Source organism: Ostrea edulis, chromosome 4, assembly GCF_947568905.1.
Source record: "Ostrea edulis chromosome 4, xbOstEdul1.1, whole genome shotgun sequence".
NCBI lineage: Eukaryota > Metazoa > Mollusca > Bivalvia > Ostreida > Ostreidae > Ostrea > Ostrea edulis.
Window position 1 is genome coordinate 62,533,812 of NC_079167.1, and position 57,469 is coordinate 62,591,280.

At 35.5% G+C, this 57,469-nt stretch overlaps 4 protein-coding genes across 4 annotated transcripts in view; 3 read left to right on the forward strand and 1 right to left on the reverse strand.

The window, feature by feature from the left end:
• The window catches only part of LOC125671565 (uncharacterized), a 5,040-nt gene extending 658 nt beyond the window's left edge, over positions 1–4,382 (reverse strand). Inside the window, exons 1-3 of the mRNA XM_048907349.2 lie at positions 4,258–4,382; positions 887–1,026; positions 675–800 (exon numbers count right to left, since the gene is read on the reverse strand). Of these exons, the coding sequence (XP_048763306.2) occupies positions 675–800; positions 887–1,026; positions 4,258–4,306 (315 nt within the window). The 5' untranslated portion in view covers positions 4,307–4,382. The remainder of the gene's footprint in view (positions 1–674; positions 801–886; positions 1,027–4,257) is intronic.
• A 13,975-nt stretch (positions 4,383–18,357) lies between these two features.
• On the forward strand, positions 18,358–21,238 carry LOC125669084 (acetylcholine receptor subunit beta-like). The gene has a single exon (XM_048903530.2). It carries the CDS (start codon positions 18,358–18,360, stop codon positions 19,588–19,590), a length of 1,233 nt encoding a protein of 410 aa, XP_048759487.2. The 3' UTR covers positions 19,591–21,238.
• A 1,755-nt stretch (positions 21,239–22,993) lies between these two features.
• Positions 22,994–37,909, forward strand: LOC125672233 (formin-like protein 1). The gene is made up of 23 exons (XM_048908406.2): positions 22,994–23,263; positions 25,999–26,091; positions 26,504–26,679; positions 27,053–27,191; positions 27,277–27,327; positions 27,462–27,560; positions 28,024–28,173; positions 28,339–28,455; positions 28,692–28,811; positions 28,921–28,953; positions 29,043–29,325; positions 31,926–32,038; positions 32,130–32,226; positions 32,420–32,485; positions 32,635–32,762; positions 32,887–32,955; positions 34,477–34,563; positions 34,653–34,721; positions 34,819–34,896; positions 35,600–35,726; positions 35,907–36,004; positions 36,712–36,876; positions 37,054–37,909. The coding sequence occupies exons 2-23, from the start codon at positions 26,002–26,004 to the stop codon at positions 37,753–37,755; spliced, it is 3,057 nt and encodes a 1,018-aa protein (XP_048764363.2). The 5' UTR covers positions 22,994–23,263; positions 25,999–26,001; the 3' UTR covers positions 37,756–37,909.
• A 9,494-nt stretch (positions 37,910–47,403) lies between these two features.
• LOC125670420 (prostate stem cell antigen-like) lies at positions 47,404–57,267 on the forward strand. Its single transcript, XM_048905572.2, has 3 exons — positions 47,404–47,770; positions 54,488–54,618; positions 56,868–57,267. The coding sequence occupies exons 1-3, from the start codon at positions 47,716–47,718 to the stop codon at positions 57,087–57,089; spliced, it is 408 nt and encodes a 135-aa protein (XP_048761529.1). The 5' UTR covers positions 47,404–47,715; the 3' UTR covers positions 57,090–57,267.
• Positions 57,268–57,469: the final 202 nt, after the last annotated feature.

The following is a 57,469-nucleotide window of genomic DNA, read 5'->3' on the forward strand; positions in this document are numbered from 1 at the left end:
CCCAAGACAGGGATCCAGCCTCTAGGACGGGGCCAAAACTGGGCATGTAGTATCAATATTTGTAATGTTTAAAATCTCTACATTTTCTGGTCTACATTTTGAGTTGTCTTCTTGGTAAGAACTTTAACACATATTCATCATGTTTTAGCACGGTAACGTCTTAACTGTAGCTGAACACTTTGTATACGCCTTTCGTCAGTATTATGTTATGGCGCTGTCCTTGCGCCATCCGTACGGCTGTCGGTATGAGGTAATGTTTTCTGGACTTTTTTCGTAACGGATGCATGTTCACCGCTGAAAGTTGGTCACAATTTCTCACTCGAGACGCATGATAAGATTGAGTTTACATTTCAGCTAGATTGGTGCACCGTGACCTACTTTAGAGCTAAAAGTAGGTCAAACAGTTTTCCAGATTTTTTTTTCGTTACGGATACAGATGTTGCACTGAAAATTTTCAGTTTAATTGGTGCACCTTAACCTAATTTTGAGTTTTGAAAAAAAAGGGGGGGGGGTCAACTTATTTCATAGACATTTTCTTATTATGGATGTACATGAAGATATTGCACTAAAATTTCGTCGGTGTATGAAATACCGTTTGCGGTACTCTTGTCTATAAGTAGAATTCTGAAAGTGTAATCGTTCTTTAGGAGGTTTGAATGTAGATCTATACATACAACGAAGTCGATGAATTTGTGGTACTTTCTGTTCAGCTCTGGAATACAGACATGAGTTCCGTAAGGTATCCCTGCGTGGTTATCCATTGCAACGCTGACGTGGTGGACCCGCCCCTCTAAGTAATCCTTAAACAAAACAGATGTACACATACAACTATACGTTCTTCATATTTTGTGAAAACACGAAATGTGATTTTGTACGCATGACTGACCTGTAGGGTCTGTAATTTATGATCACGCATGTCCACAAATCCCCCCTCAATGGGATCGTCTGCAGGGTAGTACCCGGTTCCCCGAGCATGATGGCGGTGGTGACCGTGTGTACATTCAATGTCGTTTATCGCACCTCCAACTGAAATATTTTTGTGTTCCATTTGCTTATGATATATGTAAGAAATAAAGGTATATTGCAGGATAACCTCCGAGGTCGAGAAATGTTTTGAAATATAAAAGCGGGGGTGTTATCCAAGACTTTTATATTTCAAACAACATTTCGACACCGAGGAGGTTATCCTGCATCATTCATGAAAATAAGAACTTTATTTCTATTCTACTATAACTCAGAAATATAAAGCCGATCGTTTTCCTATATAGGTACGAATTGGGTCACCGTGACGCTATGGCAGTTTCCGAAACAGACTAGGCTAACATGTTTTGCTGACAAAATAGGTGAGATAGTAGGGGTGTACTAAATCTACCTTGAAAAATATTTCAAGTATTTAGTTTGATGATGACGGATTATATCAACTGTTCAATACACAGTCCAAGAAAACTACACATACGTGGAAAATTGATTGCATGTTGTTTAACGTCCCTCTTGAGCATTTTTCTCTTAAATGGAGACGTGGAACACGGTCAACTTGTCTGTGCATGTGTATCGATCTCTGAATGCAGGCGATTGAGTTATACTGACAAATGTTCTTCAGTCGTTTATAAAGTTTATTATATTGATTACTTTTTATGATTAAAGCTTGAATGACTTTATTTTTGTAGCAAGCGAGATGTGTATCAACTTTCTCATTATTTTGTTATTATGTATGAAGGTATATCGCAGAATAATGACCACATCTTTGCAATAACAGTGGTGGATTTTATAATCCATGCCACTTCAAGAAAGTACTGCGAAAGTAAATGATATATATATATGTGCTGTTGTATGTCATTACACATTCGAAATTATCGTCCACAATATGCATTAATGAGATCATGTGGAGGAATACACCTTTAGCATATGCAAATTATACGTCGAAAATATTAGGAAATTGTATGTAGACAAGTTTTCTACCTTGCTACTTGTTCATATTCAGTCATTTCAAAGCTTATATTTCCTTGAAGATGCTGAATAGTAATCAATCTCATAACTCTCATAAGGAATACAAAATCAAGAGTTGGAGAAACACGAAACTTTGGATATACCAGAGATTGGATCAGGTACCTAGGAGGAGTAAGCATCTCAACCAGTCACTCCCATCCGTGAACCCTACATCTTGATCAGGTAAACGGAGTAATCCATAGTCAAAACCAGTGTGTAAATAACAGTCTATCAATTGGTATCAAACTTATCAGACAGCATTTGAACCAATGAAAGGTTGTAATAGATCGTTATAACGACCATATGAAAGGTGAAGATAACGAACAATGATCAATCTCATAACTCCTATAAGCAATACAAAATAGATAGTTGGGCAAACAAAGACCCAGGATATACCAGATATGGGATCAGGTACCTAGGAGGAGTAAGCATTCCCTGTCGACCGGTAACACCTGTCGTGAGCCCTATATCTCGATCAGGTAAACGGAGTTATCTGTAGTCAAAATTAGTGTGCCACGAACGGCTTAATAATCGGTATGAAACAAATCAAAAGCAATTGACCCAATGATAGGTTGTATTGGCAAACTAGATTGTTATATCGACCATAAAATTTGCGAAATGCCGACTTTAAACGAGACTGTTGAAACCCCTGCACCATCAACTTGTTTGTCAGTAGCCTGCCTCGATTTAAAAACTGATCATACGCAGAACAAGGTCCTGCGTATCGAATCAGTTGAGAGACATAAACACTATATGCCGGTGATAATGGAATATTGCTACATAAATATTGGAAGCTGACGATGGAGAATCTGACGTCATCGTTTGTCATAAGGTTGAATTGTTAGTTTGCCGTTGACATCTGTGTTCAATAAAATATCTAAGTATGAAGCAGATGTGGAAGACTGTGGTGTCTTTTATTTCTAGTTCACTGAGATTGTTTAATAGATATAGGAATGAAGATGATTATTCATAATAGATAAAACGTTATCTATATAGATGTCGAGTTGAAGGCCACAGCAAAAGATTTTTTCTCGTGTAGAAGCTTTTGAATAAAATCTGCCTCAAAAGAATACATCAGCTAACAAAGGAGAACAATTGGTACCCATGGGAATTTCATCAGACTGTTGGAAGGCTGATCACCAAAGACTATGTATATATTGTCAATGAGGATTGATTGATGATTTCCGCAATACTCAACAATTTTTCAGTTATATGGTGGCGCCCAGTTTTTATTTGTGGAAGAGAGAACCCAGATACAATGTACCTGGGAAGAGACCATCGACCTTCCGAAAGTAAACTGGGAAACTTTCTCACTTACCGGCGCGAGCGGGATTCGAACCCGTACCGACAGAGGTGAGAGGCCGTGTGATTTTGAGCGCGGTGTACTAACCACTCGGTCACGAATTCTAGCATCTTTTCAATATCAACTTCAGAGTACTTGTGTGTAGAATCAGAGTGGTGTGTAACAAAGTAATTTTTTTGAATGACTGATCACTAGATATGAATAATATTTATTAAAGTGTAGTTTGAATATGATTTAAAACTTTTTAAAGTTTTCTTTAAAATTAAGGAAAAAAACCATAAAATATTATTTCAATTCATCATTCCTCTCCTTTTATGAATTTGGGAAAAAAGTACCAATCACCCTCACAAAACGTAAGTACCTTTCAAAACAACACAAATCCATAGGTACCTTTCATATCCATAAAAGTTCAGACACTTTACATTCCACAAAAATCCAAAGGTATCTTTCACTCCAAACAAATATTTCTAGACACCTTTCATCCCCATAACGACGTCATAGGCAGCTTATTCCCACAACGACGTCATAGGTAACTCATTCCCACAACGACGTCATAGGTATAACTCATCCCAAGAACGACGTCATATTAGGTAACTCATTCCCCACAACGACGTCATATGTAACACAATCCCACAACGCCTCATAGATAAATCATCCCCACAAAAATTCATAAGAAACTTTCAATACCACGAAGCTCATCAGTAACTTTCATCCCAGCACAAAATTGATACATACATCTCACACTAGCAAAACTTCAGACATATCTTATCCCCACAAAAATCCAAAAATATCTCTCATCGTAACGCCTCTCCCCTCCCGAAAAAAACCAAACAACTAACAACCCCGCTTAAAATTCATAGGTACCTTTCATTACCACAGAAAATCAACCAATGAAAATTTACATATGATGATTTTGTTATCAGTATCGTCTGCAAAATCTACTAAAGAAAACAAGTAAGTGTTATTACCTGTGGAGAGAGCTACTTGAAGCAGAAGTAGATACAACACAGTGTACATACTGAGACAACACTAGTCTACTACAAGCAGACTAATCTACTTCTCTCTACTAGTTACTGTCGACTGTAGATAGAATTACGTCTTATCAGCGACTCCACTGAATTTTATCTATTGTCATTTCATGGGTCAGCATGTTTTGATTTTTGTTTATTTGCAAGTTTGTTTTTATCCTATTACTGATATTGTTGTAATTGATAACGCTTAAATCAAGAGTCTGTATAGGATTTACAATTTCTCTTATTGTATACAATCGATGGACCTCATGGCAGAAAGTGATCAGAGTTAGGATCTTTGAAGTAGAAACAATTCTGTGCGACCCATTTCTAGTGGAGGTTTGTAATTTGAAACTTCTTGTAATTCATAGAAGTGCACTGTACATCTGAATTAATCTCAAAAGAATTTTTGTAAAGTGTAGGATGAAAAAGGTTCAAATAATGAACAATGATCAATTTCCGATAAATATAGGGAATACTGTACAGTGTATAAATGAAAATTAGCTTTAATGCTGTGAAACGTGGTTCTAAAGAACTAACAATGCATCATTTAGTAGTTAGTGCTGCATTTAGAAGTTTTGCACTCTCTCATGTACACCTGTGCTTATAAAATATTACCTCAGATTTCACATATATACATACTAGCGGAAAAAAGAAACTGCATTATTTAATATATGTAAAAATAATAATTAAAAAAAATAATAATGAACAAATTTTATTTTTTGTAATACTATTAACAAATGTATTCGTTACAACATTTCATAATCCATTAATATCAACGTCGAATGACGTCAATTTCAGCACACTCGAAAGACACTGGTATTCGAACTTGAATTAACAAAGTTAAAAACGCGTGTGACCACCATTTGCATTTACGCATGCTTGACAACGGCGCCTCATTGATGCCACTAAAGTGTTCAGAAATGCTTGAGGGATGTTGTTCCAGATGTTGGTTAAAGCCTGGCCTAAATCAGCCAATGTCACTGGCTGATTTGGTAAACGACGTAGACGTCGTTCCATTTTATCCCAGACGTACTCGATCTGCGATAAATCGGGGAAAACAATTGGTCAAGGCAAGACATCGACATTCTGTTGAACAAAAAAGTCACTGACTACACGTGCAACATGTGGCCTTGCGTTGTCTTGCTGCAGAGTGATGTGATTTTGCTGTCTCTGTATGAAGGGTATCACATGGCGCTAAATAATTTCGTATCGATAGCGTACGCCGGTGAGATTTCCATTGACAATTTGTAGAGGGGTCTTTCTACGTGCTCTTATTCCACCCCACACCATAACGCTATCTCCACCGAATTGTCGACGTTGCACAATACAAGCGTCCTGGTACCGCTCCCCAACGTGACGATACACTCTACAACGGCCGTCGCTGCTATCCAAAAGAAATCTGGATTCATCAGTGAACAGAATATTGGCCCAGTCCTGTATTCTGAATTGCAGATGTCCTATGCACCACGCTAGTCTAGCGATACGATGACGTTGAAGCAGTATTCGGCGCACTGCTGGACGTCTTGGTCTGATGTTGTGCTCGCGCAGACGATTACGCACAGTTCTTGGACTGATTGGTCGAAATCCAGGAATAATACGAGCAGTCAAACTTGCTGTCTGAAAATGATTTCTCAGGTGCATAAGTCTAATGTGGTTGTCCTGTCGTCGCGACGTCACACGAGGACGCCCAGAACGTGGTCGATCCCGAAATGTTACCAGATTGTTGGAAACGTCTCCATAATGACTGGATGGTGTTCCGGTGAACTCCAAAGTGCCTTGCTACGATATTTTGTGCCATTCCAGCTTGAAGCATCCCAACAGAACGATTACGTTGGTTTTCGCTGAGTCGTGGCATGACAGAAGGGTAAATTTTGTCAAAACTAAAGTGCTTTCCTTAACGAATAGTGTCCAAACAAACCTTTACATTTCTTACTCCAAACGGTATTGGCCAGTAAAACATGTGTTCACTAACTATGAAAAAATCCGTGCATCTGAGTCGGGTACTATCCGATATTGTTAAAAAATATCACCTTTATCGATTGCTTAGATTTTATAAATATAAACAATAAATACAGAAAAATTATACTAAATTTTATAATGCAGTTTCTTTTTTCCGCTAGTATATATGTAGATTCAGCATTCACATGTAATAATGCAATAATAATGATACTCCAGGCTTTAGCAGAGGTGGTTCGTTGTTGTGCCAGTGTCTACACAGAACCTCTGTATTGGAAAGGATCGTGTGACATTCACTTCAGCCACTACCTACATGTATGTTAAACGTCTAAGGTTTAACGCGCCGGAACAGAGAACCAAACCCCGGAACTTCCGGTCTGCAAAGTCCCTTATCACTAATTTACCACGACCTATATAAAACATGAAATATCTTATTGAATTATTACATGCTTTGAAATACCTTGATACCTCTTCTACAGGGTGAAGGCTACATAGCCTGTAACTCCCGCTCTGTTCTACTATAGTTAACGGTTGCATGCGTGGGTCTTATGGCGTATTGCATGCCGTTCCAGAACTTGTCTAGTTTACTTTTAAAATCGTTGGTGTCTTTGGCACACACTACCCAATCTGGCAATCCGTTCCACTCATTCACTACCATCAAGCCAAACGAGTGCTTTCTGATATTTAAGCGACTGTGTCTCTTTGCCAGTTTTTTGCTATGTCCTCGTGTTCTGTTGACATGGGCTAGATGCAGTAGTTTTTGGTCTACTCGGTCCTTCCCTGTTAGTATCTTGTATGTCTGGATCATATCTCCTCTTTGACTTCTATAGTGCAGGGATGGTAGTCCTGATCGTCTGAGCCTTCCCTCGTACTGTAGATCTTTTAATTCTGTCTATAACCTTGTTGCTCGTCTTTGAACTCTCTCGATCTTATCAATGTCGCCTGTGTACTGCTGGATCCGTGGAGCATTACCATACTCAAGTATTGGTCTCACCATAGTTGTGAAAAGTTTCTTTATCACAACCATGTCCCTGCAAATGAACGGTCGCTTGATTAGCCACAGAATACGGTTTGCTTTTCCAACGGCAGAGTTCACATGCTGGTGAAAGTCAGCTTGTTGTCGATCTGAACACCTAAGTCTTTATCCATTTCAGTTGTTTCCAATGTTCTGTTTTGTCCATTACTGTCCCGCATGTGGTAACTGTACTGAGGGTTATTATGACCGAGATGCATTACACCGCACTTGCTGGTATTGAATTTCAAGAGGCCCCATCACGCCTCCCTGTGGAATTCCACTTGTCACGCTCGATGTATGAGCACTGATCGATACCCTTTGTGTTCGACCTTTCAGAAAATCGGTTATCCTTGTACCGGTAAGTATTTTACCATCAATCCCATACCATTTGATCTTATGCGAGAGTCTTTTCTGTGACACGGTGTCAAACGCCTTCTGGAAATCTAAGTACACAGCGTCAAGTGCGTCTCCTCTGTCGAGGTCCTCCGTCTAATTGTCTAAACAGACCAATAGCTGGGTCATACAAGATCAGCTATGAACAAAACCATGTTGTTCATCACAAAACAGATCATTACTTGTCATGTGTTTCATCACTGCCTCTCTTACCAATGATTCCATCACTGCATAGTACTGACGGGCCTATAGTTGCCAGTTGTACTCCTGTCTCCTTTTCTAACGCGCTTAGCGTAGCTGCGCTTTATTGTCGGCAGTTGGATTTTGCTTTCGTCATCACGTTTCCGGTTTATCGCCACCTATAGGCAAATTTATGAATCGCTGTAGTAAACAAGTCGTGTTTAAAGTAGTCGTATTTTTGCAACCGATCTGGCACGCGGATAACATTCATATCCGATGGGGCATTTTCCCCCCGGAAATACAGTTCGTTGAACAGTGGATAAAATATGTATAAAAAGGTGACATTTTTGTCCTCATTCTGGGGGAAAGTGAGATACAGATGCAGGCCATTCTTCAGTTAAAATTCCCGTTTGAATCTGCGTTTGTAATAATCAAAGTGATTATTAAGTAATTCAAAATCTAAAAATGAATAAGAATCTGTACATGAAACCGTTTTGGCTACTACGGTGCCTTTGCATTGTTACCTTCGCATAGCGCTTAGAGATCAAGAAAATAAATACTTTTGCATGGTGCAATCTATAATTAGCATCCACGTCATTAAGCTATATACGAGTCACTTGTGTTTTGACTGCTGTTCCAACTCAGTAAAAAGGTTGTCCAACACAGCAAAAATGTGTGCAAAATAGTAAAAACATTAACTGATCTGCGTCGATCGTGAACGAAAAAGAACTTGTGCACGATTATGTTTTGACAGCGAAGGACAGAGATCGGTGTCTCAGAGGAACGATATTGCGTAACTGCTTACACCTCCCCGATCATATATGTAAGTAGGTCATGCAGGAATTTATAGAGGATGCAACGGTGTAACTTAGGCTTACCTTACTATTTCTAAACGACCAAGATATTCTTCAGAACCATCGTCAACACAATCAAATTTGATTTCGATATTTAGTTTCGAAAATGAGACTGGAAATAATAATCTGGAGGGAGGGAAAAAATAAAAGGTACAAAATTATAGGTCTGCGTTTACGGAAGACAATGCCCCGGTTTCAAGTTTTCAAAATACCGCCTGGAATTTTACGAGAGCTGTTTACTAAAATACATATGGTTAGAACAAGTGTTAAATAAACATTGCCATTGTGTCAAGCATGAATGTAAAATGGTTTGCGGTCCACAGCACGCTACACACAATGAAAAGTAATCGTTTTCAATTTGTTTTTACTTCAAAACAAACAATTGACAAGGACAGGTATATGCTTCATGTATTTCCGAACGTAAAAAGGATGAAGGAGGGGAAGGGAGCATGGATTTACTGTCGTTGTTCCCTGTCCCCACATTTTGTTTTCGCTGAACGATCTTTTCATACAAAAAACGCATTTAGTTTTTCGGCGAGATGCCTCTTCATTATTTCTACAGCGGTTTGAACATCACCGTTTGAAAATTACTTTTGTAACTTTTAAGTGCCAAGCTTGGGATTCTCATTGAGCTTATACATTAATATGTAGTAAATATTATATATTTATTGCGAGTCATTTCTGTTACTTTTTTTTTCATATTAGAACTCCTACACAAGCTGCGAATCTTATGCTTTTTTGCTAAGGTTATTTGCATTTTCAACTGTTTTATAAAATTAAAACAATAGCAATGTGTATTATGTCTCAATCAGACACACGGGTGAGTTTCCTTTGAGCTTTTACACAAAGAGTGTAACACACACATGTTGATGAGTACAGTGTTTAATATACCTGTGTACAAACTCTTGGGGTTTTTCTTGGTTTTTTTTTTTTTTTATAGATTTACGTATAACAAACAATCACTACAATGCCTAAATGTAAATCCATGCATATATGTTAGTCTAAGTTATCATATTCGATTTAGTATATCCTCTTGCACTAACGTTCATGTTAAAAAATGAGCTCTTTACACTCTTGTTGATAACGCAGCATTCAGTTTCAAAGTTATTAATATTGCACATGTATGATGAATATCTTTTTAAAATAACTTCCTAAATTTTGTTTTCAGTTATACATGCATTTATCTGACTTATTTGGATTTACATTCTTTCCAACCTGATTTTGAATTGAAATCAACTTCATTATTGATTACAAAAAATAATTCCACTTTCATGGTTTGATTGATATATACAGATAATTATGCACTGGATTCTCTAGTACAATTCATACAGATGCATGTTTATGTATGTATTTAAATGATTTCTGGTGAGGTGATGAAATGGATGTAAAGTGTTTCATAGACCTGCATTATTGATGTGTTTTGACATGAATATATGTGGCACTTGTTAGTTAGTGTATGTGTCTTTTTTGTCCAGTTGTTTGTTTGTTCCTTTCTATCATTATATGACATACATATATGTATTAAACCATTGATTTGTTTCATTTTAGTTGTATTCTAAAATATTTCATACACTATTAAACTGGAACACAACAGTAAGTTAGTTGCGTAATAACAATTGAACACGTTTTACCGAAAACTACCATTACAACTGTTTTCACATTTTCTACCAAAACTTGACAAATTTCCGAAAATATTCTTCTCTACAGCATTACATCTGTAAGGGAAAAAATTGCATATTCATGTAGAGCATTTCATAACCCAGGATGGGGGCCGGAGCGGAGCGGATCAGAAACAATTGACTTCGGAAGATGGGTGGGGGCCAAACTGGATATAAAGTGTTTATGTGTAAAATATTTGAATAACATAGCCTTTAATGCTATTGATTGATTGTATATTGTTTAACGTTCCTCTCGATAATTTTTAATTCATATGGAGACGCCACCAAGACTGGTGAAGAGCTGCAAAATTTAGACCTCTGTTCGGAGCATACGGTCATTGAGCAGTGAGGGTTCTTTAGCGTGCCACACCTACTGTGACACGGGACATTCGTTTTTAAGGCCATCTCCGAGAACCCGTAACATATACACCTGATGCAGAGAGTTTGGCGATGTAACTGTCACTGTTAACGACCTAGGTCTGTCGCGGCCGGGATTCGAACCCGACCGTCCGCATACAGGGCGAACACTTTACCTCTAGACCACCGCAACGGTGGTAATGCTATTGGTACTAAATTCTGAATATAGATATTTCAAAAGAGCAGGTGTTCTAGGCCAAAATTGTAAATTTCATGATCCAAGGACAGGGTTTTAGTTCCGGGTGGGACCAAAATTATCATAGTGACCATTGTTTTTAACAACATCATATAAAGTATATATTTCAACATGTTAAAAAGTTTCTGGACATTGTTTGTTATTTGTTATTTCCTTACAGAAAATGTATTATTTAGTTGTGCGAAAATAAAGAATAATGCATTTTTTTTTTACTGTTGTTCCTGCTCATTAACATTACATACAGAATTCATGAAGTCAGCTTAGTGCTTTTCAGTACTTTGATTAAATATTGGTCTGACCCATTCTAACTAAAATCAGACTTCTTAGATCCGCGCCGTATACTTTGCGTAAGAAGTGTAGCGATTGTGAGCGTATTCTAAGATCTGATTTTAATTAGATCGGGTGTGACCTGACCTTATTTCCACTGAGCTGGTAGATGTCCAGTGTCCAGGGACTTTATGTATATTATCTGTAGCGGTGGTGTGATGCATGGAGCCACTTCTTTCAGTACTCTCGGGTGATGTCCATCCGGTCCACACGATTTGCCGATTTTGAGGTTCCGAAGTTCCTTTAGAATAGATTCTTCTGTGATGTCTGTATCCAGTAGGCTGCTCTCCTTTGATCTGTCTTCCATATCCGGTATATTGTCAGTGTCCTCCTTGGTGAATACGCTACAGAAAAACTTATTAAGTGTCTCTGCCTTTCCTTCGTCATCACTGTGAACCCTACCACCATTGTCCTTCAAATCACTAGCTCTACTCATTACTGTCAATTTGGACTTAGTGTATTTCCAAAACGCTTTTGGGTTGATCTTCACTTCATTGGCCAAGGATTTCTCAAAGTTTTTGCGAAGTTCCCTTGTGTAGGTCCTTAATTTATTTCTCATAGTCATGGTGATCCCCTGTATCTGTATACTTTTTCCAGCTCCTTTGTTTGGCTTTGATTAGTTGCATGCCCTGTTTGTCCATATAAGCTTGTCGTTTCATCTTCCGTTTTCTTTCTGTTTTTGCAATGTGAGGTGGTATGTAACTTTGCATGGCGAAGTCTAAAGTTTCATTAAAGTAGTCCCATGCCCCCTGCATATTCTTTCCTCCAACTCTGTTTTCTACTGATCACTATCCAATTTGTCTCAATAAACACTATCCAATTTGAAATGAAAGGTACCCCGTAATTTTGCGCGCTTGAAATGTTGCTTTTCGGCGAATGATGGAAATTCATCAAACATAAAACACCTAAATTTCCAACCATGCTATTAGAAATTCTACCAAACAACAAAGATTAAAACCTTTCGAACTAGTTTATCGAGAAAAATCCGCCAAATATTTCTATATCAAATCGTCAAATCATTTATATGTCATAGTAAAATAAAGGCGCAGTGTACTATAGCATATTCCGCAGTTTCATCATTTTTCAGCTGATGAAGAGCAAATGACATGACTCAAGTGTGTAATCATTGGAGCGAGCTTCGCTCGCTTATATGTCTTACGGCGTGACCGTTTTTGAGGGCGAGGTAAAAAGTATTGGAATTAAAATCTATATGCATAACAGAACAAAATATATCCCGAAGTTAGCACCAAAAGTGTCAGTAGAGAGCTCTATCAAAGCATCCCAACTTAGACATTTGATCCGTCAGTTCATTGAACGCAGGAAACATAACGCAATTGATGTAAACGGTACATTGTGACGTCATCTTCAGCGTCGGTGTTTAGCAAAAAAATTCACCAACATAGGAGACATGGTGCAATCGCGTTAATTGAGGAGTGATTATATATGATTAAGAGAATAAGATTTACATTTTTTTATGGATTTTATGTAACATCTCAGAACGACGTGAAATTGGGTACACGAATTCAAAATGGAGGAATGCATGTCCACGCGCTTATATTAGAATTGATGCTGTTTGGATCAAAATTCTCAAGTTCCATAGGTATGGTTTAATTGTTTTATTAGTTTTCTATATTTTCCTTTGAACATGTATATACGTGTTACCAATAGGGAGAGCTCCTTCGGGCCGTGAGAGGGCTTCGCCTCCTAATGATTTATTCCCCAAATTAACATTATTAATGTATCTTTTATGGCGTTATATGATAACTTATCCAACACAAACTCTTTGATTTCATTCCAGATGGAAGGAATGGGTCGATGGTTGGTTGGGTGTTTGTTTTACGTCTCGTCGAGGAATTTTCATTCATATTGAGAAGTCACCAGCTCTAAGTTATCTTGCCACCGTCTGCCGCTATACAAGGGACCTCCGCTTTCAAGGTCATATTGGAAAAACTCGTGATTCTCACTTCTAGATGTTGATTGTTTGGCAAAAGAGCAATCATCTTAGGTTTGACGAGCGGGACTCAAATTCACGACCTCCCGGATACGAAACGAATACTCTACCACTGAGCTATTGCGACCGAATGGGTCGAACTTTTTCAAAGTTAATTCTCGACTACTTTAACTTTCGGACATCTTCGGTTGGCCTTATGCGTATAAGATATGCATTGCGCCCTTCACTCTTGGCCGGGAAGTTTTGACATCGATATCGTCAAATGTAGATTGGAATGAAGACCCATTACACTAAATTCATTATACTAGATCATGTGTAAAGCACTAAAGGGTACTTAGATATTCAGATTGAGGAATAGCACGGTGTATGCTAATAAGGCAGTCACATGGTCAGCATTCGGCTCGTATGTAAAATTAATTGATACATGCATCTCTACAACCGTGTTTGTTTTGCATATGCTTGTTTATTAGAGTTTCTAGTTTCATTTTCTTCATAGTATACCGTAGTACTAGTACTTACATGTATGAAAGGTGAAGATAGCCAACAGTGATCGATCTCATAACCCCTATAAGCAATACAAAATACATAGTTCGGCAAACATGGACCCCTGGATATACCAGAGGTAACATTAATCAAAATGTAGCATATAAATCGGAACACATGTACCTTTTCACATTTTAAGTCAATACTCCTTTCTACATGCCCCGTGGAGATCTAGGTTAGAATAGGTCCTCAATACCCTTTGCTTTTCGTAAGAGGTGACTAAATGGGGCGGTCCTTCGGATGAGACCGCAAAAACCGAAGCACCGTGTTACTAACATCCCAAATGCTCCGTTGGACGCGGTGATAAAGACATGAGTTTCAATTACAAAGCAAGCATGGCACGATAAAAATCCATCCCTGCTCAAAGGCCATAATCGCCGAGCATAGGCCTAAATTTTGCATCCCTTCACCGGCAATGGTGACGCCTTCATATGAGTGAAAACTTCTCGAGTGGGACGTTAAGGAAGTTAGCTCCTGGGCTTTTTAGCACAACTGCGCAGGATGCTACAACTAAGTATTTACTGGTTTAATACTGACCCAATTGGTGCAAACATATCACCCATCTATTGCTGAACCCTATGCAGTTGAAAAATTCTGTGTCAATTCAAATTTTGAAAGGGTTTGATAAGGACTATATTTTGTAGCGGAAGGATTCATTAATCAAAAAGTTCAAAATCTGCATGATATAAGTTTCTGTTTCATTCAATGTATCATCTATTTTTATTCTCCTATACGTGTATTTCAGTTTTATAATTTATGATACATGTAGTTGAGACTTGGAACTAGTTCAAATGTTGTAATTTATTAACTTGGTTGATATATTTTTCCACACAGAACACCGACTCTTCAAAACATTTTAATTAATTTACTCGAAATTTTGTATAACAATTCAGTATTTTCGCCAATAATTCAAAAATTTGATCTCCAACCCTCACATTTTTAAAATCGATTTTAAATTGTAATAAGAAATTAACATTGCTCCTAATATGTCCTTAATTTTAATATAATGTAGTTTTTCGTATACATGTATCAAGTGCTAAAAGGTCATCATATATTTCCATTACTAGTGTTAATTTTTTTTTATTATCTGTAATGTTAGAAGACATGATTATGACTGTATCTATTCTATGTATAGATTGATTTGTGTTGCTTATATTGTGTTAACACCAACAGACAATCAAGTTTAATTGAATAAATCTTAAGTGCAAAAAGGTCATGTTTAGAACACTGTAGCTCAATAACAAGCGTTGCGACCCCAGTTTTTCTTTTTAATTTCCTAATTCTCCTTCAATGTAGAAATGAAAAATATACTTCCCAAAAAATTGACATTATTCCAAATCTTAGGTGCGAACCTCTTTAAACAATATACAACCAACCAAACTGTTCACATCATTACAGTGTACATGTATGTACATTTAGCTAATGTCAAAGTTCACATCATTACAGTGTACATGTATGTACATTTAGCGGATGTCAAAGTTCAGGTCGCACGGAGGACGGTTTACCTGATAATGGCCCGTGTTTTGCCTCTGTCTGAACTCTTATTAACTCTTCACTCTAGAATCTAGAAAACAGGGATTATATATTATTGTGGGTATTTGACTTCGGGCATAAAGTGTTTAATCTTATTTCATTTAAATAGCTTAAGGACTAATCTAATTTTTCAATAATGAAAACTAACTATATATTGAATCCAAAGTTATGAAAAATCCCAGATGTATTTAAAACTTTAATCAAACTCCAAACAGTGTGCATGTGAAAACGCATTCCTATTCCGTGTCTCGTGATGGATTGTAAATCACGAAGTGTGTCTGAACCGTTCATACACAGACATCAGGTTTACAGAAGATTCTACCAGAATCAGCATGACGTACCTTACTGGGTAAGATGAGGATTTTTTTCTTAAATTTCACAATTTGGTCCACAATTTAACGACCAATGAATGGAAAGGTACTAGCAATATGTGACATATAATATAATTTACCATTTGTTAAAGTGGTGACATTCGATCCCCAAAAAAGCAGAGGGTCGATTGTGATTGAGCAACAATTATTCCTGTATCGGACATCAAATTCGAATGTTTATTTCTCTTTTTCATCATTACTTGATACTTGGGTCACTTTGTTTTAAGTTTGTTCATTAAAATGTAACTAACTACATGCATACCATTTATTGGAAGATATAGGACTGGGCCCACATCAGCCATATCTGTTTATGAATTTTCAGCATTCTTTGAATTATCTAAAATTAAATCATTTTCACCTTGAGATACTGTGAGAAGAAATTGAAATTATCTCTTCCAGAATTATTCCTATATTTAAACATGATCACGTAACAAGGTTGGTGACATTTTAACATTTTCCTTAAAAATATAAACTTTTCGAGGAGAAATCGGGGTGCTGTAAGCTTTGACCAAATATCTAACATATATTGTATCTTTATCTGATTGTGGTAGGCATATACTGAAGCCAAACACATTTATATTCCGCAATTTTGAATGTTGAGTTTTAGCGAATTGAAAGAGTATGACTGGAAATACGCGTATTTGTGACGTTGTGCACAATAAATTCCAGATTCCTGACTAAAATTACATTTTAATTTGGTATGAAAATTCACCTACTCTTAACAACTAATTAATAAAAATAACTTCTGTTTATTATGTAGTTCTAGATTAAGATCAAAAGTAAAGCCGCTTTAGTCTGTTACTGACCCTTGTTCTTTAATTAGATTCTCGAAGTTTGACATTTTCTGTTTTAATCGGGTACTTTGAAGTATCCTGCTTCACGGATTAACAAGCGGCCCAATACCCGCAACAAGCAAGAAAAAATGTAATCAACAATTCACAACCATCCCAAGATTTAACCTGTAGATGAGATGCAAATAATGACAATTCTATTAATTTGATCAGCTTTACGATAGAATATACAAACATGCACCACACCCGACCCCTTGGGACATCGTATATCGAAAAGATCCACGTCGCTGACGGGGTCGGTATTTATTGCCCCCTTTTGTTGTGGCTCTGATTAATTACACTGTTTCTCTCCAGTCTGTTTACCTACGGTGCGATAATCCGACCAGCCACGTTGTTATACAGACCCAATACTTCTACGCTAAGTAAACTATTAGTGGTTCATTATCAGTGGGATTTTAACTACTTCCCTATGCCTCTCGGCCAAAGAGGTCTTGTCAAATACACCATGCCTTGATAAAAAGATTTAGCTAATCTCATTAGTGTACAGCTCCGAAAAAATCTGCTCTGATATCATTAATCATTCCTGTCGATTCGACCATCATTCTATGCGAAAATATATAATGTATTCCCTCTTATTAACGATTAAGTAATTAAATACAGAAAATTCAAAGTAATTCTATATTTGATATTGATTTCAATATTTATAGGTTATAGACTTTGTATGGGGAAAATATGATGACCGAGTTTTTTGGCACGTAGACAGACCGAGCTTGCGAGGTCCGTCCGCAACAAAAAACACCCAAAAAAAAAACCGAGGTCGTCATATTTTCCCATACAAAGCCTATAACCTTTTTATTATGCTTTCAATTTCATTTAGAAACTAACAATAATTTTATTTTTAACAATTTCTTTATTGGTTCAACTGAGTAAAAGATGAAAAACACGAACAATTTGAAAATTAACGGCGTAGTAATTTGATTGTTAATGATTGTGACGTAATGTTTGCGGGCCGGACTGTTTCCAGTACGCCCGCAAACTTTTAAAGAAAAAAGAAGAGATGGAATTGAAAGTATATAATAAGTGTATATATTTTCGTAGCTTGTAGTGCAGTATATTGCCTTACTTATAGACAGATTTAGCTTATTTGGCTTGAAAATCCGAAAATTCAGCTACTTTGCTCCAAATCTTTCAATTTTTTTTAAATATCAGTGGTGTAGATGAATGTTTGCTGTTATTGAGCAACTTTGATGCATGGAATACTAGCACCAAACTGAAGATTTTGAGGGATGTCAGGGAAGCAGGGATCATTCAGATGTTGCCACCAAGCAAACTACTAATGACCATAATGATAAATATATTTTTAACAATCAAAGGATCCGAACATTAATACGCGAAATTAATTACAAAGAAGACAAATACTGAAGTCCATAGTTTCTAACGCAATTATTTGCAATCAATCGACATTTTAAAATGAATACATGCATTATATACGAAATTACCAAGGGCAGCATGATTTCATTGATGTGTTTAGATCGTTAGGACAGATTGATACTGAATCATAGAGACTATGAATAAATGATTTCAAGTGATCCTGCATTCCCCACAGGAATGACGTAAATTAAAAATCAGAGGTTACATTTACGTAAAGGAAGACTAATTAAACTGTTGTTTGAAGTATGTCGTGCTGTAATCACGCAAAGGAATTCCCATAGGACACTTAAGCTGACAAAGCATCCTACACGAGATGACAAGTGTTAAACAAATCATTGCAAATTAAAACACTGACAATTAATCTCTCGGATCATTTGTAAAACGAGACCACACTGAGCCGGTCAGGAACGACTTCAGATTTTGGAATACTAATTTCTAAATGAAGCTGTATATTTTTATCACGATTTTCAATATTCTATCGTTATCGCAATTCCTGGGTCTTAGTGTCACTGTTCCACACTTTGCGACCCTGCAAGACCAAAAAAACCTTCAAGATCAAATGTTGAATGGATACAGAAAGACATTAAGGCCAATATTGGACCAAGATCGACCAGTGATTGTCAATATTTCATTTACGTTTAATAACATTCACAATTATGACGAAGTCAGTGGTCTGTTCGCTTTCACTGGCAGGCTTTATTTATCCTGGAAAGATGAGTCCATCGGTTGGGATCCAAAGGATTATGGGAATGCAACGGCCACTAGACTTCCGGTGGATGAAATGTGGATCCCAAACATTGGTGTACAAAATCCAGCAGAAAGCGAGGAATTTATGGAGATTGAGGTAGCAGGATTTACTGTAGAGGTCACGAATAAAGGATTTGTGCAAATGGGTAATTCAGGGATGATCAAAATCATGTGCGAACCTGATGTGACGTATTATCCATTCGATATGCATCATTGTGCGTTAACTTTAAATGTTCTCAATTTTAAAGATCACGAAGTCCAGCTCAAACTCACTAAACCAGCTAAAGGCGGCTACGCATTCAAACAAAATGGACAATGGAATATATCCATTCTACAAACCTATGTGACTGACCTAGAAATGGTTATTCAGCTAACGTTAATGAGACGATCGTCCTTTCTCGTAGTAAACATATTTCTACCGGTCATTTTCCTATTGTCGATAAACGTGGCCGTTTTTCTTCTTCCGGTAGAATCGGGCGAGAGGATATCCTTCTCCATCACCAGTTTCTTGTCTTTTGCGGTTTTCATTACTATCCTTACGGAGAAAGTTCCACATCAGTCGAACCCTCTCTCAATCATCAGCGCCATATTTGCTTTTCAACTTGCAAACAGCACCGTCATCCTAATCTGTAACGTGCTTGTTGTGAACATTTACCACAAGTCCACGGAAATCGGCTCGACTTGTGTCATTTCCTTTGTGAAGTTCATGGGACGAAAATCACGAAGAAAAATGGTGTCTCCCGTCATCAGCATCAAAGTAAATCCCAAGGATGGGTGTCGTAAATCCTTTGATGACGCCGCGGACGAGAAAGTCACTTGGAAAGAGGTGGCAAGTGCATTTGACAAATTTTTCTTATTTACTTTCCTCTGTTCTACTTTGGTTCCTGTTTTGGTTTTTATTCTTTATGTTATGTATCATACATAAGAGTTTTGTAAATACTTAGAAAGAACTTTATCGTTCTTGGCATACTTATATTTACTATGGATAACTCCGTTTATACCTGATCAAAATATAGGACTCACGGCGGATGTGACCGGTCGACAGGGGATGCTTAATCCTCCCACCTCTGGTATATCCAGGGGTTCGTGTTTGCCCAACTCTCTATTTTGTATTGTTTGTAGGAGTTATGAGATTGATCACTGTTTGTTATCTTCACCTTTCATTGTACGGACTGTATTTCCGTGTGCTGCATGCATCCATGTCTTAAACCAAACTGCATTGATAATGTAAGAATGGATGAAAAAATTGTATTCAGAATTTTGATGGATTTGTTCGTTTGATGGGATTAATTCATTTTGAAATTGTTCACACTTTTATGCATTCATTGTTCAAAGATGAACTGTTAATGAGGAGACTACGGCGAGAAGAAATAAGCCACCAATAGCATTTTCAATCATTTTTATCCAATGTTGTTTTAATCACGTATTGACATCTCTAGCCAATACTCAAAATACATGTACATGTATGTACAAAGATATTTAATCAAAGATACGATATGTGTGAATGTAAATCATCCCAAAACCTTAACTGTAATGTTGTTGTGTGCCAAGGAGAAAACTTATCTCCATTTATTTCTCACTATGTACAAATGATTTAGAAAATTATTTTATAGGCAGAAATGTTATTGGTGTTACTACAAACACTGGGGCATAGAAGAGTTATAAGAAACGTTACACACATGTATAAGAAAAGTAAGACTATTTAATTCACCGTCAATTGTTGAACGTGCTCATTTACGTTTTATAAAACATACCTGATTTATAAAGTAATACGACAAGTTATGGTTCACGGTGAAACGGGGCGATGTCATATATTTAACAATTTTACTATAATGATTTCTGATTGATAACAAATTGAGTTAGATTATTTGTGTATGTACGTAACGTATCTGACAAAAGAAAACTAACAAACCCAAGGCTCTTGTTTTTATAAAGTATTTAGACAGGTGAGGCATTTTAAACATTTAGTTTGAGCATGGATTATATATACAATTAAAGCTTTATGGATAAAGATAACTGATAAACAAAGGCTATGAGATCTATTTTTTTTTTTTTTTTTTTTTTTTTTACAAATATGGCTTGATGATATCTCTGGGCCTTCAAAGTGAGTGATTTACAGAAGTTTTAAAACGAATTTTGAATGTGAGGAATATTTGACATTGTTACCAAGACATGTACCGTTACAAAAAGATCTCTGTTAAATTTAGAACAGCAAAGCACCACATTCCTGTCGAAGAAGACGGATTCACAAAAATGAATTCTGTTGTACATTATGCAATTGTAACCAAATTAGGGATGCATTTCATTGTATTCTAGAATGTAAAGCATTGTACAAATTACACATATATTTTGTTGATATACAGTAGACTACTGCTATGCCCAAAACACTGAAATATTTTGTGAACTTATGTCTTCTAGAGAGTCTGTATTTCTTAAGAAAGTAATGCATATTCATTTTGAAAATCAATGATATTGTCTGTTCTCGTAATTTTCTCTGTTTGATCCGTGTGTTATTGTATATATGTAAATACGATTCGTGTAACATTCCATTGTCTGTGTGAAATAAACTGAACTAGAATCCACTTCGTCTCGTTGTTGTTTAATCTTAGAAAATATAAATTCTCCAATATTCATTAAATTATGATGTCACCGTTCAGCAAGCAAATGAAGTTGGTTGTTTTTAGTTACATGTAGAGGACTTTCAGAGTTATCAATAGTAAGTTATTTTGGCAGGCTCCCATGACAGTGTCACGAAGTCGAAGAAAATTACTCTGATGCACTTATACGACAACATTACCTCTCCATCCTCAAGCTTTGTCGACAACATTTATGATTGGATACTCAAAAAGGTCACTGTAAGGTCGTGTTTCGATTGTTTTACACGCATTAGTTAACGATGAGATGCACGAAATCTTTGTGCATTGAATCACGGGTAAAGGAGAGGATCGTACAGTTTGCATATGGGTTATGATGATGCATGTACTAGATGCATTCTGAATTTTACTTTATGGCAAATGTTCCCTTGCACTATCTGAACCTCCACACGTTGGAGAGCTACACGAACGTAAAACTAAGAACAGATGAAAATAACTCGAAACAAATTGAATCAACTCCTCATTAATATCAGACCTACAAACATGCAATTTGTGGACCACACAGAACAACGCCATGTTGGTCCTTGACAGAACTCGTTGTTTTTAATTAATTAAGTATCTATAAAGAAACACTGTTTTAACATATATGTAATACAACACCACGGTAAAGGGCAAATCGGTGCATTAAGATTGAAAACAAGGGTATGTTAAATCTCAATGAATAGGCAATTTGGGGTTTTCTATCACTCGTGACAGACAGAACACATTAAAATTTCCACCGTCATCAAATCTTGCTGCCCTAATTGTTTACATATCTCATTAGCATATCATCTTTCCTGCTTTGTTTTTATTTACTTTTACTTTCAAAATGATCAAATAACGACGGCCCTCCCTGCTCAATGTTATCGCCGCCAACGGGTCTGAGCAGTGCAACCCGTCAATTGACTGTAAAATGATTTTTAAAGAAAGTGAAGATGACCATTGCCGTAGATAAAGAAAAAAAATTATCTTCAAAGTTTTTGTTTCAGGTTGATATTGATCAAACAGCTATAAAAATACTTCAGGGAATTGAAGGAGCTTTAAACCTGGTGGGGTCCGAAGTGTTTTAAATAATTCATAAGACAACCTACGATGCACCAATTTAATGGGAAGGAAGCTTTACACATCAAGAAATCTGTTGGTTGTTTTCCTTTTAGTAATTCTTTTTCTGGTTTTTTGACTAAATGGAAAGGAAGATGTTTCACACAGAACAGCATTTTTATTTATAATATAAGTTTTAAACGCACGGGAATATATATCGTCAAGAGGTAAATGTAGAAGGGAGGCAGTATTTTATACTAAAGTGAGTACTCTCTCTCTCTCTCTCTCTCTCTCTCTCTCTCTCTCCAACATACGCACAAATGGTAACAATCATATAGGACAAAGTATCAGTCTATTGTAAACTTATTTGTAAACCAGTACAAAAATAACATTGCAAAATATCCTTGTATTTGTTTAATAACAAGTGGAAAAGAAAAGTATACAATATTCAAATCCGCAACTCTTGTTTGCTTTCATTTCACGTTCAAATCCCAACCACAAGTTAACACATGCTAGGGACAATGTCGCTGCACTTTACTCGCAATTTAAATTTTTCAATTGACTTTTAAACAGTAAAATGAAACATCATTGTGTGTGGGTCTGAAGTAATTATTTACAAAACTTACAACAGGGGTGTTTATTTAAAGGAGAAAAATATTTCTCGAGAGGCCGCAAGATTCTACACCGATTTTGTGCGTCCGTTTTTTCTGACTGGACCTAGTTTACATCTACCTCGGGGTCGTCCTAGCGTGGACCGGTGCGGATATCTGTTAAATAGTTGAAGCCCACTTGTGACTCCTTTGACTAACCCCGGTATACAATGTCACCTGTTTATCTACATGTGTGTATTAAACGAAGCTACTCCTCCCTCTCGTGACCATTGTATGCGTGAAACAGCGAAAAGAGGGACAAAGCAAAGTTTTAGTAAGTAGGAATATTAATATTTTTTCATGAATTGAAAGAAAACTCCTAAATATACAAAAAAATGTAGGAATATTTAAGTCTCTAGTATATGTAAAACGGCAAAAAAATATTTTTCGCACTCTCAGAATTATTTTTTAAAAAGAAGCAGCATTGTATGAATTACTTAGAAAAGTTTAGCTTTTTTCATTAAAAAAAATCAAGTAAAGGAATTTTGAATACATGTCAATGTAAATCTCCGATAAAGACAGGAATGTGATTTTAATTTTTCGCAAAAAAGGTGTTGATTATATCTAATAACTAGAACTTTTGAAATCATGAATAGTGAAATACACGCTAATACCTTGTGCTGCTTTGTGAGGAATTTCTGTCGAAAATATTTACTTGCAATAGAATGTCGGTCTAATTTGTTTGTGTGTGGTGGGGGAGGGGGGGGGGGTCATCCCATATCTATATTTATAAAGTGAAGATCACGTGCAGTGAGATATATATATATATATATATATATATATATATATATATATATATATATGTGTGTGTGTGTGTGTACATACATACATACATATATATTTGTGGTGTGTGTGTGTGTGTGTGTCATTCAATGCTATATATACGTTTTCCATCAGATATTCTTATGAACTATTGATAGATTCTCAGGGGGGAGACGTTCTTAATGCCATTTGATGAAATAGTCTGGCATTTAATAAATCCCCTTAAGTGTATCCTCTTAATTTTAGTAGGCATTAGAAACGCCCCAGGGCTGTAATCGTATCAGCTCTACCACAATTCTATAACTACGTCTGATAGTAACGGGATGCAGTTAAATTCCTGTCGTTTAAACTTCATTCCGAGCAACTTGTATTTGTGAATGAAACTAATCGGCCCAAACAAGGAAACAGTCAAAAACTTCAATAGAGTGTTTTTATCTGTAACAAGCTGAGATTTTATAGAAGGACTCTTTAAAAGCGGAGATTGGAGACTTGTAAAAGAACAGTATTATTCTGAAGTACCCAGATTACACGTGGTTTCCAAGGAATCACACTGGTGAACAGTTTGCACATGCTTCTCGTTTTTGACATGAAAATATTTATTTCCCTAATCAACAGGTGATTAAGATGAAATTCTTCATTGGCACAAATCAGATCTCCGAAAAAGACATTGGATTTCTTTTTTTTTTTCTTCTTTTCATTTGTGAGTTTTTGACATGTATACAACATAAGAAGAAAGACGGTAGTCGTAAATCTTATTGATATGTTAGGAATACGTCAACACACAGACGCGTAATCAATACTGCTTATTAATCTCAAAACTGACAAGTGTGAAAATAGACAATTTTCCCAAAGCCTATTTATGAAAAGAAATGAATTATCGTTTCCATTAGAAATTGTGTATCAACTTTATTTTTGGTCAGACAATTTTTGACCAGAAAAGATAACCCGATCCTTAGCACACTGTGCGATTACACAATCAAATAACAACCCTAAATAGCAATTCTGCCGTTCCATACCTCGTGCTTTATTTATAACTAAAGAATGTTCTACTGGATATAAAGACTTCAACACAACTCGACTACATTTGAAATTTTTACATGCCCTTACCATTAGCAAAAAGATTGCATCAAATACTTATTGTTTCGCAAGATTTTATCACAAAGGGGGAAAAATATCGTTGTTTCAATGTTCCCATGAATTTGTTTTTTTTCTTCTCGTGTGCGAAAGTACTGCCGATTACATTGAATGTATCCAATTTCAATTGTGTCAGGTTGTGAAAGATTTTAAAAATACTCTTATCTATTGTGCTTGTGTTTGGGAGTGCTAATTTGGTACATAGACCAAAGAAAAAACCCTATTGTATAAATTTCAACTGTTAACGCGTGTATCTTTCAGTCAAAACTTTCACCTGATACGCAGAAGCACTTTCCGTTTAAGGTGCATAGATCACGTACGTACGAAAGGTGTTCATTATTATACCTCTGACGCTGGTGACTGTATATCGTAATGAAGTTCTTTACCTGTTGATACGAGTTTATGAAGGAAAAAATACTTACAGTAATAACAATTTTTGCTACTTCATGGAGATCAATATTTCGCAGAATATTGTCATTCTTATAGAAAGACATAGGTCAATAGGCTTAAAAATCCGAAAATTTAGCTACATTACTCCAAATCTGTCAAAATTCTTGAATATCAGTGGATTAATTTATAGGTAGATAGTTGCTATTATTGAACAATAATTCATGCAAGCTTTAAATAAGGTCAAATAGAATGTATGTACACAATGTATTGGTAAACATTTTAATTAATTGCTTCAACTATTCACCAAGCAAAGATTCCTATGTTGACAATACGGTTAAGGATGGTTGAAGTCATTAAGAAGAACTTCCATGTCAAATTACAGCGTGATTAAGCTCTTTCGTGCCTGGAGATAGATAAATGGTACAAGACCTCGTCTGCTTCTTTCTTCAGGAATTTAAAGCTCCCACAGAACAAAAAATGTCAGAAAATATAACTGTTACAAGAGACTCCAAATACGGAAATAGATACTGTATTGATAAGGTAAATCGTGATTCAACGGGCTTTTTATCTTTTAATATTATTTCATACTATGTCCACAGGTTTTAATGATCAATTAATAAGAGCGTTTCGTTCAGAGATTTAAAACGACGGAATGTTTTAACAGGGACACGTCAGGTCCGTTTAATGACAATGCGATGAGCGGTGTATGGTCTCGTTATATAGGTAATGGCGACCCCCACCTCGCCCCGGGCAGAGGAAAGACAAAGGGCCCGACTGGACAAATTGGAAGAAAAATGGAACATGCTCTTTAATACGGTAGGATATTGAAAAGAATCAAAGTTGTTTCATCATGCGCAGTTAATTTTTCACCCCAATGTTCGAAGACAGCTAATTATACGCTGAAACTCTATTAGTAGAATTCCTCAAAATTCGCTAATTTATTCATGTCTAAAATGTGTGCTAATAGAGTATAACAAGAGGAAATATTAAAGATTTCTGAACATCATCAAAAATGATATTTGTATATTACAATGTCGATGTAAGACGCGAGTCTTTAAATGATTAACAAATGCGAGTGTCATCATATTTAAAACAAAATATTTAGAAAATGGGTGTAAACGGGGATCTCCTGAAATCAAGAAATAAACTTGACAGTTACATTTAGCCTGGAAAAGTATAAACGTAAACGTATACTGAATGTAATGTTCACGCAACAATATTTTTCTAGAAAACAAGACCACCGATCTACTGCGTGGGTATGTACGTGGAGTGTCTGCATCAGTACTGTGATAATAAGGAGATTGTTTTCCTGTCTACAAACGATCATTACAAACAACCACCCGTCCATCCAGTGTCAAATCTTCTGCAGAAACTTCGGCTAGACCTGAAAATGTCTTACCAATGGTACAGGAATCTTAGTGAAATCACCCCTCATAGTTAAACACTGCTTCGTGTTCTAACCATTGCAAGAATAAAGTAGAAAAATGCGTGTTTTGCTCTCTAGCAAGCATTAATAACAAAATATTTTTCAGAAATCTACTTTTCTGATGTAAAGAAAAAGTTTTTCAGGAACAGCATATAAAACTTTAAAGTAAAATTCATTCTAGACACGGAATCTCTTTTACCGATTTAATCGTACTATATATATTTCATGCATAATACCGGTATGATGGATTGACAAAAATATTGTAGTTAAAGCTACCAGAGGTTGTAAGTTTTAAAACCCCAAAGTCTTTATCTTAAAATGAATAGAGAAACATTTAATCCTCCTTTTTAGGTTTATCGAAGATTTTTGCACGAAAGAGAACGACGGGCTAACGTTACTGCTGACGTTGTTGCGAAACACTCAGAAGACTACGAAAGAAATGACATCAGTTCCGTCAAAAGAAAGAGCCCAAAGCAGGAAACGCTTACTGGTATAAACACATTCTATTTTTATTACTGAGATATGGTTCATCAAACCTTGGAAGTGTGACTAGAGTTAAATTCATTTTGTTACAGACAGACGAATTCGATTGCCTGGTCTGCATCAAATTTTGCCTCCGTGCTCAGGTAAACAATATTCGGATGAATGAGATTTTAATATTTACTCTCAAACAAAATGCATATTGAGATGATTAATGCCGTCATTGCATTCGATAACGTGTTAGCGTTTTTCACCAGGTGTTTTGTTGACTTCATTCTAGGTGGCAAGCAAGATCTTACTGGAGTCGACGTATGGACTAGAGAGCGTTGCTTCTGCACTAATGAGTTCTTACACGAAGTCGAGAGTCACGGCACTGGAGGTTGGATTAATATCCGAATTGCTCTCTGTCATTAGCCTTCGTTATTGATCGTTATAATGAAGAAATACAATCATTTCTTTGCTTCTGTGTCCGCCTAGATTACTTAATTATCCATCTAAGTCTGTTGCATTACGCGATTTTGTATTGATTTTGTGTGGTCAATAAATTAACCGTTTTTAGAAGTACAATGGCGAATTTGACTTAATTCAGAAAGCGCGGATGTATTTTCTTTTAAAAGAGCTATTTCATGAACGTTCATGTATGTTTAATATCTACTGACATTCATTTAACGTTCCTTAACAACACGGAACGCCACCCCCAACTATTTAAACAAGAAAGATGCATGATGACCATAGAAAAATCCTAACACGAGAGAAAAAGATATAAAATAATGAGACTTCAAAGTACGAATAAACATTGACAATTAAATCAAGGTCTGTATTGAAAGAATGCTGTTTTGTAGATCATGAGTTTAATTCTGAGAGAGCCTGGTGGATTCAGCAGAAATATCGACTGTTTCACATACTTCCGTCTGAAAAACTGCGAACCTGTCAGATTCAAGTTCCTTGTCAGCATGCTTACGTCACGATCAGATGATTCTCTCTCCTTCCAGGTCCCTACTTAATGCCATGCTTAGTGGTTTCACTCTCCTATCTTGAGTTAATGATATTTATCAATTCATGTTCTCGCCATTCTAATTGATTTACAAATAATACTTACTGAATATCTTGAGTAATATGATTTAAGAATTCAAAACCTCCATTTTCTACTTGTACAGATTTGCTGTATGAGGTTTTTGAATTCTCTGATTGCCTTCGCTCCTAATTCCAACATCAAAGTTTTCCTGCAGACTGAATTAGAAATGGCTGGAGTGGACTGTGATCTCCTCTTCCTTGTATGTTGGATGTTCTCGCGTTCTGAATTTATATTGCAGTTTATTTCTTAATACGATAGTAAAATTCCTATTCAAAAGTCACATCCATTTGATGTAATGAAAGTCCAACTGCAGTTGATGAGAAGTACGTGGTGTAATATTCTATTATACATATGTCTGCACGTGGGCTCGGTAAATTAGATTGCATTTTGGTTTACAAAATAAGAAAGTAAAGTTTGCTTTTCTGATTGCTTCAGATGATAGAAGACAGCAAAGTTCCGGAAAAACACGACTTTGTTAAAGAAGTCTTTGACTTCCAGAACAGCAAAATTGATGTCGACGCTGTTGTTGAAACGAATAAAACATTGCATGAAAAGGTTTGGTTGCAAAGCAATAGATAAAAAGTTTTATCTTCGAAAAAATAATTGTGAAAAAATCTTCAGCCTTTACGTCAGTGAATATTTCCTTGTTTTGTGACTTTTGTAGATTACCACACTGAGAAATCAAGTGAATTTACAGGTAATGCATTTCATTCTATCAGAAGAAAATTCAAATCCAAATATATTTGATATTTAGTTATGTATTTTCAACTTTTGTCTCTCTGACAGTGTTCACAGCCAGACAAACCCATATCAGTGAAAACAAAGCCTGCTCCACCACCCCCGCCACCGCCAATTACCCCTCTCAATCACCAGCCTCGATCTCGCCACATTCCTGATGGGCCTAGGCCTGCAAAGACGACTGACATATGTGTCCAGAATAAGCCCTCTGTAACTGCTAATGTCGATGTTCATGTACAAAGTGTTCAAGGTCAAACGCCAGCAAACCAAAGCCTTTCAGCTTGCCTGCAAGAACTAAAAACCATACATAACAAAGAAAACACTCATAACAGTAAGTAAACAACGACTTTAAAGAGCCATGGTTTGCAAAGTGGCGAATACAAAAAAGATCTGTAACGATTGTTTTGAAGACAGGTTTAGCTTCATTGGCAAATATGTCGTACCATTATGAATGTACCGTTATAACTAGCTGTAGAACTGGGGTGGGGGTACCAGAGAAGTTGTAAAAAATTATCTAGAGCTCGGTTGTTTTTCTGCGCACAATTAGGGTCCTATTTTGCTGTAGTCTTGCTTCACCGTCTCAAATATTTAATACAAATTCCTATCTTAACGGGGTTCCAATTGACTGGCGGCCTAACATGGCCACGTCAACAAACGAAATTATTTGAAACTGAGTTTTTTGTTCGCATTGGGCTTTAATGAATGTTTGAAATTATGTTTGGAGACAAGTGTATTGGGGGGAATATTTTAGGAATTTTTGGGCATAAAGATTTTGAAACGGCGATGCAAGAAAACAAGATACAATATAAGACCTCAGTCGTGCTCAGAAGAAACTGCGTTGTAAATCGAAGGTTTTTATAAGGGGTGAAACTGCCCCCCCCCTCCCGAGAATTACAGTTCTGCAGCTACATCATAACACGATACTAAATGCCACACTTGTCCTTTCAAAAGTCAATTTGTCATTGTTTCACATTGAAGATTGCACACCAGTAAAATATGCAAATATATTCTTACAAAAATTGTGTAACTTCAAATACATGATACTCTTTTAAAATACACTCATGGACAAATTCCTGTTCATGTAATTATGTAACAAAAGCGTATAGCAATCCCGGAAGGAACAGAAGTTCTACCCCCCCCCCCCTCGACTCAAACAGGTGCTTGCAATCCATCTTTCATTCTAAGCACTACGAAACCCCCTTTAAATGTAGTACAACAAAGATTCAATACATCATATTTTCATACATATAGTATGATTATAAATTTAACACAATGTTGCTCATTAAAGATGGAAAACATTCCCCTTTACCCTCTCTAGCACATGAAAGGGGCATTCCGGGGTTGTTGATAGAGCTATACTGCTTTGTAGCATGAAATACAGTGATCGTAGAATAAAGGAGATATTTGATGTATGCAGTGTTAAAATATCATATTTACAATTACTTTTTAACCTTTTAATAGAAAGCAATAGAAAGTTTTAATGATATTTTTACTTATAACTGTAAAGACCGAATCACTAAACGTCTGTTAGGCGTATGAACACTTTCGAGCATGCCGTCTGCATCTCGGCCCGCATGAACCGGTAATTTTCTCTGTAATAAGAATAATGGGGGTCTATACCATACCACCCCCTAATAACATTATTATTACCCCTTATTAGGGGGTGATATGGTATATACCCCTACTATTATTATTACAGACAAAATTACCGGTTCATGTGCTCGGCCGCACGTGTGCAAAATGAAAACAAAGCTTTGTTGCTCATTCCCGTCTCGGACAACACATCATTCGATGCCTGTAGAAGTTGATCTTACCTCTAATATGGTTGATATTTCCAAACAAACACAAGAAATTCATCCAAATGAGGGATTTAAAAAAAAATCTACCTTCAGTAACTGTACTTTCAATTTCTCGAAGTGACAACATGATCGAATGCCACCTACAGTGATTATACCTACACTGTTTACAGTTATATCAATTTGAAAAAGATATGGCCTGTTTAAAGTTCAGATTGTACAACTTTGTTAACGATTTGATGTTTATGATATTTAATCGAAAAATCAATTCAAGAATTGGATTATCTTAATTTTTCAGCATTGCGCACTTTTTTATTTAACGATATGACATCATATGTGCTGTTCCATGACTGTTCCTTTTATCGCTACTTACCCAAAGAATGAAGCTGGAAATTAAAATATAGATATAAGTTTCACACAAAAACTTTTTAAAATGTAAATATGTCGAAATGCGCATCTGGTGCATCAAAATTGGTACGGTATAAGTTTTACATTAAGACCCCTGGGTCGAGGCCCCTGTTGGTGGACTGTTAGTCCCTGAGGGTCTCTACAGCCCAGTAGCTAAGTACGGATGTATATTTAATTGCTGTTATAAAATTTAGAAATTCATTTCAAAATTAAGGATTATCTCCCTCACGCATAGCTCTTATCCTTAAACGAATTTTTTGGCACACTGTTTTCCCCTATAATAGCTCTAATACTTCATTGTTACTTCGGATTTCAAACATTTCGGTTGAGCATCACTGAAGAGTCATTATTTGTCGAAATGCGCATCTGATGCATCAAAATTGGTACCGTGTAAGTTTTACATATAAGCAATGAATTACAGGTATTGTTAGTCTCGTCTCTTAACTGCAACGGTTTGTGCGAACAAATTTTTATAATGCGCTAACGCGCGTAATTCAATTTTTATAATGCGCTAACGCGCGTAATTCAATTTTTATGCACACACCGTTACAGTTATGAGACTACATCATTTAAAATAAAGAAGAAGATAATTTATTGCTTAATTAAGTAAGTAAACATGTTACTGCCCTTGGCGTGTAACACAGCAATCAGATATGTTTAATAATATATTGTAGCGCAGCCTTCAGATATGTTTAATAATACTTACTGCATGTACAATTAATTCCAGAAAAGTGTCGTGATGATGAAAATAAAGACCAAAATATCCCCTTTTCTCCACGAGCAAACATGCCATATTTGAATTGGGTTGTGATTGGGGATGTAGAAAACACGGTGTTCAAGGTAACCATCCATGAAAATTTTGTAATTGTTAGACTTGAAATGATAAAAAATTATCCAGTGAAAGGGAGCAATGTTTCAAAATATATTCCAGAGTCTTAACTACGAGAGAATATTGGAAGAAATAGAGTTGTTTGAACTGGAAGAAAGCTTCAAGATTGGTCAAGAACCAAAACAAGATTGTCCCAAACGTAAGTAAAGATTGGTCAAAAAGTAAACCACAATGAGAGTGTCTAAAGTGTACTAAATAATTAAATCACAAAGATTGTCTAAATATCTAAAGACACGTTTGTTGGTAGTCTCCGCTTAGATGACACGCATTTGTAAATAATACGAGACTTGGTTCTAAACTGGCAGCCATTTTATATCTGTATGGTTTTTCAGCACTAAGAGAGGGAGTTTCAAAATCGAAAATTCGGTTTATGGAATCTTCGAGAGCCAAGAACCTCTGTAAGTATATTCTGTATAAGGAAAGAGATACAATTACTTATATATGTCAGAATAAAGTGGTTATTTCTAGTCTCAATGTCAATTGTAATGACGTCACAAAATCTAAATTGGTACATTTTACAAATTTTAAAAGAGCTTATTTTTTTCAGCCATTTTGCAGAAGAAAATCGGACGAACTCCAATCGAGATCAAAGAATTGATCGAGGAGTATGATGTGAGCGCACTGTTACCTGACAACGCCGAATTACTTCTTAAGTTCATTCCAAGCGAAACCGAGGTTATAATTACGGTCAAAATACAATATAGTTAAGGACTTGATATGATGCTGCGTTTGATGTAATTAATATAATGTTGTGTTTGATGTATACCATGAACTAATTACTTTATGCTTTGACTTACAGATGAGAACCATTATGGAATTGGAGTTTCAGCTTGAAGAACTGGACGAAGCAGAACAAATGTTGGTGCAAGTAAGTGCTCTTATGAAAACTAGTTAAACCTGTTTTTGTAAATTTAGAACGAATATCAAATTTAGTTTAATAGATTTTCAGTAAAAATATGACATACGCTTAGGTTTTGAAAACACTTCATGGATAACTAGTGGAATATGGTGTACGGTAACAACCAAACAAGGCTGTCATTTCTTTGGCATGTCAAACGTTGCAACATATGATCTCTTCCATTTGTATTGTCAGATATCAATTGTAGAGTATATTTCTCATTTGTATTGTCAGATATCAATTGTAGAGTATATTTCTCATTTGTATCGTAGAATTTTTCATTTGAATTGTATATTTTCCATTTGTAAAGTATAATTTAGCATTTTTATTGTATTCGAGGGATTGTTTATTTTGGTGTGTTGCAAAGAAATCTCATTGGCTAAAACCATAGTTCGATTATCAAGCCATAGGCTATATCTGCTGTTTACCTATAGATAGATTTTACTGAACTCAATTGTCTCGCTTATCAACCTCATTTTTAACTAGCCCTGCGCGGGAATAGGGGACCAGTTTATCTTGTATCTCGATCGCTCGTTTTCAACATGATACAGACTAAAACTTGACCAATGAAATCTTTCATAACAAATTAAAAAAAAAAAAAACAATCCCTCGGATACAATGCAAATGAAAAATGGGAAATTATACACTACAAATGAAACATGTACAATACAAATGAAAAGTGATACAGATGGAAATCAAATTGATTGAATGATTGCATATTGTTTAACGTCCCTCTCGAGAGTCTTTCATTCATATGGAGACGTCACCATTGCCGGTGAAGGGCTGCAAAAATCTAGGCCTATGCTCGGCGCATATGGCCATTGAACAGGGATAAATCTTTATCGTGCCACACCTGCTGTGACACGGGACTTCAGTTTTTGCGGTCTCGTCCGAAGGACCGCTTCATTTAATCGTCTTTTAAGACAAGCAAGGGTTACTGAGGACCTATTCTAACGCGAATCCCCACGGGACCCAATACAAATGAAAATAATCCAATACAAATAGAAAGATGAAATATTGCAACGTTCGTCATGCTATACATTTCTTATATTTACATTCTACTTTCATTTTTGTAAGAATTCCAAGCCGTTCAAAATAGATGTACAATAATTATCTGTATATTCATACATGCGCGCATTGTTTGCAATAGCGACGCATTTTAGGATTAATGGTTATCTTTACAATTTGTAATATTAAAGCCAAAAACACTGGAAACCTAACATTATGTAACGAAAGCCATTATCCCAGTATATCATGCTGCAAGTTTACATAGGTCAAGGTCATCAAAAATACACTTGATGCGACGCGGATCCATGGGTGCATCTAGTGTCTATAGAGGAAACACATTACAAGAGAACATGTTATACAAAGTATTGTGACGAGAGTAAGCGATGACAATAAAGTGGAGTGGAAGCACCATTTCATGTAAAAACCACCGTATTAAAATCTAGTTCAGCAACGAGGATATTGTGATTAAGGTCTTTATTGTAGTTGATGTCCATTGCCAGACTTCAAGAGCGTTTACGGTTGATGATTTTTATGGAGAATTTTCCTCGCGTGGCTGAAACGCTTCTACAGGTACGTAACGTATTGTGTAACCCAACGTTACCATGGCAACTGTCAGCATTGCGCATATATTTTATGCTGTTTTCGTTTACATTTATCAGCCAATCTCAGACTTAAAGAAGATGTCGACTAGTTTGCTTCGATGCACAAAACTGAAGAAAATTTTCGAGGTAAACTTCATATACATTGCATGTTTTAGAATGAATGATAACGCTCTGAGAAATAACCAGACATCAATGTTAATGTTATGAAAATCCTTTATTTAAGATCATCTTAGCGGTTGGCAATTTCATCAATGGAAACCGGAAACAAGCATTTGGATTCAGAGTAGCGTCTTTACCACTGGTATGTTTTGATACAAAATAGGAAGCCACCCATGAAATGCATATCAGAAACATGGAGGGGGGGGGGGGGGGCAGGATGATCTCGCTTTTATGTCAATGTTGATTTTCTGTTATTTATACATGTAAAGTTAGTTATATTCACACGCAACGCAATATATTATATTGGGTAATTGCCCCTCCCTTCCCACTTTTTTTTTGCAATAGTATTGAATGGCAACTGAGAATGAAAGCTTGAGCTAATGAATTGAAGCCGTGTAGTGTAAGACCAAGCACACCCCACCACCACCATGATTTTTAAGTTAGGGCAAGACAGATTTTGACGGGGTATTTTATTTCAAATGTATTCCTTTATTTTTTTATTTCACTTCTTGTGCATGTCAAAGAATTTGAAACAATCGTGAAGCAATCATATCCGCTTGCCCCCTCTCACTTTTGAAAAACGATGCTACGTGACTTTATATTTAAGGCTGAAGACATAGACGGCACATGGTAATATGAGAAACCTCTACAGACAGACGAACAAATCACACAATCAGGAACATCAAAAGTCCCCACAGACTGCTTTCATTTATTTTTATCTAATTGCAAGGATTTCGATAATAAGATACAAAACTTGTAGTTATATGTCCAACGTTCTTGTTGTTGTTACTGCAAGTTTTGTATCTTATTGAAATCCTTGTATCATCATTATTTTCGTTAATCAGTTGGAGCAAATTCGATCGGGAGACAGATCACTGAACCTCCTGGAATACATCGCAGAACTTGTAGTACGTCACTCTTATGAAGATCACAACTGGTATGATGACCTTGACCTTCACAATACCACTACAGGTAATTTACATGTGTAAAAAAAAAATTAATTATGGTAGTTTACCCTTTTCAATTATATTTCAATTAAATTTCAATTATTCTCTGCAAATGTATAGCTACACAATGTGTTTACTTTCCATTATTGCACGAGCATGCAGGTGTTATTTGGTTTATCAACGTAGTTTACTGTTTCTTTTCTAGCATCGTTTCAATCATTGTTAGCGTCCGTCAAAGACATAAACGTTTGTATGACCATTCTACAACGAGAAATCAACGAGACCTGCAGCGAACGTCTTGTTGTATCCTTTATAGATAGCCTAGCATCTAGATAAACATACGTCTCTGTACGTTTCATTCTAATTATAGATAGCCTAGCATCTAGATAAACATACGTCTCTGTACGTTTCATTCTAATTATAGATAGCCTAGCATCTAGATAAACATACGTCTCGGTACGTTTCATTCTAATTATAGATAGCCTAGCATCTAGATAAACATACGTCTCTGTACGTTTCATTCTAATTATAGATAGCCTAGCATCTAGATAAACATACGTCTCTGTACGTTTCATTCTAATTATAGATAGCCTAGCATCTAGATAAACATACGTCTCTGTACGTTTCATTCTAATTATAGATAGCCTAGCATCTAGATAAACATACGTCTCTGTACGTTTCATTCTAATTATAGATAGCCTAGCATCTAGATAAACATACGTCTCTGTACGTTTCATTCTAATGATAGATAGCCTAGCATCTAGATAAACATACGTCTCTGTACGTTTCATTCTAATTATAGATAGCCTAGCATCTAGATAAACATACGTTTCTGTACGTTTCATTCTAATTATAGATAGCCTAGCATCTAGATAAACATACGTCTCTGTACTTTTCATTCTAATTATAGATAGCCTAGCATCTAGATAAACATACGTTTCTGTACGTTTCATTCTAATTAAGGTTGGAATGCCATAGAAACAAATGAAGAACCTTTAACCTTCTAAAAGTTATTCCAAGAGAAGATGTCATCAATGTGTTGTAAAATTCAAGAGGAGTTTCAGAAAATGGAGATGGCGTATAACTCTGTGTGTTTGATGTTTGGAGAGAATTCCTCGGAATTAGACTCGCAGGAATTCTTCAAGATTTTATACAGTTTCGCAGACTCATACAAGGTAGAATGAAGACTTCGACATGCTATATATATGGAAATATGCATGAAAATTCCTTTCGTTTTTCTCTAAATGTTTTTAAAATATAAATCTACCACAGTATAAAGTATATTTGCTTCTTCACCGTGCACCTTCTTCGAAGAACTTTTGAATTGGTACATGCATATTTTTATTTTACAGAAAGCTGATAAGCAGTTAAATAGGCAAAGATGGCGGAAAGGAATCACTCTTTCAAAGGGGAATTCTATCAATCCCACACTCGTCAATGAAAAGACAGCGGAGATGCTGTCTCCTAAATTTAGCCCTCATACATCGGCCAATCCTACTGCGAAGGCTCTTGCATCAGGTAAACGCCATCCCGAAGACAGTACGACGGTAAAACATGAACATGTCTTTACGTATGAGAACTGTGATATTGCCGAGAAGGAGATAGTTATCATGTCGGAACAAAGCATAGAAGACTGGGTAGTGAATAGCCCGCATCCTTCCGCATGTACGGACGTTTTACGCGAGGAGTCTTTCGCAAGAATTCAAAACTTGGACCCACCTAAAGAAGAGAACGATAGTATTTTTGACTATGACACTGCTAGTGAGGATAGCGCGTTTGTTGGTTCAGAGGGTCAATATCTCCGGTCCTCTACCAGTAGAACTTTCAATTTTAATGACCGGATCCTACAACATGGCTACTACACCTCGCTCCGGAAACCAAGCCCTCCTCCGGAACCTATACCAGATTACTCTGTCTGCGGAACAGTTCGAATTGCGGACGAGGTTGAACGGGTGCTTAATGATTTTGAAGGGAAACTAAATGAGTACTGTACTATCTCCAATGTACCTGCTCATCAAGGTTATGTGGACAGGAGATCTGAAATTTACATTTAATGAATTAATGCATTTCTGGTATGGACTGATTCATTATTTTGCTTGAAAGCAAACTTCATTTGCGCTGCATATCATACATACTTTATGAAATCAATGTGATGAAGGAACTGTGCAATAGTTTTCTGATATTTAATAAAAAGATATGTAAGTTGAATATGCTAAAGTTCTTCACCAGGTGCATAGAATATTTCGATGATTGCAAAGAAGATGAATGATAACGATATTCATGTCAAGAGCAAACTGGCCCTGACAACAATTTCTTCCCGGATGAAGGGCCACATATTACACATTTTACAACACTTTCATTTTTTGCTGTTATCTCAACTCATTTTTCCCATAGCCCTTTGAATATACCATTGTTTCATCTGTATCAACGCCATGACGTTACTACATCGCTGTCAGGTATGGTATGCAATCAATTGGCGTGGAAAATGAGGGCATTCTATATGTTGGAATTCCCATGGGCACGAATTGTGCTCCTTTGTTAATTGACCTTTTTATATTCTAATGAAGCAGAATTTATTCAAATGCTTTCACATGAGAAGAAAACATATCTTGCTGTGGTCTTCAACTCGACGTTTAGATACATCGACAACAATTTTACCTTTTAATAATAATCATTTTCATTCATATGTCGATTCGATATATCCCTGTAAACTCAAATTAAAAGACACCATGGGATTCTCCACTGCTTCGTATTTGAATATTTTATTGAAAATGAATATTAACGGCAAACTAACAACTCAACTTTATGACAAACGGGATGATTTCAGCTTCTGAGAACCATTGTCAACTTCCCATTTTTATGTAGCAATTTTCCATTGTCCCCTGCATATGATGTTTATATCTCTCAACTGATTCGATACGCAAGAACATTTTCTGCGTATGATCAGTTTTTAGATCGAGCCAGGCTACTGACCAACAAGTTGATGTTTCACAGGTTTCAACAGTCTCGTTTAAAGTTCTCCATGTATTTATGGGAAAAACCTTTTCGTAAAAAACACATACTTAATGTTTTAAAATTTACATGATTGAAGTAATACATATATGATTTTAGTTGCATACCACAAACGAAATTCAAATGTTTTTAGCTCACCTGAGCCAAAGCTCATATGAGCTTTTCTGTCCGTTGTCTGTCGGCGTCGTCGTAAACTTTTCACATTTTCATCTTCTTCTTAAGAACCACTGGGCCAATTATAACCAAACTTGGCCTAAAGCATCATTGGGTAAAGGGTTTTCAAGTTTGTTCAAATAAAGGGCCATGTCCCCAATCCAAGGGGAGATAATCACAAAAATGCAAAAATAGGGTGGGGTCATTGAAAAATCTTCTCAAGTACCACTGGGCCAGAGGAGCTGAAATTTTCATTAAAGCTTCTTGACATAATGCAGATTCAAGTTTGTTCTAATCATGGCCCCCGGGGGTAGGTTGGGTCTACAATAGGGGATCAAAATTTTACATAGAAATATATAGGGAAAATCTTCTTGAGAACCAATGAGTCAGAAAAGCTGAAATTTATATGAAAGCTTCCTGATATAGTACAGATTCAAGTTTGTTCAAATCATGGTCCCCGGGGGTAGATTGGGGCCACAATAGTAGATCAAAGTTTTACATAGAAATACATAGAGAAAATCTTTAAAACTCTTCTTCTCAAGAGCCAATGAGCCAGAAGAGCTGTGATTTACATGAAAGCTTCCTGACATACTGCAGATTCAAGTTTGTTCAAATCATGGCCTCCGGGGGTAGATTGGGGCCACAATAGGGGATCAAAGTTTTACTTGAGAATAAATAGAGAAAATCTTCAAATATCATCTTCTCAAGAACCAATGAGCGGGAAGAGCTGAGATTTACATGAAAGCTTCCTGATATAGTGCAGATTCAAGTTTGTAAAAATCATGGCCTCCAGGGGTAGGTTTGGGCCACAATACGGACTAGGGTTTTACATACAAATATGTATGGAAAGTCTTCAGATATGGGCCAAGGTAATTCAGGTGAGCGATGTGGCCCATGGGGCTCTTGTTTCTATAGCAATTTTAAGATGAAAGAACCCATAATGGTTTTTATGTGTGTCGAATTGAAATTTTCACTTTTCGATATCATTCTTTCTTTTAAATACAAACTGTACGACACATGTATATACCCCTACATGTTACTGATTATCAAAATAATACAATGAAATAGTATCGACTAAAATAAAAATACATTTATATCCTTTAACTAATTAAAAACAATTTACAGGGTTAAGCAATGTTGCTTAATTGTAATTAGATATTTCGTAACAATACAAGCATGTTTCTGGTTTACTGTTGCTTGATACATCCAGAGTACGGTATGCTATAATAATAGTCAACACGTTAATTTCATTTCCGTCCACAGCACATCCCAACCCGTGTTTATAAAATGTATGTGGGAGGGGGTGTGTGTGTTTGAAATGGCTTCCGTGACAGCAAATAAGTGGGAACCGGGGAAAATATTATAGTAACAAACCCGGCTATTATAACATACCCCCCGGTTCCCACTGATTTCTTTATCAAAAGGTACAATCAACACAGATATTTGTATTCTTGTCCAAATGTTACTTGCGTCCAAAACCAGTTTTTCTCGCAAATGTCAAACATTACTGTGTACGTGGGATTACATATACATACAAATATTTTTGCCTCCTATGAGAAGAATCCGTCCAAGCAGTGAAAAATAACCCAACACTGTAATGCAGTTTTGTCGAATATGTCATTTATTGAATGACATAAGGTAAATTGTTAAGTAAAATGTATAACAAACCATTAAGGGGGATCACCTGAATAAACAATATCTGCTGAAACATGTACATAGGTGTCAGGTAAAGTGTGATCCCCCTTTGAGACTGACTAGAAAATTACATGTAGTGAAAGTACAAATACAAGTTATAGAGTACATGGATCATGCATACAATATATACATAAATGAGTTAATCCTTGGAGGCGTCCAAAAAATTGCGCCTTGCAAGATACCACCAGATTAGATTGCAAATAAAACAAAATCAAACCTGCAAACCTTGATAGTAACAATATGCAACTCTATATAAAAGAAACAGTATTGACAAAGGGTGGGTGGTGGATTTTATTTTCACAGCACAATAACAGGCTTTGGAAAGTTTGGAAAAGGATGCTTGGAAATATGACGTTATCTAAACAAAGAATTTGATTGGCTCAAAAATCCGTTACTATCCGACGGTGTAAAAATTTACAAATTTCTCAAAGCGGCATAAATTGAATTATCTGTTGATAATATTGTTTTTTGCTTAAGGTCATGTTTACTGGAAACCGCGTCCGTGTATTTCAATATCAATTGAGTATTTAGTAAAACGATTAGATATACATTGTTGAGAAAGAATGTGATATCTATATGATAAGAAATCATGGACTATTGAAATTAACAAACATATCGATACCTACATGTGGGGGTGGCAAGTTTTGCAAACTGACAGTAGGAATCCATTCATCAGGGGCGGATCCAGAAAATTATCTAGGGATATTATTTTATTTTCAGTCCATAATTTTGGCTATTGGTTTACTTAAAGAAAAAATGAACTTAGAAATACAATCCGGAATATCATGGAACGCTATCAAAATCCTAGAAATGCAAAATAACGTATGGCTCTACTGATCGCTCCAAAATAAAAAAAATAGTCATTTCAATTTACATTAAAACGCTGGTCCATTTCATAATATTTTTCAGATTAGATATAATGTTATTTTTTGTACCTTGTTTCCCTTCCTTCCAACGCGCTGGATTGATCAACATTGATATTGATCTATATTATACATGTATGTATACATATAACATGTATGTTTGTGCATGTAGGTGGAGAGTTTTGTAAATGTATGTGTGCATGTGTAGAACATGTTGATCTATAAAAATCATTTCATAGCAAAATTCAGCAAAACTCGCATTAACTACTTTCATGTAAACCTCATTACAATATTGTCACATCTTCAAATAATCCTGTTATCAATCATATCTTTGTACTTGACCTTTGTATTTGGGAAAGGGCCTACATAAGTTATGCCTGTTGCCCGATCCTATTGAGTTTCTCAATAAAATATGATTAAATTGATATATTTTTTTTTCAATGTAAGACATGGCACCCATATGAATTTGGCAATATTGACTGAAAATGGACGGATCTGAGATACCGTACCCGGTTTTAGCATTTACAATTCTGCTTGTGAGGATTCCTCAACGAAATACTGATTTCAAAACTACAGGCATAAAATATTGGCCAAAATGAAGATAATCAGTATTGAATTTTGATTTTCTATGATTGACAAGGCCGCATTTGGTATTTTCTAACTTTAGGACTTTTAAATTCTATCGAGGAGCATGCTCGCTGGGAAACTGAATAACAAATTAATGAAAGAAAATATCTGGGCTTCATCTCTACTTGTGAAAATATTTCCAGTGACAAACATTTAAATGACATTTACATGCCATCGATTTTATGTAGTTTTAATTGCAACAAAGTAGTTTAGTAAAAAAAAATATTCATGTGATAATTCTTGATACACGGTACTTGGGGGTGGGGGTGGGGAGGGGGGGGTCACCCATTGTTCGTCATTTCATTGCAATGACAAGAAGTGTGAATAAAATAAGAATAATTTTGTAGTCTTTTGAGACCAGCTTCCTACCGTAATCTCACCTTAATCGCTCATTTCTTTCATTATTACAAAGAGTAGAATTATTTCATAAAGGTGAGGACAACGGTCACTTTCATAAATTGATATTTCCGCTGGTGTGACTCCCTACCCTAGTACCAATGTCTTTGGCGCTAGCACATAAGCCCAATTTACCAATATGAAGAATGTATGTCTACCCCTTCCTGCCTTTACGTATATGATACATGTAAGTAAGAAAATGAAAAGTAGTCCAAGTTACATATATGTGAAGTACAGAATAATATACTGCAAAGTGTATACCCTCAAATTTGTACCTGGGAACAAAAGATGTGTCATCTGATATCTTATGACTAGTACATAGAAAGGCATATTTGACATATATTGATTAGACCAAAAATGTATATAATTTAAGAAAACTCTGAAAAGGATCTGATATATCACCGTATATTGATTTTAGAAATACGGTAGTAACGTTTTCTTGATTGCGGATTCAGTCTCGGGTTTGTTTCGGGTTGTTTTAGAAAATTCTCTAGACTAATGAAAGACTGGACGTATGTAGCGACTTCCATCGAACATATTCCCGATTGCAACACCGAGTTCATGAATATGTTTAATGAAGAAGGAATACATTGAGAATGTAATTAAATCCAGTCTAATTCACCACCAGGCTAACTAACGTACAAATACGGTCGTGGGCACAATAGATTATATTGGAAAAGACCAGTGGTGGTTTTTTTTTTTTAGCTTCTCGGTCTATAACATTGTGGTTTTAATATACATTCAATGCTGTTTTGTATATGTCTGTCCAATATTATATTATAGGAAACATAAAATTCCATAGAGAACAGATATGTTCCGCTGTATCGCAGAACCACTAGCAGATATATATCCGATCGTTTTCTGCATTTCCATATGGATGCAATGATAATGTATATGATGTGGGGAATTTGACTAGTCCACAAGGAAATAACGTGAATGTGATGGGACTCTTTCTCAATATTCAAGGACAGAAACGCAGTCATGGACATCGTTCATATAAAACACCAAGTACAAATGATGTCACTTTCACCTTATGTCAACAGGTCCACATCATATTCGCACAAAACTTTGCTCTGTTCCATTGAGAGTTTTACATATTCGTACGTTATTTCAAGAAGCCACAGCTAGTCTATACTTGGATTTTTCAACACCTGAATATAGACTAACCTCTATGATTATGGATATTGCCAATCACAGGCTCTTTATACCACCACGGGTCATGGATGATTATCCTTCTAAATAATGCCGCCAGTTCCTAAAGCTCAAATTTACAAACAAAAGAATAGATGCCGTCAACATAAACAACATTCTTCGTCATATAAACGTTCAGTCTTGTATTCCAACTTATTTCAAATTCAAGTCTACACCCAGTATTTTCTACAGCTATACTTCTACTATTGCATCCAAACTTTTTGATTATAAACAAACTTTGCAGTGCCTAGGTATAGACCCATCTTAAACTTAATCCACCTACTTGTTTTTGTTCTTCGTCTTCTTTCAACTATAGTCCAGCTGGACATGTTATATCTGGTGATGTTGAAATACTAGAATGAGGACCTCAAATCACTTATTTTAAAAGGTCCTAAATACAGAGAACCCTGGTATTTCAGTTGGCGACAGAACTACATCTCTATTATGAATTCTGTCGAGGATTATGTCAGACGATGGGCTGAATATGGAAAAGAACTTGTCAGAATGGATTAAAAGTATAAGAGGAATATTAAAAACTCGCATTAGACATATTAAAACAAAAGTACGTACTATCTATCCTTCTGTGTTTAGTAAACCAGAAGTGATAAAAGAATTAGATAGGTTACACGAGGAATATGTTTTGGTTCCAGTTGACAAAATCTGTAACAACATTGTCTTTGCTTGTAAGGCTCATTATTACAACTGTATTTTAAACGAATTTGGCATCAATTCCACTTTTGGTAATAGTACTTCTACTCTAACTGCCCTTTCAAAGGACGAAATTCCTCAAAACCATGCTTCAGTTTTAGACACCTTTAATATCCCAGTCAATGGATCGAATGAATATGAGTTACCGTACCTATACTGGATTCCTAAACTACATAAAACCCCTTACAAACAAAGATACATTGCTGGATCCAGTAAGTGCTCTACCAAGCCCCTATCTTTGCTCCTCCGAAAACATTAATAGCTGTGAAGGAGAAACTTCAAACGTGCTGTGCGACTACATATGCCAGAAGTGGTATAAATCAAATATGGATTCTAAAAAAATGTCAAAGAACTTCTTGTAAACTTGCAATCGCAAAAATTTCTCAAATCAACAACATCAAAACGTATGACTTTTCAACACGACCATTCCTCACGACAAATTATAGACTAGACTTTTTGAAATCATAGACGGTTGCTTCTTAAACAAAAATGGATCAGTCATCCAAAAAATTAATTTGTTAAACGCCACTCTGATTGCACGCACAAGTATTCTGAAGTTGAAATAAAAGAAATAGCTGGAGTTCCTCAATGACAATATCTTCGTTGTCTTTGATGATCAGGTAGTCCAACAGTATGTTGTAATTCCCATGGGCACGAACTGTGCCCCTTTGTTAGCTGACCTGTTTTTATATTCCTGTGAAGCAGAGATTATTAAAAAACTGCTACGTGAGAAGAAAAAATCTCTTGCTGTGGCCTTCAATTCGATATTTAGATATATCGACGACGTAATAATATTATCTATTAACAATGATAATTTTCATTCATATGTCGATTCGATATATCCCGGTGAATCGTCTACTTCTGCTTCATACTTAAATATTTTATTGAACATTAGATATTAACGGCAAACTAACAATTCAACTTTATGATAAATGGGATGATTTCAGCTTCTCCATTGTCAGCTTCCCATATCTATATAGCAATATTCCATTATCACCTGCATATGGTGTTTATATCTCTCAAATGATTCGATACGCAAGCGCTTGTTCTGCTCATGGTCAGGGTTTGGGGTTGTTGTTTTTTTTAAATCGAAGCAGGCTACTGACAAACAAGTTGATGGTGCAGGGGTTCCAACAGTCTCGTTGAAAGTTAGCATTTCGCAAATTCTATGGTCGTTATAACGATCTAGTTTGCCAATACAATCTATCATTGGGTCAAATCACATCATTTGGATGAATGATTGGTTCTATATAGAAAATTCCATTGGGTCTAGAAAGAGGGGGGTGGGGGTATGTATATAAGAGGGGGTGGGGGTATGTATATAAGAGGGGGGTGGGGGTATGTATATAAAAGGGGGCGGGTATGTATATAAGAGGGGGCGGGGGTATGTATAAAAGATCTATACACGTTATCCACACGTCAGGTGCTTGTGATTTACATTTCATTAACAAAATATAAAATGTCTTGTTACTTCATATAAAATCGTGGTCATAACTCAAATGTGAATTTACTAATTCGGGGCCACGACTTGTTAAATCGTGACAGGGGTTTACTAATTCGTTGCCTCGATATAATAATTCGTGGTCACGATTTACTAATTTGTGGTCACAACTTGTTAATTCGTGGCCACAGATTAATCTCCTCTCCTTTCCTCTCTCGTTATTTGACCCGAATAAGCTTTCATATTATACGGTGGTTTAACTCTCTCTCTCTCTCTCTCTCTCTCTCTCTCTCTCTCTCTCTCTCTCTCTCTCGTTATTTGACCCGAATAAGCTTTCATAATATACGGTGGTTTAATTTACAACATTCACATAGATTTTAATTATTTATATATCATGACAATTGTCGTCCGACAGTCTCAATATTTCATAACAATTCTACGGAATGATTCCCTATTGCGTGACTTTATCGGACCAAAATCAGGCCAATTACCAACTAAAAGCAGTTTATTTATACAGAACACGCAAAATCGTACAGAAAATGCCCGAGGAATATTTACAGAATTTTTTACTCGGTATGGAAATCAAATAACAATTCCCGTGTCTGTGGTTGCTTATGCTGAACCTTCCTGCATGTTCAGCACTGTTTTATGGCCATACGCGGCGTTTCTCAATCATACCTTTCTTAGTGATATTTTAGGTATAATTCACTTGTATTGTATCTTGTTTCCACACACACACACACACACACACACACACACTTTCAAGGGTATATTACCAGGTCTGTTTTAGAGCTAACATGTTTTAATTAAGACTTCCTGGTTGTGATAAGTAATCAACTTCAATATGAAATTAAATCTATTTCCGAAAACAATCCAAAGAATTCTTCATATCGATGAAAAATAGATATTGACCTTAACATTACTTTTTCTAATCGGAATAATTTTTTTTTAATAAAATGTATCACGGGACGCTCTGCTTTAGCGGTCCGTACTTCCTCTGCGATAATGAATTGCCACAAGCACGTCATCAGCTGCCATAAGAGATTCTCCCATTCAGCTCAGTGACAGATTAAATCAGATTAAAAGCTGCAATTATTTTTTTCTATGCTACTTTTTGATATCTACATGTTCATGGTACCAGTTTTCACATATTAAAATACAATTTTTGACCTTATTGTTAATGTTGTGAACGTTGATGGGATGAAAACATTGAATTGAATATAGAACATGTAACGACCATATCAGCAGAGACCAGTAGCTCGATGAAATGATTTTTTGTTACGTTTTTACAGTTAAAAGATTCTATCAAAGTAAAATAAAGTTAGTCCTATAAATCACTGAACATTGTGAAACGGGTCAAGTTCGCAAAAGATTTATTTTCCGGAAATTTACAATACCGTATTGCAACTCCGTATACAAACAGGACTGTGTTTATTGTCTGTGGTATTTGTAGATGTGTTTTTGGAACTCGATTTATGTGTGAAATTTAGCCGAGTCACCAAAAATTCGTATGCTTTATGTGGTATGCTGATCATTTTATCGCACTTATTATATTTATGCCCATGACTGATCGACAAGCATTGCAAAAGCAGCAGTGATGAAGCAAATTTCTTCCCCGAAAACTTCGACGATCAAAGAGAAAAAAATACTGTCGATGTTCATTGCTCAGCTTCCGGTTACCTTCTCGGGATCAATAACGCCTGACACCGTTTCCACTGCGGCCACTACTAGATTTGCCACTTAACGAGTCTTGTCACTACGAAACTGGATTCCATAGTGTTAAGTAAATCCAGAAATATTCCATAAGAATCGATGTGCAGGTGATGGATTACTATGAATGTTTGCTAATGGCCTCACGAAAGTCTTGGTCAATGGTGATGAGACATCCTTCCTCCTCCTAATTTGTTTTGAAATGGATTTTGTTCAACATGGTTTTCTCTTCCGGGTTGTTTTCGGATGTTATTCTGTACATTCTGGTAACTTGTAAGTAAAATACGGTTAACTTTTTATTCAGCAGTATACTGTGGTTTTATTAATATTTGAGAACATCAATTTCTGTGGTTTTATTCCAATGGACAGTTTCTGGGATACTTACAGTCTTTAGAATGCATTATAATGTAGGCTACATAGTTCGATACATATTTCATTTCGTGGTGCAACATATTATTGAAATTCACATAAATAGTTATACAACGGATATTGATGAAACCACAGTATGTCAAATTTCAAGTTCCCCATAGCAGACCAACGTAAATTTGTTTTCGAGATTACCTAAAAGATACATAGTGAATAAAAAAAATCCGGGTGATACGTTCTCTCTCTCTCTCTCTCTCTCTCTCTCTCTCTCTCTCTCTCTCTCTCTCACACACACACATTAAATAACAGTTATTTTTCATTATTTGAAAATTTAATGGATCCGTATTTCAACATTAATAAAACTCACTACGTACAGTGTACAGGCTAGGGTGTTTCAGAAAACACGAAATTTGCCTATATTTCTTTTAGATTTTGAACAATTATGAAAATTTACATGTATTTGTAGATATATTTTATCTTCAGGAGTAGGGTTTCAGAATGTTATCATACTTATAACATCACAATTATGCTCGCGAATTTGATACTGAAAAGTATAAAAAGCCGCACTACTTATCCTTTATCATGTTTATAATTACGGGGTGGAATCAGCGTTTCTTCAGTCACCAGTAAATTAATTGAAAATAGCGATGATATGAAAATATTATTTTCCTACTTCTTTCAAAAGATTCCTTCTCCCGAGAGGAAAGTAATGCTGAAAAGTCACACGACGGCAGATGTTTTGAAGAATTTGCTAATTAATACTAATTCAAATCTTCTTTTGACCGATATCATGAATACAGTATACCATACATGGCGCCATAACGAATGCTATAATTTTATTTGATATATTATTTTAAAAATGAAGTGGTATTCTTTTAATTAACACCAACAAAATAATGCCGTCTTTAGCTTTTCATTAATTTGCGTGTACACTTTAATGGTTGCATGTTTTTAGACCTCTGCACACGTACGTATAAGTGGTACATTTTTAATGTTCTAGATTGTAACAGACAAACGGACAGGGGTTGACAAAGCCTGCTTTACAGGCGACACAACAAACACAAAAGATGGGAGTGTCCTTTCTGGCGTACCCCCTCCCCCCCCCCTTTTTTTTTTTACAAATCCAATACTAATCATGTTACAGATTTGATTTGTGAAAAAATAATGAATACGTCAGAGAGGACTGGAGAATATGATATTGTGCTAACAGCTGTGCACTATATTTGTCTTGTCTGATTTACTAATGAATCACGAACTATTTCGTCTTTTTCTATGGAATGTAAATAATCTGTTTTGCAACAACGGATTGCAGAGTACAAGGACAGCATGATGTGGCTAGGTTCGTCTACTTTACGCCCCGGTAGTCCGTCCTCTGATCAGTTAATGTACTATACCACCTTCTTAAGGCACAATCTTAACTCTTTCAACACGCTATGGAGCTTCCGTGCATATTCTTTAAAACAGCTGCCAACATTTTTCTTTTCTGTTTCAAAATTACATGCAGTGACTCATTTTCTGAATTTTACAATGATTAAAGGAACTTTGATGAACATAATTATTTCCTTGAAAATGTAATATACAAGTTGGCTTATCAAAAGTTCCACCGATCAAAGAATCGGCAATCAATTAAGTGACGTAAAGTGGAACAAAATCTGAAATTTTAAAAATGATTCCATAGACTAGACATTAGCTGTACCCTCTCCCTGGAATGATTTCATCTTAAAATGTTTGAAATACAATACTTTCATTCACTCAAATATTCGTAATTAAAACCAGAAGAAATCGGTACATATATCGAATATATGCCTTATTATCCACGACTGCTCATTTACAGGCAGCGGGTAATGGTGTAAACGGTGAATAAGGATTGATGGGTGAGGCTGATTTCATAGAATAATTAATGATAAGCCATCAATGAATGCTATTGGAATTTTCTCCAAGGGATAATGTTCTAAAAGGCAACAAAACACTGTCCCGGATGGAAATAGCCTTGTCTTTATTTGTAACGACATTTCACAGTCGATCCAATTACTGAAAATGTATAATTGGAATCAAGAATCAAATAAATTCACAATCAATAAAATGGCGTTCAAATAGATCAGTTAGCGTGTTATGAAAATTTGTTAGCACACTGCACGATAAATGTAAAAAAAAAAAAAAAAAAAAAATATTAAAAAAATAAGCAGTTAAATCATATTTATTCATACATGTAATTGATTCTGCCCGACCAAGTATATTCGCGAAACGTGATTGATAATCGCTGTAACGTATATATCACGTGTACCCTCCACCTTATAGATCTTCATACCAAATATAACAAGTCATCATGTTAATGTATGTTGCATTCTGCCACCAGTGTGAGTTTAATTGTAAAGTTTTTCATTGCAAAATCATGTTGGAATATGAATATTATGAATATGAATATTATGCAACTCTATGTGTAGATAAAAAGTCCACTTGTCATATTCAAAAACCAAGTTCCACGGAATATCATTTATGTCTTAAAATGCTGAACAGGTCACCGCAGTTAGTTTTTGCTGTATCATATATAAACATAAGGCAAATTGAGTATGAAAATTGTCATTTATTCAAATGACGAACAAGATAACAAACTACTAACAAGGGGATCAGACTTACAAACAAAAATGTCACTGAAATGGAGAAAGTCAACGATGACAAAATAATTCAATATGTCTGATCCCCAAAATTTTAGAAAATACTACACTGCAACAAAGCGAAATGTCAAGAGAAATAATTTCCCAGGATACGGTTGCAAACCGATTATAATACGATTATGTCTTCGAGGAGAATTAATGGGAATCAAAGGGATAAACTTGCTACATTAACTGAAACAAAGGGGTTTTAACCGGAATTAATAAGCGCATACAGTATATTGGGAAGGAACATGGAAAAGAGCTATCAAGCATTCTGTTGATAATTGTCAACCCGCCTTTCGTAACATCACGTTGTGTACTCCGGAGTGTTGTCCGTAACATTGCGCAATCATTTATATTTTGATCATTTAAAACAAACATATTTGGTATTTTGGTATAGAGATGGGGTGGGGGGGATAACTGCACAATATCATAGATGAGCGATGACTAGTATTGTTTATCATCATCACGAATACATCGTATGGATATATATATATATATATATATATATATATATATATATATATATATATATAAGCACAAACAAACAATTGAATGAACATCATCTTTAATTCCATTAATTTAAGAACATTTTTGAATAATTGTGTGCATTAGTTATATTTATTGATATCATATACAGTAAATAAAACTTGATTATTAGGAAGTCACTTGGAGCTCCAAATTAAATGTCCCTTGTGTAACATGAATGATCTCTCTCCGTATTGCAAATTAGATAATGATTTTACTAATGCAATCGTAATCCATCATGCCGAATAGTTTACCAAAGACAAAATGAACGGTCGTTCATAATCTCCAAACTATGTGAATGACAAACAGAAAAACTGCTACATTATAAACACTGGCCTGATATCTTGTACATTGTCTGGTAGTGTACAACTTAATTTCGTCAAAATGTTTTAACTTTAAAGTTAAAGTTTAACTTAAAGTTATATGGCGCAAACTTCTCAGAACAGTCCCGGACCATTCGATATTTGAGATAATAAACAGTTTTCGACTTTTTATTTACTTTCAAGATCTGTGTCATCACAAACTATGTTCAACCAAAATAAAAACTTTTTTGTGTTTATCCATGTGTTTGTACATATCAGTAATTGTTAATAAATCACTACAAAAAGTAGAATCAGGAAAAAAATTAACAACATTTAAAATGTCAAATGAATCTCGTATTTAAAAATTTATCGATGTGTCAGATCGTTGGTCTCGGGAGGGGGTGTCCTTCGTTAAATGAGATGTATGTATAAGTAATACAATTATTAATCTTCATAAAATGATAAATATGGACCTAGTCAAAACTAATTTAAGTATAACTAACATTGAACACCTACACGATTTTATGCTGATCATATTGTAAACCAGTCGCAACTTTCCGGCTTGCCGGAAAGGCCCGAGAATGTGCGATTAGTTGTTGTTGTTTATTAGTCAAAAGCAAATACAGCTTATAGACATAGTATAGAATGTAATAAATCTAAAATCATATAAAACAAATACAGCTTATAGACATAGTATAGAATGTAATAAATCTAAAATCATATAAAACAAATACAGCTTATAGACATAGTATAGAATGTAATAAATCTAAAATCATATAAAGCAAATACAGCTTATAGACATAGTATAGAATGTAATAAATCTAAAATCATATAAAACAAATACAGCTTATAGACATAGTATAGAATGTAATAAATCTAAAATCATATAAAACAAATACAGCTTATAGACATAGTATAGAATGTAATAAATCTAAAATCATATAAAACAAATACAGCTTATAGACATAGTATACAATGTAATAAATCTAAAATCATATAAAGGTCAAGAAAGAATAGAAATTGTGCTTATACATTGGTGCTTATAATTTCAAAGGAATTCTTAATAAATTTACCCAAGTTACATAATTCTTTTACATTCTGTGTCGATAAAAGTTGAATTAATCTTAAGACAGAGGGTCTGATAGAATACTTTTTCAAAAATTTGATTCTTAAATGACTGTAATAGGTATACAAAAAAAAAATGAAACTCCTCTTCTACATCTAAGGTACGTAAAGGACATAAACGTCTTTCTAAAGGAACATTTTTGTATCTACCGGTTTCAATAACTAACCAGGGAGACGATAATCTTAACTGACATATAAACTTTTTATACTGCATAGGAATTCTTTTAGTTAAGTAGGATTGCAAAGTAAAATGGTCAATCAAATGTTTATAAATTCTACATTTTGAGGAAGAGTTTACTTCAGAAAGTATTGTTTGTTTACAATTATCAAAAATACATTGCTTAGCAACTGCAAACATGTATTGTGGCTTCAAAGTACATTGATTTAACCATAGGTTCATCAATTCAATATTTGACAAAATATCTTTAACATTTACTACACAATTTTTACAGTTTTGTTTACTACTCATTTCATCACACATATAGTCATAAGCTGATTTCAAGATACAATTTTTTGTTGATAAAAAGCTTTAACCAATATTTTAAAATTAGTCATTTTCTCACACATTGCAATGATAATCTACCCAAATAACAATAAATCATTACATTTGGAGTAGCACTTTTCACACCCAGTATACTTTTACAAAAATCCATGTGAACTTTCTCGATATCAGGAGCTGAATAAGCACCCCACACTTCATACCCGTAATTTGCAATGCTTCCTACATATGTATCAAATAAGGACACAAATGTTGTAAAATTCAAGCTCATATTAGAACATTTTTCTTTTTAGTGAAAATACTGCTTTCTTACATTGTAATAACTGATTTTGTGTGACATAAAATTTTCCATTAAAATTCAACAATAATCCAAGATAACAAAATTCATTTACTAGTTCAATTTTTCATTATCATAGAACCATTTATCGTCTGATCGTAAAATACCCCCCGCTTCTAAAACCAATACCTTTGTTGGTTGTAGACCTAAGCGTCTATGATGTTGCATAGTTCTAGGCGCTTCGTTATGGAAATTTTCATAAGGCTGATTCAAAACTAAAATCACGGATTAAAGAAACGGACAGGAATTTTTTATTCAACAATTATTAAAACTTATTTTTTCTGTAAGATTAAAACCAAGCATCGATAAACAACGGAATTACTTCATATCGTATTATCTGAAGTTGTCATTAAAAATTAGAGAAAACTGACTTCGATCTGCAAAAGCGTGTCCCGCCACAGTTCTCTCATTTTTGCTATTTCAGGGAAGTTTATCGAAAACGAAAGTAGGTTTTTAATTAATTTTACGATATTCACTAATCAAGAAAGATTTTGTTATAGCTTACGGATCACCTCACATATAAAACAATATCAAAGGTGCAAGCAGTAACTCTGGAGCAAGCGTTTCGTTTGTTACTGCCATGATTCATGACCTCTGACCTCATAAATGAAATGATATTGAACGAAGTCTTAGGATATACGCATACAATGTGTGATTGCAATAGTATTGGTGATCAATTTCATTATGTCATGGAATGTACTTTTTTAAGATAGAAAAATATATATCTGAACAAAAGATTTTGTAAAACCCCCAACATTATTAGTTTAATAAGTTAATGGCTACAAATAATGTGTATTTTTTTTAAAATCATTGGCCAAATTTGTTAAGAAAATTATAGTGCTTCTCATTCTTCCTGAACTACATTGAAATGTACCTGCACCTAACTTTATACATATTTACTTTTAGATACTTACTTGTATATTTATTTTTACCTTTAACTGTAACCATTGTTTATCTAAGTATATATTTGTTTGAAAACCAAATATCTATTTTTAGTTATAGAGATCGCGACTTTTGACTTCGTCATGCACTATGCTGCCCAATTTAGATTGCCAACGTTAAAGTTGCAGACAGACAGTCCAAAAATATGTCTCCGATCTTTGATTTCGGGGACAAAATAACTTTTTAAAAGATTATTGACAGTACGATATATTGTTGTTTCTATTTATGGTTATTCAGTGATGAATTTAATCCCAAGCCTTGGACTACAATGTTACAACTGCACAACCACGTGGGAATACGACACATGCGTACTACATCCAAACTTATCCAGAGTGGCCACATGTGAATCTAGTCACAACGTATGCTTGGTAAGAGAATTTAAACATAGCTATTCTACTTGTTTGAAGTTTTTTTTAAATCAATATGAAATCAGATATGATACACTTTAATTTTTTCCATTGAGTATGCATATTGCTTGCAGTAGAAGGCAAGATTCAGCTATATTACATACAAATAAATTCAATTGATATCGATGTATTTAAGCCCAATTAGGGTTATCATACTTTGTCTCGGAAAAAAGGGCTAAAGAGATATGCACGATTCAACAGCAATCCTCCTAATTGCTCCACTCTCTAGTACGCCTCTTTCATATTATATCCCATATTTAATAACTGCTCATGCAGACTTCGTCTAGCTGAAAAAGAAATTTCTTTTAAAGACGCAGCTTTACGAAAGCTTCCAACTTTGCTGTCGTGCCAGGGATAGGAAGGATAATTGATTAGTGCGGATTAATTTCCGCCTTGCTTGGAGATGTAGCTGAAATGATTAATACCGTTGCATTTTATTAAACTCGCCATTAGCCGTACATTTGATTTGAGCAGAACATCAAGGTCCAGCATGTACATGTATACATTTGATCAATACTGCGATCATACAATCACTCTCTCCGTCGTTTTTCAATGTAGAGAGAAGAGAGTCCTTGGGGTCTAACTAGAAGTGATGCAAAATCGAAAACAATTTAGTAAATTAATGTTTGTCTATTGGTTGCTAAAATGGTTTCTTTTGGCATTTCAATGTTTGAGTATTGTGCAAGAAACGCAACAGATATCAAAGAAAGACAGGTTAAAAATCTCACCTTCAGACTCCAGCAACGACGTATTAGCTCTTTTTATCAACTTGTAGTTTGCAGTTCTAATACGCATTCGTTGTCGATTGTTCGTACTCCTTGTGAAAGGTGAAGATAACGAACAGTGATCAATCTCATAACTCCTATAAAGATGACGATAACGAACAGTGATCAATCTCATAACTCCTATAAAGGTGAAGATAACGAACAGCGATCATTTGCATAACTCCTATAAAGGTGAAGATAACGAACAGCGATCAATCTCACAACTCCTATAAAGGTGAAGATAACGAACAGCGATCAATTTCATAACTCCTATAAAGGTGAAGATAACGAACAGCGATCAATCTCATAACTCCTATAAAGGTGAAGATAACGAACAGCGATCAATCTCTTAACTCCTATAAAGGTGAAGATAATGAACAGTGATCAATCTCATAACTCCTATAAAGGTGACGATAACGAACAGTGATCAATCTCATAACTCCTATAAAGGTGAAGATAACGAACAGTGATCAATCTCATAACTCCTATAAAGGTGAAGATAACGAACAGCGATCAATCTCATAACTCCTATAAGCAATACAAATTAGAGAGTTGGGCAAACACGGACCCCTGGACATACCAGAGGTGGGATCAGTTGCCTAGGAGGAGTAAGCACCCCCTGTCGACCTGTCATACCTGCCGTGAGTCCTGATAATTTAATTCTATTCCAGAAATCCTTCTCTACTGATAGTTCAACAATAAATATAAAATACTATATACCTCACCAATTTAAGGAATTGGATATTAAAAATTGTTATAGAATTTTCTAAAACTATTTGTAAATGGTTTGATATTGTTAAATATCCATATTTACCACAAAATTTTCCTTTGACACCACCTTTATTTTTACATTATTTACAAATTTAATGAAAAAAATTACCCAAGAATTGAAATCCTTCCAAAACGTTTTTATGCCTCCTATGAGAAGAATCCGTCCAAGCAGTAACAAATAACCCAACACTGTAATGCAGTTTTGTCGAATATGTCATTTATTGAATGACATAAGGTAAATTGTTAAGTAAAATGTATAACAAACCATTAAGGGGAATCACCTGAATAAACAATATCTGCTGAAACATGTACATAGGTGTCAGGTAAAGTGTGATCCCCCTTTGAGACTGACTAGAAAATTACATGTAGTGAAAGTACAAATACAAGTTATAGAGTACATGGAACATGCATACAATATATACATAAATGAGTTAATCCTTGGAGGCGTCCAAAAAAATGCGCCCTGTTTTTATTGGTGTGTTTCATGTATCAATGACTAATTTACTTTATTGTTTGATCAAATAATAGGAAATTCCGCGTAAACACAGCAAATCCTTACTCATTTAATGCGTCCAACATCTTGGGTATCCTATATCAACAGTACAAATAAATAGATATGATTTATCGTATATTTTCAGTTAAATGTATACATTTTGAAATATTTTCCCTTTACAGGTTCAACGAAATGAAACATTTGGAAAATTTGACATTCTCATCAGGAGATGCGCAACTTCCTGTGTGCCTCACTGTGGAATTTGGGGTGACGACATTGACACTGAACGTTGTTTTTCTTGTTGCAGCACAGACTTGTGTAATACAGATAGCACTGCAAATGCTTTGCACATATCGGGGGTGACTTTAAACATAATCAATATCTTTCTATTGTTAAATGTGTGATTGTTGCTTTTTTTTAAATTCCACTTCCATATCACAGTAGTATCACGTGTAACATTGAACTTTAGAGAGGGATATAAAATATCACGTGACTGGTGAGTATACCAGTCCTACTGCATTGTCATAGGTAAACTGATTTGACTAACATTCTGTTCCGTAATAAATCAAACTGTTATCCAAATACATCTGTCGGTGAAATCGATATGGTGGTTTTATGGGAGAGACGGTATGTACAGGAACAATATGATGCTTATATCATTTTATTGTGTTGTACATATAGTTAGTGAGTGAACTAGTTCAACTTTCTTAATTCTGTCAATGATACTTTTAAAATCATCAATTGTGCTGGCATATCTAATGATGCCGACATAGGAGAGTACAGG

Coding starts and splice junctions, on each gene's coding strand:
- LOC125670420 (XM_048905572.2), top strand. CDS start 47,716: ATGGTTTTCTCTTCCGGGTTGTTTTCGGATGTTATTCTGTACATTCTG. Junction 47,771..54,487: donor TCTGTACATTCTGGTAACTT/GTAAGTAAAATA, acceptor ATGGTTATTCAG/TGATGAATTTAATCCCAAGC. Junction 54,619..56,867: donor CTAGTCACAACGTATGCTTG/GTAAGAGAATTT, acceptor TTCCCTTTACAG/GTTCAACGAAATGAAACATT.
- LOC125669084 (XM_048903530.2), top strand. CDS start 18,358: ATGAAGCTGTATATTTTTATCACGATTTTCAATATTCTATCGTTATCG.
- LOC125672233 (XM_048908406.2), top strand. CDS start 26,002: ATGGCGACCCCCACCTCGCCCCGGGCAGAGGAAAGACAAAGGGCCCGA. Junction 28,954..29,042: donor GAAATCAAGTGAATTTACAG/GTAATGCATTTC, acceptor TCTCTCTGACAG/TGTTCACAGCCAGACAAACC. Junction 34,897..35,599: donor GAGTAGCGTCTTTACCACTG/GTATGTTTTGAT, acceptor TTCGTTAATCAG/TTGGAGCAAATTCGATCGGG.